The sequence below is a fragment of the Danio rerio genome, chromosome 3 (assembly GCF_052040795.2).
Source record: "Danio rerio strain M-AB ecotype USA chromosome 3, GRCz13ab, whole genome shotgun sequence".
NCBI classification, from domain to species: domain Eukaryota; kingdom Metazoa; phylum Chordata; class Actinopteri; order Cypriniformes; family Danionidae; genus Danio; species Danio rerio.
In genome coordinates this window covers 54,053,724-54,125,812 of record NC_141023.1, presented here as the reverse complement: position 1 = coordinate 54,125,812, position 72,089 = coordinate 54,053,724, and the positions used below count along the sequence as shown (strand labels likewise).

The 72,089-nt window shown below is 40.5% G+C and overlaps 1 protein-coding gene across 1 annotated transcript; it reads left to right on the top strand.

The window, feature by feature from the left end:
• Nucleotides 1-23,921: 23,921 nt before the first annotated feature.
• On the top strand, nt 23,922-55,781 carry LOC147846057 (uncharacterized). The gene is made up of 2 exons (XM_087245171.1): nt 23,922-27,524; nt 55,277-55,781. The coding sequence occupies exon 1, from the start codon at nt 24,060-24,062 to the stop codon at nt 26,538-26,540; it is 2,481 nt and encodes an 826-aa protein (XP_087101297.1). The 5' UTR covers nt 23,922-24,059; the 3' UTR covers nt 26,541-27,524; nt 55,277-55,781.
• Nucleotides 55,782-72,089: the final 16,308 nt, after the last annotated feature.

Below are 72,089 nucleotides of genomic sequence, written 5' to 3'. Positions count from 1 at the left end.
CCTGCGGTGTGTTTCATGTGAATGAGGCGGTGAGAATGAAGCGGCGCGAGTTGAGCATTTTGCGCATTTAAATCGCTCGAGTTGGAAAATTTGAACTTTAGTGGACATTCAGGCCATGTTAACCAATCGGGAGCTTGCTCTTGTAGGGTAGTGATTATGACATAGTGCCTCCACATTAGTATGATCAAAACAACATTTTAGATGTTTTACAATGTAGCGGGTCAGCTGGTTTGTCTATTAATGCTGTCCAATCACATCCATTTTTGTTATTGCATGATCTGTTAAAACAAAATCACATGACTTCTGATGCACATGCTGGAATTTATTTTGTAAATGTGCTTCCATTCTAGTTTAGCCATTTATATATATATATATATATATATATATATATATATATATATATATATATATATATATATATATATATATATATATATATATATATAAACAGTGTATCCTACTCAGTTGTCAGCATGTTTGTTTATTAGCATTTTTATATTGTGTGTGCAATCTGTATGTTTCTAATGAGCTTTTTTTTTTTTTTTTTTTTTTTAATAGGTGGATGAAAACATAGGTATTGTAAAAAATGTCGACATCCAAACAGTAGATCACCGTTCACTTCTATAATAGTGCAAAGAATGTTATAGGAGTCAGAGGTGACCAATAAATCTGCAAGTGTTCTGGGATTTACATCATACATCATTCATGCAATAAAATAGAAATTATATTAATGCAGGGCTGTCAAAATAAACACACACACACACACACACACACACACACACACACACACACACACACACACACACACACACACACACACACAAACGCACACGATAATAACTTTTTGATTTAGTGGCTAATTTGTATGAATTACAATTTGCTTATTCCCAATGACGATTGGGTTTAGGTGTGGGGTTGGGTGCCACACCTTCTCTTTAAAATCATGCATTTATATGACTGAACTCGCACAAATTTGTATGAATTAGCTACACTGACAAAATGTAAAATACTTACTTTCCTGGTGAGATCAGGCTGCATAAATGTCTTCACAATCAATGCATCCTCCTTGCTATATTTTTTTTAGGGGGACTGCCTGGGCATAAAAAGTTGGAAGGTTAGGACAAATTGGGTTCAGTCCAGCTTCAATATGTTATAGCATAAATCAAGAAAATAAAACACAAGTCTGAACCTTCGAGTTTGATTCTCTGTTCCACTCCTTAGCCAAAGTATAGTTCACTGCTGATTATCTGCAGATGGGTCATAAAGTGGAGATCAGTTGAACCTTCTGGACTTCTCATATGCTTATACATGTTCATGGTTAAAAATACCGAGCTAAATATGCAAATTTTTATCCAGTTTCTGAACAGGGAATCCAGTTCTTGCCCTTCATTTGTTTGCAATCTATCCAGGCTTTGAATTTTACAGCCTTTCGGAAAGTGTATTAAAAAAATTATAATAAAACCCAAATGGAAAGACTACTCGACTGCGCTAGCTGAGCTCAAAACTCATTTAACAGCAGAACTGCTTTTTCCATCAAGTATTTTCCAGAAGTTTTCGCTGAGAGCGCAGCCGCTCTTGAGTACATGGCGATGGACGGCTCCAGCTTGTGGTCTGAGAAGGATTGGAAAATGTAAACATACGGCAGTTTGGCAGTGACCTCTGACCCCGGGCCCTTGGGACCACACACACAGACGAGGAACAGTTTGCTCGGGACTAATGTTTGACGTGCCTTTTAAGGGTTTTAACATCACCATGGATCAAAGTGAAAAGGACAAGATGCACAGATCGCCCCGCTTGTAACTGTGTTTTATGTCCACAGTTTGTATGGATGATTGCGGTTGAGATTCTTTTTTATGTGCACATTGTAATTCTTTCTCTCTTTCCTCCAGAGTGTCTGTCTGTTGCAATAAGCAGTTTCCTGCATAAATCACAGCCCACTGGAGTCGCTCCTAAATCCTACTTCTGCACTCGCTCTAGGAGAATTTGCCACTTTAGTGCGACTCGAGACTTCAAATGTACAATGAAAAGATATTTAATGTACTTTAATAACAGCCTTGTGGACAAAGCATATTTTGGTGATATATACAATATTAAGTGCTATGGCTGGTCCCAGTTGGTCTAATGCACTGGTTTTGAAGAAAAACGCAATGTAGCGCAAGGTGTGACGCAATTGTTATTTGCTAGTTTCAGCTTGGCGCAAGAGTCGTTTTGACATTTTGCGCCAAGCTGTTTAAATAGCAAATGCATTTGCGCTCATATGTGCTCATATATGCTCACATACGCTCTGGTCTAAAACAGCAGGCGTGTTTTGGCGCGTTGCTGGTGTGTTGCTATTTTGAGAAATTGTAATAGTCTTTTCTTTAGACCAGAACAAACCCGGTCTAAAGTCTGGCTCAGAGTGTGCCTCACTTACACACTGTTTAATACACACAAGATGTAGAGCAATACGCAAATATCTTTACATATGAAAAATAATAAATAATTAAATATTAGGTATATATATATATATATATATATATATATATATATATATATATATATATATATATATATATATATATAGGATATAATAATGAAATATATATAGAATATAAATATAAAGAATTAAAACATTACAAAACTTATTATTTTCTAGCCTACATAAATGTAAATACCCCTGCCTTAAATCCTTCTGTATCTCCGGAGGCTTTTTCAGTTTATTCAATTTGCTTTTGTATAATGTTATTATTATTAGCAGTATTATTTATTATATCTATGTTTATATTTGTTTTATTAAAACAAGATTAGATTTGTCCACCTGTCAGGTTTTAGACCATATGGGGCATAGCAGTTGTATTTGGAAATAACTCAGTATTTTGACCACACTTCATTATTATTGTTCATTTATTTATTTGCTGGAAATTAGAACTGAATTTAGAAATAGTTTGAAACAAATCTTTGCGCTTACCAAACAAAATTAATTATTTATAGGCTAATTGATGTCTGTACGTAAAGGTTTCCCTATCCACGAGAGCAAAAGCGATAGTTAACTTACTTTACGTCCTGTAAATAGCGAATACGCTTATAGCGCAACGCAGCTGGCTCTTAAAGGGAATAGGAGATAAGACTCTAATTGGTTTATTCTCAAAACACACCTATAACTCATTAAGAAAATAAACTCAACCCTTTTAGACCATGCGCCATGGCGCAAAGCAGATTTTCCCATCCTTATATTAGAAAATATGGATTATGACATTCCTTTAATGCATTTGCGCCCTGCGCTTTTCGTTTTGTGCATGGACCGTCAAAAAAGAGCCCATCATCTGTTTGGAACTACGTCAGCTGTGCATTTTTTACACTTGTACACATACGAGATCTTCTAGTAAGTACTAGTTTAATTGGCTGTTATCCAATTGGTGTGTCCATGTTGATATATTAGATATAGATTCGGCATGATGCAGATGTTGTGAGGTGACAAAAGAGTAATTTTTTATTGCCACTAGTTATTGTATGTCTGATTGGTGTGTCCAAAACTTAAATGGACATAAAGGGCTCTATTTTGACGGTCCATGCGCAAAGCGCAAAATGCAGGGCGCAAACGCATTCAGGGTGTGTCAGAATCCACTTTTGCTAATTTAAGGACGGAAAAATCTGCTTTGCGCCATGGCGCAAAAAGGGTTGAATTTATTTTCTTAATGAGTTGTAGGTGTGTTTTGAGAATAAACCAATCAGTCTCATCTCCCATTCGCTTTAAGAACCAGTTGCGTCATGCCATGGCACATTTGCTATTTACATGACGTAAAGTAAGTGGAAGTGGAAAAACTGAGCATTTCACTAGCAAGAAAACAGTTAAACAGAGCGTCTACAGCGCGAGAATAAGAGATAAGTCATCTCATAATTTAGTTTCACTTTAGCTCTCGTGGATAGGGAAACCTTGTAGGCACAGACATAGATTAGCCTATAAATAATTAATTTAGTTTTTTAAGCGCAAAGATTTGTTTCAAAACTATTTCTAAATTCAGTTCTAATCTCCAGCAAACAAATAAATTAACAATAATAACAAAGTGTGGTCAAAAAACTGAGTTATATGCTAATACACAAGCTGTACCCCATATGGTCTAAAACCTGACAGGTTAGCAAATCTAAGCTTGTTTTTAATAAAACATATATAAATATGGATATAATAAATAATACTGCTAATAATGATAACATTATACGAAAGCAAATATAATGAACTGAAAAAGTCTCCCGAGATGAAGAAGGCATGAAAGCAGTGGTTTTTCATATTTATGTAGGCTAGAAAATAATTTGTTTTGTAATGTTTCAATTCTTTATATTTATATCCTATATATATATATATATATATATATATATATATATATATATATATATATATATATATATATATATATATATCCTTATTATATCCTATATATATCCTTAATATTTTAATTAACAATAGACTGTCTTAGTTCTGGTCTAAAGAACAGACTATTATAGTTTCTTAAAATAGCAACGAGGCAAAACATGCCTGCTTTTTTTTTAAACCAGAACGCCTATGGGCGTATATATGAGCACAATGCATTTGCTATTTAAACAGCGTGGCGCTAAATTGCGTGGAGCTGAAACTAGTAAATAACAATTGTGTCACGCCTTGCGCCACATTGCGCCGGATGTATGATAGGGCCCAAAGTGTGTTAGATAAACATCTAACAATGACAAGAAAGTTCCTAGTTAAGGTGAGTGTTCTTGACTTTACCATAAGAAAGGGACTGGGCAAAAAGGTTTGCATGCCCAAGTTCATTGACAAAAACCAGCAAAAAGAATATAAAGGCTCATATGGTCCAGACCCTTATTAAGTATTCAGACCCTTTATTCAGACCATTAATTTATTTAACTCTGGTGCTGCCCATTTTTCTGATCATACTTGAGATGGTTCTACACCTTCATTTGAGTCCAGCTGTGTTTGATCGTACTGATTGGACTTGAATATTAAAACCACACAACTGTCAGACCTTACAGCTCACAATGAAAGAGTAAATGAGAACAATGAGGTCAAAGGAACTGCCTAAAGAGCTCAGAGACAGAATTGTGGCAAGGAACAGAAATGGCCAAGGTTTAAAAAAAATATATATAATTCTAAGGTTCATAAGAACCCAGTGGCCTCTATAATTCTAAATGGAAGATGTTTTGGATGACCAGAACCCTATAGGGGTGACTGTCAAACTAAGCTATTGAGGGAGAAGACCCTTGGTAAGAGAGGTAAAGAAGAATCCAACGATCACTGTGGCTGGGCTCCAGAGATGCAGTCAGGGGATGGGGAAAGTTGTAGAAAGTCAACCATCACTGCAGCCCTCCACCAGTCTGGGCTGTATGGCAGAGTGGCTGACACATGAAAGCCTACATGAAGTTTGCAAAAAAAAAAAAAAAAACTTACATATGGTGAGAAATAAGATTAGAGCTTTTTGGTCTAATTGATTAATTCTAAGCGGTTTGCCTTGAGAAAACCAGGTACTGGTACTGTTCATCACCTGTCTAATACAGTCCCCATAGTGAAGCATGGATGCTGCAGGGACCGGACGACTGGTTGCAGTTGAGGGAAAGATGAATACAACAAAGTACATGGATATCCTGGACCTCAGAATGGGCCAAATGTTTACCTTTCAACAAGACAATGATCCTAAGCATAAATGACCAAGCCAGAACCCTGACTTAAACCCAATTGAGCATCTCTGGAGAGACAAATAAAAGTGGTTGTCCATTAATGTTTGCCATCCAACCTGACAGAACGGAAAAGGATCCCCAAATCCAGGTGTAAAAAATGTGTTGCATCATTCCCCAAAGGACTCATGCCTGTATTAGATCAAAAAGGTGTTTTTTCTATACTGATCAAAGGGTCTGAATGCTTAGGATCATCTGATATTTCATTTTAAATTTTTTATAAATATGCAGAAATGTCAACGATTCTGTGCTTTTTTTCTGTCAATATGGGATGTTGTTAGTACATTGACGAAAAAAGAACTTAAAAGATTTTAGCAAATTGCTGCAATATAACAAAGAGTAAAAAAAAAAAAGAAAAAGGAATTTGCATTCTTTCCATATCCCTTGTATATAACATTTTGTAAAGAGTCATGTGCAGATCGGCAAAACACAACAAACACAGCCATATAGGTTTACATATAAAAAAATCACAGAGGAATGGATAAGTCTGAGGTACAAAAAAAAATAATTAAGAAATCTTTAAGAAATGGAGTAAAGGTCATGTAAAATAAAAACATATTATATATATATATATATATATATATATATATATATATATATATATATATATATATATATAAGCATATAAAGACATTCTTATTAGTATTGTGCATTGCTAACTTTAATTGAACCATTTTAAATGCAATTTTCTTCTTCTTATTATTTTTTTAAACATTAACAAATGTATAATCAATGCTAATTTTATTTAATCAACTTTCACGTAATATTTAAGTTTCAGTTTCCAAAAAATGGACATTTATAATTGATTTTGTGGTCAATGGTTACATTCACATGTCAATCTAAAGACATAACCGCAGCAATAAAATATGCCTGTCTATATAGTTATTTAATTAAAAAGCAGAACAACATTGTACTCTATGAACAACCCCAACTTTATTTGTGTTGCTTGTTCGTGTTTAAATGCCTCATTCAGCCAAACTGCGTTTAAAACAAATGAAAACAAGAATCCAAACTCTTACTTAAGCATGTATAGAGCTTTCTTATTCCAGTCTTTCACAATCACCAAGCTAAACTTAAAATATGTCTTCAGTTGGACTCAAAGGCACCCTAACATCTCTAAAGACTCCTCAATCAAATGTTTTCCAGGGTTTCCACATGTGTTTGACGTTCTGGATGCTGCTATTCGTCCCCTCCCACAGAAATTGCAGATAGGGCCCATTAAAAGCTTCCCCTTTGCTTTCATACCTCTCTCCTTACAGAGGAACCGTCACCGAGTGCTTAATGCGTTTAGCATTGCATTGAGCTATGTGTAAATACACACACCAGTGCTCTATGTATGCGCATGGGTGGCTTCTCAATCTTACTCCATCACCCTTTTCCCCCTTTCAATAATATATTATTTTCTGTGGCATAGTTTATGATTTATAGAATCCCCTTCTGAATTAGAACAAGTTTCCACCAATAAAAAGACTACACCCGATACATGCATGCCTTCCTGTTTACAAAAGCCACATAATGCTGGCTTTGTTCAGTCCTAGAGTTGTGGTATGTGCTCTAATATAGAGAAAGCATGCAAGGTGATGATGGGGTCAGATCTGGCCAGGAAGTGGGAGATCACAGGGGGTCACTTGCTTTTGGCATATATTAAACTCTAACCCCTGCAGACTTCCACCTCCTTTTTTAGTCCCAGTTCAGCACCATCTGTTTTATTTCCCATAGGGTGTGAATGCCGTTTTTTTTTTTTTTTTTTCATAAAAGCATGCATAAAATGCATCCAATATGGTTGCATAAAAAAATTATGTGCAACAGCTCTGGGACTTTTCGCTGTTTCAAACACTCCGTTGGTCTATGTTTGCACAGTCCAGAAACTGTTTATAAATGATGAGAAATGGTACTTTTTCCATAGCTTAAATAAGCACACATGTATATTTATTGTTCTTTGTTTTGGGATAAAAACAACATAACAGCAAGATTTTCTCCTATCAAATGTTATTAAAGTTGTTATTAAATCAAAATTCACAGTTGTTTTTTTTATGAAAAAAATGGTTGCGTTAATAATAATTCTTTATATGTGCATTTGTTACACTGTTTAATGCAATATGCACTAATAATCTTCCTCCAAAATGAGTTCTTGCTGTCCCCCCATCTTTTGGTTTGTGGGAGGCAGTGGATAGAATAAATATAGAGTAACTCCTTGTTCGTGTCATTGTTGTGTTCTTCATTAAAAAGACTATATATGTGAGCATAATGGTGGAGAATGATCATCATACCTGTTACGTGGGGATATAAAAATAAGCGATACCAACCCCACCACCCAAAATTACCCATACCTCCTTAAGCCTGGTTTATACTCGACACATTTATACCTGGTTTATATGTTTTATGCAGTGGATGCTCTTCCAGCTACAACTATATATTGGGAAACATCCATACACACTAATTCACACACACACACACACACACACACACACACACACACACACACACACACACACACACACACACACACACACACACACACACACACACACACACAACAGCCAATTTATTTAGTTAAATTCACTTATATCACATCTTTTTCCACATGGGGGAAAATAGAGCACCCAGAGGAAATCCGCCAACACGGAAAGAACATGCAAACCCCAGAAAGAAATGCTATCTGGCCCAGCCAGGACTCAAACCAGCAACCTGCTTGCTGTAAGAAGACAGCACTAACCACAGAGCCACTGTGCTCCCTTTAACTAAAAAAAAATAAAATAAATACTTTTAATAATCATTTCAAACGTGATCCTTATTCAGAAACTAACACCATGGCAAAAGTCTAAGGATGCATCTAATAGACATTTTCCTTTTATTCCATGAGGCCACAAAATAGGACTTGTCAATGGAAATGATGCTAATGAAACTTTATGTCCATGTCAGCATGATGGATGTAGTAATCCATCACCGTCCCACCTGCTCGAAAATAATATTTGGAATGCCACTGCAAGTTGGGTGTCCAACTTTACAAAGGGAAGATTGAGAAGCCTTGTCTTCAGCAGGATGTGTCTTTTCTAACTTGACAGCAACCAATGCACTTTGCATATAGCCAAGCTAAATTATTGAGAATTCAATTAATCTTTATTTATATAGCGCTTTTACAATGTAGATTGTCAAAGCAGCTCACCATATAAGTTCTAGTAAACTAAAACAGTTTCAGTCCAGTTTTCAGAGTTGAAGTTCAGTTGTTTATTTCAGGGTGGTTTAATTTTTACTGTAGAAAATCCAAACACTAAAGAGCAAATCCATCAATGCACAGCTCCACAAGTCCCAAACCAAACAAGCCAGTGACGAGAAACAAAACTTCACCAATTGATGAAAGTGAAGAAAAAAAAAAACCTAAATAGAACCCAGGCTCAGTTGCGCATGACCATTTCTCCTCACCCCCAACCACAGTGTTTTAAAAAGCAATCCAGAAAAACTTCCTGATTTTAATCGTTTTCAGATTTTACGACATTCTCACCCTGTTATTTTTTTGTTTATTTATTTTTTTGGCTTCTGTGGAAAAGCTGTCCACATGCAGATTGGCAGTTTTAAAGCAAAATGCTCTGGCTACGTTTTTAGAATGAGTCTATGTTGCAACAATTAGCATCACACAAGGGATGTGTTTTAGAACAAATAAATTGCTAAACAAGTCATATGGGAGTTGGCATAATTAGGTAAAAAAAAAAAAAAAGAAGCATATTATAAGACTATAAAAGTGTTTTTTGACCTTCATATCAGCATACCAGCCTGTGGTTGGCGATCCCCAAAACCAAAATATGACCTTTTATAAAGCATAATAGGGGAACTTTAACACAAATACTGCTGCTACTTCCTGACTCTCTAGCGGGTGGCCCGCTTATATTTGCACTTTCTCTAACTCTCCTCCCAAAGTTTAAAATCAAAGGATGTTGTTTTTATATCTCAGACTATGTGCAAGGGGCCCTAAAGTAGGCAGGACTGGGCTCTGAACCCGCTCGGCATTCCTTCGATGCTTTTAAAAGCACACACTGTCCACTCTGCGCATAAGCATGCAGATCTTACAGTGGCTTATTAACATCAGCGTTGGCTCAAAGTACAGCAAAAACACAGACTTTTCCATTACTGCAGTCACTGCTTCCTGTTTTTACTTGCTCCTCTCACATCCCCCTCCAAGATTGCGCACACAACCAGATGGATTGTCTTTTAGATTGCTTTTCTCTCCGTCCAAGTCCTTGCTGCAAAATAATTGTCCTTTTCCATAGGCTGACGTATTCTCATTGCTGAGGGAGGAGGAAGATTCCTGGAGCGCTTGACATTTCCCTGAAAACTCCATACCAGCTCATTGAAGCACTGCACCATGGCATTTGTAAAGAGTCAGGAGTAAATCGCAGCTGGATAGAAAGGCTAAGTATTGCCAAATGGGCGTGCAGGTTTGGGAGTGCACTTGTGGAAGGAGAACATGAAAAAAAAAAATGTGCTAGCAGTTTCACTCATTCTTAAAAATAAAGGTGTACTTTTAGGAGTGTGTGATATTCCTCATCTATGATATTTTAATGATTGGTATTTTAATGATGTGTGAACTGACATTCTAAAATATATCACTTACTCAGCAAATACACAAACCAAGTATGTCTTAAGAGATCCAAATACACAAATACAGTTAGAATGACGATTATACTGGTTATAATGACCCTATAAATGAAGCTATTTATTTATAAGATATAACAAAGTTAGGCTAAGTAATAACATACAAAAAAGAGTGTTGTTTTCTGGAATACCAACACAATTGTGATGTTAATTTGAAACAATTTGTGTTCTAAAAATTTTATATTTATGCCTAACCATGTTATCAGTGTCTAAACAAGCCTAAAACATGAAAGCAAAGTGCTAAAATATTTTGAGCATGCTAATAATAAGCCAAGCCAATAGTGTGGTTTCCCTTCGGTTGGGGAACTTCAGTGCCATAGAGTGGATTAATTGAATCCACGAAATGGGAGGATTCGGATCAGAAGCCGCTTGTCTGGAGAGTATTGAACGGGCCAATGAATGAAAATTAATTGGCAGCGTAAGCTTGCGCAGGTGTGCTGCATCTGCAATTATCCCAGCATATAAGCACACCTGAAGCCAGCAAACGCTATCCTTTTCGCTTCAGATCCTTTCTGAGTGAGTCGCTGAGGGTTCCTCTTGCTGTTCAGCACTTCAGAGCGAACGAGTATGTCTCCCGGTCCAGAGTGGGTCTTCGCGGTGGCAGACGGTCGAGCTGGGTTTCTCCCTTGCCTGCGGTTTATTGGGTCCGGTCCTCCAGAGCGGTGCGTATTGTTGCAAACTTTCCTAAAAGAGCAACACAGTCGTGCAGCACGTCCTTTTCAGGATGGCGCTCCGACTGTGCGTTTCTGGATGCGGGGGTTTCCTTGCTCCGGATGATGGACACGATCACTGCATTGCATGTTTGGGGGTCCAGCATGTTAATGCGGTGCTCGCGGGCGGTTCATGTCGTCATTGCGATGCCATGACCGTTGCACAGCTAAGATCGCGGCTAACTTTCGCAAGAGAGCGAGCCACCCCAGTTGCCTCCTGTGCTAAAAAAGCAGCGGGCGCTCGGGCAAATCTGAGGGTTCCAGCGGGAGATAATCAGCTGCCCACGGGCTCGCGGACCTCTCGCTCCTCACGGCGCTCCATCCAAGCTTCGGGTAGTGGGAGTGATCCGTCTAACCAGATGGTAGCTCTCACACTCGCTGACACCGGAGATCAGATGTCCTCCGCGGCATCGGAGGGTGGGCTTTCACTGTCCGACGAAGATCCGGACCCGCTCGCCCCCTCCGGGCAGGTGAGCGCCGTCAAATCGGATCCTGAAGCGGACATGTTAGCCGTGCTTTCCCGGGCTGCTTCGGCCGTGGAGTTGGAGATAGTTCATCCCCCAGCTCCGCGGCCGGACCGACTAGATGGGTGCTACGTAGAGGACCAGAAGGCGAAGCCTTCGAAGCCTCTCGTCCCCTTCTTCCCGGAAGTGCACAGTAGGCTCACGCAGTCTTGGAGGGCATCTTTCTCTGCCCGTGCTGCGTGTACCTCCGCCCTCACCGCCCTTGACGGCGGAGCTGCCAGGGGGTATGAGGCGATCCCGTCAGTGGAGCGCGCTATCGCGGTCAATCTTTGTAAGCGCGGCGCCTCTACGTGGCGGGGTTTGCCCCGCCTCCCGTCCAAAGCCTGTAGGTTGTCTGCCTCCCTCGGAGCCAGAGCTTATAAGGCTGCGGGCCAGGCTGCTTCCGCTTTGCACGCGATGGCCACCTACCAGCGCTACCAAGCGCTGGCGCTGGCCGAGCTGCACGAGGGCGGGTCCAACCCAAGCTTATTACATGAGCTGCGCACTGCGACCGACTATGCTCTTCGGACTACTAAGTCCGCCGCGTGTGCGCTGGGGAGAACGATGTCCACACTTGTGGTTCAGGAATGCCACCTTTGGCTAAACCTGGCCAATATGCGCGATGTTGACAAAGTTCGCTTTCTTGACTCGCCCATATCCCAGGCTGGCCTGTTCGGCGACACCGTCAGTGAATTCACCCATTTATTCAAGGCGGTGAAAGAGCAGTCGGATGCGATGGGCAATGTCATCTATCGGCGTGGCCGTAAGCCCGCTCCGCCCGCCGAGCCATCCACCTCCGCTGCTCCTCGCCGAGGGCGCCCGCCAACGAGTGCTGCCCCGCCCCCCGCCTGCGCCTCCGGCCAAGCCCAGGGCGCCGTTAAGTCCGGTAAACGGACCGCGAAGCGTCCCTGAGACAGGCCATCCGGAGAAGAGGAAACTTGCTCTTTCCCCGCTGGAGGGCGGGGCCCCGATAACAACGGTACTTTTCAGTGCCACCAAAACATCAATAAAAGAGCACTTTTCCCCTTCCCCGGATGTGACTGCACGAGTTCTGCCAGTCCGGGACGCGCTGCCTTCCGGCTCGCAGATTCTACGTGCTTCGCCAGTGGCTCACGAGCGCTGGGGGGACGGTCTCCCTTCTCTCAGCCCTCCAGCCCCCTCTCCGCAGTCAGGGTGCGGAGCCAGAGCGAATCGCTCTCCTCCAGCTCTTCCGCGGGACCCTCGTGCTTCCTGGATCAGCACACCCACTCCGCGCTGCCCCACCGCTGGTACATCAGCGATTGTAGCGATGACTCCATTAGCGAGGGCTCTGCCTGCCTGGTTAGCGCGGGCCAGCCTCTCGCGGTGGCTCATACGCACAATCAGACTCGGTTACGCGATTCAGTTCGCGAAACGGCCCCCCAAGTTCACGGGCGTGTATTTCTCCAGGGTCAACCCCCTGTCCGCCCCTGTCTTCGAGAGGAGATTGCTGCCCTCCTGGCGAAGGGTGCAATCGAGCCGGTTCCTCCAGCCGAGATGGAGAGTGGGTTTTACAGCCCATACTTCATCCTACCCAAAAAGAGCGGTGGGTCACGGCCAATCCTAGATCTGCGCATTTTGAACCGCTGTCTGCACAGGCTGCCGTTCAGAATGCTCACGCAGAGGCGCATTCTCCAATGCGTTCGTCCTCGGGATTGGTTTGCAGCCATAGACCTGAAGGACGCGTATTTCCATGTCTCCATTCTTCCACGCCACCGCCAATTTCTGCAGTTTGCGTTCGAGGGTCGAGCGTGGCAGTACAAGGTCCTCCTCTTCGGGCTCTCTCTGTCTCCGCGGGTCTTCACCAAACTCGCGGAGGGTGCCCTAGCACCCCTTCGGCTCGCGGGCATCCGCATACTCAATTATCTCGACGACTGGCTGATTTTAGCCCACTCGCGGAAGCAATTGATTGTGCACAGGGACAAGGTGCTTCGGCATCTCCGCCTACTGTGGCTTCAGGTCAACCGAGAAAAGAGCAAACTCGCCCCCATGCAGAGGATCTCTTTTCTCGGGATGGAGCTGGACTCGATCACCATGGTAGCGCACCTCTCCGAGGAACGCACTCGCCTGTTGCTGAACTGTCTGAGGGAGCTCGACAGCAAACTAGTGGTCCCACTGATGTTCTTTCAGAGGCTCCTGGGGCATATGGCATCCGCAGCCGCCGTCACGCCGCTCGGATTGCTCCATATGAGACCACTTCAGCACTGGCTTCACGATCGGGTCCCAAGATGCGCATGGCACGCGGGCACACACCGGGTCTCTGTTACTGCGCTGTGTCGCCGCGCCCTCAGCCCTTGGAACGACCCCTCGTTCCTACAGGCCGGTGTGCCTCTAGGACAGGCGTCCAGCCATGTTGTTGCTTCAACAGATGCTTCCAACACGGGTTGGGGGGCCGTGTGTCGCGGGCATGCGGCTGCGGGCCTGTGGAAGGGTGCCCAGTTGCATTGGCATATTAATCGCCTAGAGCTGTTGGCAGTGTTCCTTGCTCTCCACCGCTTTTTACCGGTGCTAGAGCGGCAACACGTACTGGTCAGGACGGACAGTATTGCGCCGGCGGTGTATATCAACCACATGGGGGTTATGCGCTCTCGTCGCATGTCTCAGCTCGCCCGCCGTCTGCTCCTCTGGAGTCACCCGCGGCTGAAATCGCTGCGCACCATTCATGTTCCAGGCACGCTCAATCGTGCAGCCGATGCGCTCTCATGACTGCTGTTATGCTCTGGAGAATGGAGACTCCACCCCGAGTCTGTTCAGCTGATATGGGCGCGATTCGGGGAGGCCCAGATCGATCTGTTTGCTTCCTCCGAGAACGCTCATTGCCAGTTGTTTTTTTCCTCCCCTGGCGGATGCCTTTGAGAGAGGACCTACTCTCTCAGGGACAGGGCACCATCTGGCACCCTCGCCCCGATCTTTGGAACCTCCACGTGTGGTCCTTAGACGCGAGGAAGACTTAGGTAACCTACCGACTGCGGTGGTTAATACCATCACTCAGGCTAGAGCCCCCTCCACGAGGTGCGCCTACGCCCTGAAGTGGAGTCTATTCACTGAATGGAGCGTCTCTCGCAGAGAAGACCCCCGAAACTGCCAGATTAGTGTTGTGCTCTCTTTCCTTCAAGAGAAGTTGGACAGCAGGCTGTCGCCCTCCACTCTCAAGGTTTACGTGGCCGCTGGCGGCACCGTGGGAAAGCATAACCTCATCATCCGGTTCCTTAGGGGTGCTAGGCGAATGAATTCATCTCACCCCCCTCTCATGCCCTCTTGGGATCTTGCCCTCGTTCTCACGAGTTTGCGATCCGATCCCTTTGAGCCACTTGAATCAGTATCTCTAAGATTTCTGTCCCTGAAGACAGCTCTGCTGGTTGCGTTGGCCTCCATCAAGAGGGTCGGGGACCTGGAGGCATTTTCGGTCAGTGACTCGTGCCTGGAATTCGGGCCGGATTACTCTCACGTCATCCTGAGACCCCGCCCTGATTATGTGCCCAAGGTTCCTACCACCCCCTTTAGAGATCAGGTAGTGAACCTGCAAGCGCTGCCCCCGGAGGAGGCAGACCCAGCCCTTTCTTTTCTTTGTCCAGTTCGCGCTCTGCGTATTTATGTAGACCGTACTCAGTACTTTAGATCCACTGAGCAGCTCTTTGTCTGTTATGGCGGTCGGCAGCAGGGAAGTGCCGTATCGAAACAAAGATTATCCCACTGGATTGTGGATGCCATTTCACTCGCTTATTCGAGTCGAGGTCAGCCATGTCCCCCGGGAGTGCGTGCACACTCCATTCAGAGCGTTGCATCCTCTTGGGCGCGTGCACGCGGCGCCTCTCTAACAGACATCTGTAGAGCTGCGGGCTGGGCGACACCCAACACATTTGCAAGGTTTTACAATCTGCGAGTGGAGCTGGTTTCCTCAAGGGTATTAGGTAACCCTTTGGTGATTGAGGAGACAACTCAGTAGGGTGTTGAGACACGCTTGCTGCGCCATTTTCCCTAACACGGAGATACGTGCGCTCTTTTATCTGTCAGTAAAGTTCCCCGTCAGGTGAGCCCTGCAGATTCCTCCGTGGCCCCCGGCACTGACTCAGTGGAAGAGTCACTTGCTGGCCCACTACGTTGTAGGTCTGCCCGCTGGTCAGCCCGCGTTTTGGGCATAGGTGCCTGCTATGCGTGATCCCCACTAGGCAATCCCATATGCTTATTCCACCACGGTTAAGCCCCCCCCCCCATGGGCGGACCCGTGTCTTCCCTCTCCGCTAACCACTCTTTTGCTATGCGTACTCCCCCTTTTTAGGGCTAGTCCATATGTTAATTCTGCCATCTATCCCCCCCTTGGGTAACGGATGGCCTCCGCAGCGTCCTCCCTATCGGGATTGCACGCTTCCCAACGTACTGTCGTATTTTCCTAGAATTATCTAGATGCTCACGACTTCCCAAAAAAATATATCTAAATCCGTAAAACTTCTGTTGTAGTAGGATAAATTAGGGCCAGGGACACGTTGGAGGACCGCGCCTCCCATGATGTGGGTGCGTCACGCTTGCTTGACAATCCCCTCATCGGGGGCGTTGGTAAGGTGCAGTCATTATGGCGCTTTCCATACTTCTCCCATTTCGTGGATTCAATTAATCCACTCTATGGCACTGAAGTTCCCCAACCGAAGGGGAACGTTCGAGGTTACAGAAGTAACCCTTCGTTCCCCGAGGAGGGGAACGGAAGTGCCATACTCCGTCGCCATAATGACTGTCCCTTAGCTGTTTGAAAGTCTCTTCAGCTTAAAAGGATAGCGTTTGCTGGCTTCAGGTGTGCTTATATGCTGGGATAATTGCCGATGCAGCACACCTGCGCAAGCTTACGCTGCCAATTAATTTTCATTCATTGGCCTGTTCAATACTCTCCAGACAAGCGGCTTCTGATCCGAATCCTCCCATTTCATGGATTCAATTAATCCACTCTATGGCACTTCCGTTCCCCTCCTCGGGGAACGAAGGGTTACTTCTGTCACCTCGAACGTGTCCCTGAATATTTACTCAAATGTGGTATTGATTTTATACAGTTCGTATGCTAAAATTTGTTATTATCAGTGTCTAAACATGCTAAAATATGACAGCAAAGTGCTAAAATATTGTCACCATGCTAATAACAAGTTAAGAGTGTTGTTTTCCCCGAATATCTATGAAAATGTGGTATTGATTTTATACAGTTTATATGCTAAAATGTGTTATTATCAGTGTCTAAAACAGGCTAAAACATGACAGCAAATATAAATATGAATATCAAAACAAATGTGATATTAATCGTATACAATTTGTATGCTAAACATTTATACCTGAAATATGCTTAACCATGTTATCAGTGTCTAAACATGCTAAAAACATGACAGCAATGTGCTAAAATATTGTCAGCGTGCTAATAACAAGCTAACCAGTTGTTTTTCCTGAATATTAACACAAATGTGAAATTAATTGTATACAATTTGTATGCTAAACATGTAATACTTGAAATGTGCAAAACCAAGTTATCAGTGTGTCAAACATGCTACAAACATGATAGCAAAAGTGTTAAAATACTGTGAGCATGTTAATAACAAGCTAAGAGTGTTTAGTATTTAGTATTAAGTATTATTTTAGTATTTAGTATTAAGTAAGAGTGTTTAGTAAATTTAGTATTAATTTCATACATTGTGTATGCTAAACATTTCATCATTTAAATATGCTACATTTGTTTCTCAGAGATGGGTTGCAGCTGGAAGGGCATCCGCGCTGCGTAAAACATATGCTGGATAAGTTGGCGGTTCATTCCGCTGTGGCAACCCCAGATTATGGAAGGGACTAAGCTGAAGAGAAAATTATTGAATGAATTAATATGCTACATTTTGTTATTATCGGTGTGTTTAAACATGCTAAAACATGTCAGCAAATTGCTAAAACATTGGCAGAGTTTTGTTTTCCTGAATATAAAAACAAATGTGATATTAATTGTATACAATTAAACGCTAAACATTTATACTTGAAATATGCTAAACCATGTTTTCAGTGTGTCTAAACATGCTAAAAAACTGATAGCAAAGTGCTTAAATATTGTCAGAATGTTAATACCAAGCTAAGGGTGTTGTTCTCCAAAAATATCAATGCAAATGTGGTATTGATTTTTATACAGTGTCTATGCTGAAACTTGTTATAATCAGTGTGTCTAAACATTCTAGAAAAGTGCTAAAATACTGTAAGCATGCTAATAAGAATCTACACTGTAAAAAAAAAAATAATCCTGAGGCTTGTAATTTTCATTAAAAAAGTTTATGTGGTAATTAAAAATAATGGTCATATTTTCTTTTTAAAATTGATATTCTGGATTTATCATAAAATTTTGAGAATATTTTTCTAATAAAATTAATTCATTCATTTTCTTGACTGCTTAGTCCCTTTATTAATGCAGGGTTGCCACTGCGAAATAAACCGCCAACTTATCCAGCACATTTTTACGCAGCGGATGCCCTTCCAGTCGCAATCCATCACTGGGAAACATCCACACACATTCATTCACACACACACTCATATATCACGGACAATTTAGCCTACTCAATTCACCTGTCCTGCATGTCTAGGACTGTGGGGGAAACCGAAGCACCCGGAGGAAACCCATGCAAACGCAGGGAGAACATGCAAACTCCACACAGAAATGCCAACTAAGCCGAGGCTTGAACCAGCAACCCAGCAACCTTCTTGCTGTGAGGCGACCACTACCTACTGTGCGTCGGCCGCCAAAAAAATCAAGAGATAGATTTAACTTATTTTATTTAAGGAAACCAGTGCAATTATTATGCTTAATTTGAGAAACCAATTAAGCTAATAAAATTGAGGAAAGATGGCTTTACGTTTATTTTTGGAAAATTGACTCAATTATATGGATTTGATTGAGATGTTTGCAATTGAATCTCAACAACGGCAGTGACCAGATGACATTTTTAAGGAGCAGATCAACAGAGAGCATGCTAAGAGGTAAGCCGTAACAGTTTATCATTTTTATTGACTTAAATAAGCTCTTTTAGCAAAGACACATGATGTTCAAGCTTGTTCAGGAGCCTAGTTTGATCAGGCAACATTTAAGTGGGGTGGACAAACAACAGTGAACTTGTTGGTTAGCCTAAGTTAGTATGTTAGCTTTATAGCTATTAAATGGGGTTTTTGCACAGCTAGTGTTTTTCCATTTCATAAGGTTCCTTTTTGAGCATTGATGATTAATTAACTGTGTTTTTATATAATACTGTATATAAATAATACTTACATTTGTTTGCTTCTTTTTTCAGATTAATGAAGAAACTTTTTACAGTATTTTTCCACAAAAGAGGAGCAGTTTATGGGTGCCATGCAGCAGGTTTTATTTTTTTATCATGTTATTTGTGTATTATTATTATTATTATTTTTATTATTATGATTATTAGGCAATATTACTAATTTCTACACTTTTGTTGCATCAGACCTCACAATAAATCAGGGACGAGATGAGAGATGTCATCCTCTGTTGCTGGTGTATTTGTATGAAAAAGAGGAAGAGCTCATCCAGGAGTGCAATGGAAGTGTCGCAAACTGTTTCAGATACTTATAGTTTTTAGAAAACTGAAAAAAAAAAAAATATATATATAAAATATATATTTATATATATATATATATATATATATATATATATATATATATATATATATATATATATATATATATATATATATATATATATATAACACAAACTACATTGTTTAATGCACTATACCTTGTATAAATATGGTTTGTTTTTATAAACTTATTTCTTTGTACATACATTTTGAAAACTTAGTATACATTTTGAAAACACACTGTCCATTATTAGTCAAAATACTTGTTTACTTGTGTTATAGTGTAAGTCAACAATGTCTACTCAAACATTATGGAGAATTCTGCATTGTCTTGGAGAATGAGTAAGTCATGGCTGGCTTGGAAATTTTTCACTGCATTGACTATTATTGTGTTGCTATTATTTTGAAAAACAGCTTTTATACTGGTTTTATATGTTGTGCAATTTTGTCAGATTTTGTCTAAAATGTGACTATTCAAAGAAAAGTTGACAGAACATTTTTTTTTCCATGACATGGATAAAGGACTTTTTTTCAGAGCTTAACATTGCTGTAGTTTTTCGAAAGATTTGTTTAACAAATTTTATGTCGCAATTTGTTATCAGTGGAACATTTAATAAAATGATATTTGGCAAAAATGCATTGTGTAATAATTACATTATAAATTATATATATTATGAATGAGTTTTTTTTATTAATAAATATGAGCGAAAGGTGGTTAATTTAATAATAATTATAAAATCATTATTAAAATCATCATCTATCACTCAACAGTAATAAAAAACAGTAATTTTCACATGATTCTTTCAAGTGGTTTTTGCTAAAAAAAAAGAAATATGAGTAAATGGTGGTGGATTTGCTTAAATTGTAAAAGCGCATTACATTAATAAAATTCAAATCTTCATCTAATACTCAAAAATTTTTGTAATTTTCACATCACTCATTGAAGTGTTTTTTGCAAAAAAAAAATCGAATTTTCAAACTACTTAAAAATAATACGTGCAATAGTGTTACCTCTATTTTTTAAGTAAATAGCACATAAGATTTTTTTACAGTGTAAGTGTTGTTTTTTCTGAATATTAACACAAGTGAGAAATTATTTGTTTAAAAATTGTATGCTAAACATTTTATAAATATATTCATTTATCGTAAATCTTTTATCATGGCTAATACAACCTGTATATATTGTTTATAGTACATCCATCTGTAAATATCACCATAGTTTTTCAACAACTGCACTTTATAACTTTTATCTGTATCCTGCACTTGCTGCTATTGCACTGCTGGTTAGACCTAATGTACATTTTGTTGCCTTGTACTTGTACATGTGTAATAACAATAAAGCTGAATCTAATCTTTATACTTGAAATATGCTTAACCATGTTGTCGGTGTGTTTAAACATGCTACAAACATGATAGCAACGTGCTAAAATTTTGTGAACATGCAAATAATAAGCTAAGAGTGTTGTTTTCCCTGAATATCAATACATTACAAATGTGGTATTGATTTTAAACAATTCGCATGCTAAACATTTAACAGTTGAAAGTGTGGAAAGGATTGTGGGTGATTAAAGAGCATGAAGGAAACACCTGTTACACACCTCAAAACATGCCAGGTGAAGAAAGTAAAAAAAAATTTTGGCCACTAAGAATCCTCAAAATTGATAAGTCCTTTGACTGAATTTGACAACATAGGAGCCAAGAAATGCAGCCTTCTGACTCATTGTTACATTAAAAAAAAAAACACTCAGATAAACTGTTTCTGTGTTAATTGGCATTTTGAACAAGTCCTTTGATTTAATGTAAGTGTTGCATTCCCCTAGGTACTTTGAATAGATGTATCAATTTCTAAAGAACCTATAACATTTATATTATTTTTAATTAAACTAAAGTATCTTTATAGTAAAATAAATTTATATTTAGATTTTTTAAATGTCCTTCACACTTAACCACTAAAACTGTACTTACTTAAAGGAACAGTTCAGCCAAAAATAAATACATAAATAAATAAATAAATAAATAAATAAATAAATAAATAAATAAATAAATAAATAAATAAATACAATGTCCTCATTTATTCTCCATCATGTGCTTTTAAACCTATATGAGTGTACTTCTTAGTATCTTATGAGTGCAAAATAAGATACTAAGATACTGGTTACTTACACCCAAAGCATAACGGGGGAAAAATACTATCAACACTGTATACACAACACCATACTTTGCCCAAACCCAGATTTCACTCTGCAACAATTATCTGTTGATGCTCATTTCCCCAAATGGCTAAATTATTATAGAGAAGATGAAAGTCAACAGTTGTATTGGCTTTGCTCCATTTGATGATCACATCCTGAGCAAATGCTAATCATGTGTAACATGGGAATGGGTGTGGGGAACCATCTCAGACAATGGGGAGCTGAAACTTCATTAACATATATAGAGTGGTGACATCAGGAGCAACTCTAGTTGATCATTTAAAAAAAAAAGTGTCAGAAGGTAGATTTTTCTGATGAATCATCTGTTGAACTGCATCCCAATTATTACAATTAATGCAGAAGACCTATTGGAACCCACATGGACCCAAGATTCTGACAGAAATAGTCATGTTTAGTAAACGAAAAATCATGGTTTCGGTTACATTCAGTATGGGGGTGCGAGACATCTGCAGAGTGGATGGCAACATCCAAGCCTAAGGTACCAAGACATTGTGCTGCCCGTTACATTACAAACAACAGGAGACGGCAATTTTTTTCAGCAGGACAGCACTAATCACACTCAGCCTCCACATCAAAGTTTTTGAATGCAAACAAGGTCAAGGATTAGCCAGCCCAGTCATCAGACATGAACATTGTTGAACATGTCTGGGGTAGGATGAAGGATGAGGCATTGAAGATGAATCCAAAGAATCTTGATGAACTCTGGGAGTCCTGCAAAAACTTTTTTGTCATTCCGGTTGACTTTATCAATAAGTAAAATCATTTCAGAGATCTATGAATGCAGTCTTCCAAGCTTATTGGAGTCACACAAAATTAATTACAGAGAAACATTTGTAGAAACTGAAACAGAACTTATAAAACTGTATTTGCTAGAATCTGTATATACATGCATGCTTTGATGATGAAGATTTTTCTCTGCCTGTCTGAAATACAGACATTTTGTAAAATTTTGACTCCAGACTAGCTCTCATGTGATTTAATTCATCATGTTGCTCATCTGTGCACAGCTTCATTTGGTCAAACTTCAACGATGGAATGCTAGTTCCCCTTCGGTTGGGGAACTTCAGTGCCATGAATGGGAGGATTCGGATCAGAAGCCGCTTATCTGGAGAGTATTGAACGGGCCAATGAATGAAATTAATTGGCAGCGTAAGCTTGCGCAGGTGTGCGACATCTGCAATCATCTCAGCATATAAGCACACCTGAAGCCAGCAGACGCCATCCTTTTCGCTTCAGATCCTTTCTGAGTGAGTCGATGAGGGTTCCTCTTGCTGATCAGCACTTCAGAGCGAACGAGTGTGTCTCCCGGTCCAGAGTGGGTCTTCGCGGTGGCAGACGGTCGAGCTGGGTTACTCCCTTGCCTGCGGTTCTTTGGGTCCGGTCCTCCAGAGCGGTGCGTATAGTTGCAACTTTCCTAAAAGAGCAACACAGTCGTGCAGCACGTCCTTTTCAGGATGGCGCTCCGACTGTGCGTTTCTGGATGCGGGGGTTTCCTGTCTCCGGATGATGGACACGATCACTGCATTGCATGTTTGGGGGTCCAGCATGTTAATGCGGTGCTCGCGGGCGGTTCATGTCGTCATTGCGATGCCATGACCGTTGCACAGCTAAGATCGCGGCTAACTTTCGCAAGAGAGCGAGCCACCCCAGTTGCCTCCTGTTCTAAAAAAGCAGCGGGCGCTCGGGCAGATCTGAGGGTTTCAGCGGGAGCTAATCCGCCGCCCACGGGCTCGCGGACCTCTCGCTCCTCACGGCGCTCCATCCAAGCTTCGGGTGGTGAGAGTGATCCGTCTAACCAGATGGTAGCTCTCACACTCGCTGACACCGGAGATCAGATGTCCTCCGCGGCATCGGAGGGTGGGCTTTCACTGTCCGACGAAGATCCGGACCCGCTCGCCCCCTCCGGGCAGGTGAGCGCTGTCAAATCGGATCCTGAAGCGGACATGTTAGCCGTGCTTTCCCGGGCTGCTTCGGCCGTGGGGTTGGAGATGGTTTATCCCCCAGCTCCGCGGCCGGACCGACTAGATGGGTGCTACGTAGAGGACCAGAAGGCGAAGCCTTCGAAGCCTCTCGTCCCCTTCTTCCCGGAAGTGCACAGTAGGCTCACGCAGTCCTGGAGGGCACCTTTCTCTGCCCGTGCTGCGAGTGCCTCCGCCCTCACCGCCCTTGACGGCGGAGCTGCCAGGGGGTATGAGGCGATCCCGTCAGTGGAGCGCGCTATCGCGGTCAATCTTTGTCCGCACGGCGCCTCTACGTGGCGGGGTTTGCCCCGCCTCCCGTCCAAAGCCTGTAGGTTGTCTGCCTCCCTCGGAGCCAGAGCTTATAAGGCTGCGGGCCAGGCTGCTTCTGCTTTGCACGCGATGGCCACCTACCAGCGCTACCAAGCGCAGGCGCTGGCCGAGCTGCACGAGGGCGGGTCCAACCCAAGCTTATTACATGAGCTGCGCACCGCGACCGACTATGCTCTTCGGACTACTAAGTCCGCCGCGTGTGCGCTGGGGAGGACGATGTCCACACTTGTGGTTCAGGAACGCCACCTCTGGCTAAACCTGGCCGATATGCGCGACGTTGACAAAGTTCGCTTTCTTGACTCGCCCATATCCCAGGCTGGCCTGTTCGGCGACACCGTCGGTGAATTCACCCAGGAATTCAAGGCGGTGAAAGAGCAGTCGGATGCGATGGGCAATGTCATCTATCGGCGTGGCCGTAAGCCCGCTCCGCCCGCCGAGCCATCCACCTCCGCTGTTCCTCGCCGAGGGCGCCCGCCAACGAGTGCTGCCCCGCCCCCGCCTGCGCCTCCGGCCAAGCGGGCGCGGCGTTCACCTCGAAAGCAGGCAGCCCCTCCTGCCCAGGGCGCCGTTAAATCCGGTAAACGGACCGCGAAGCGTCCCTGAGACAGGCCATCCGGAGAAGAGGAAACTTGCTCTTTCCCCGCTGGAGGGCGGGGCCCCGATAACAACGGTACTTTTCAGTGCCACCAAAACATCAGTAAAAGAGCACTTTTTCCCTTCCCCGGATGTGACTGCACGAGTTCTGCCAGTCCGGGACGCGCTGCCTTCCGGCTCGCAGACTCTACGTGCTTCGCCAGTGGCTCACGAGCGCTGGGGGGACGGTCTCCCTTCCCTCAGCCCTCCAGCCCCCTCTCCGGAGTCAGGGTGCGGAGCCAGAGCGAATCGCTCTCCTCCAGCTTTTCCGCGGGACCCTCGTGCTTCCCGGATCAGCACACCCACTCCGCGCTGCCCCACCGCTGGTACGTCAGCGATTGTAGCGATGACTCCATTAGCGAGGGCTCTGCCTGCCTGGTTAGTGCGGGCCAGCCCCTCGCGGTGGCTCATACGCACAATCAGACTCGGTTACGCGATTCAGTTCGCGAAACGGCCCCCCAAGTTTACGGGCGTGTATTTCTCCAGGGTCAACCCCCTGTCCGCCCCTGTCTTGCGAGAGGAGATTGCTGCCCTCCTGGCGAAGGGTGCAATAGAGCCGGTTCCTCCAGCCGAGATGGAGAGTGGGTTTTACAGCCCATACTTCATCGTACCCAAAAAGAGCGGTGGGTCACGGCCAATCCTAGATCTGCGCGTTTTGAACCGCTGTCTGCACAAGCTGCCATTCAGAATGCTCACGCAGAGGCGCATTCTCCAATGCGTTCGTCCTCGGGATTGGTTTGCAGCCATAGACCTGAAGGACGCGTATTTCCATGTCTCCATTCTTCCACGCCACCGCCAATTTCTGCGGTTTGCGTTCGAGGGTCGAGCGTGGCAGTACAAGGTCCTCCCCTTCGGGCTCTCTCTGTCTCCGCGGGTCTTCACCAAACTCGCGGAGGGTGCCCTAGCGCCCCTTCGGCTCGCGGGCATTCGCATACTCGGTTATCTCGACGACTGGCTGATTTTAGCCCACTCGCGGGAGCAATTGATTATGCACAGGGACGAGGTGCTTCGGCATCTCCGCCTACTGGGGCTTCAGGTCAACCGAGAAAAGAGCAAACTCGCCCCCGTGCAGAGGATTTCTTTTCTCGGGATGGAGCTGGACTCGATCACCATGGTAGCGCACCTCTCCGAGGAACGCGCTCGCCTGTTGCTGAACTGTCTGAGGGAGCTCGACAGCAAACTAGTGGTCCCACTGAAGTTCTTTCAGAGGCTCCTGGGGCATATGGCATCCGCAGCCGCCGTCACGCCGCTCGGGTTGCTCCATATGAGACCACTTCAGCACTGGCTTCACGATCGGGTCCCCAGACGCGCATGGCACGCGGGCACACACCGGGTCTCGGTTACTGCGCTGTGTCGCCGCGCCCTCAGCCCTTGGAACGACCCCTCGTTCCTACAGGCCGGTGTGCCTCTAGGACAGGCGTCCAGCCATGTTGTTGTTTCAACAGACGCTTCCAACACGGGTTGGGGGGCCGTGTGTCGCGGGCATGCGGCTGCGGGCCTCTGGAAGGGTGCCCAGCTGCATTGGCATATCAATCGCCTAGAGCTGTTGGCAGTGTTCCTCGCTCTCCACCGCTTTTTACCGGTGCTGGAGCGGCAACACGTGCTGGTCAGGACGGACAGTACGGCGGCGGCGGCGTATATCAACCGCATGGGGGGTATGCGCTCTCGCCGCATGTCTCAGCTCGCCCGCCGTCTGCTCCTCTGGAGTCACCCGCGGCTGAAATCGCTGCGCGCCATTCACGTCCCAGGCACGCTCAATCGTGCAGCCGATGCGCTCTCACGACAGCTGTTACGCCCTGGAGAATGGAGACTCCACCCCGAGTCTGTTCAGCTGATATGGGCGCGATTCGGGGAGGCCCAGATCGATCTGTTTGCTTCCCCCGAGAACGCTCACTGCCAGTTGTTTTTTTCCCTGACCGAGGGCTCTCTCGGCACGGATGCACTGGCCCACAGCTGGCCTCGGGGCATGCGCAAGTATGCGTTTCCCCCAGTGAGCCTGCTCGCGCAGTTTCTGTGCAAGGTCAGGGAGGACGAGGAACAGGTTCTGCTAGTTGCGCCCCTTTGGCCCAACCGGACCTGGATATCAGAGCTCTCACTCCTCGCGACGGCCCTCCCCTGGCGGATCCCTTTGAGAGAGGACCTACTCTCTCAGGGACAGGGCACCATCTGGCACCCTCGCCCCGATCTTTGGAACCTCCACGTGTGGTCCCTAGACGCGAGGAAGACTTAGGTAACCTACCGACTGCGGTGGTTAATACCATCACTCAGGCTAGAGCCCCCTCCACGAGGCGCGCCTACGCCCTGAAGTGGAGTCTATTCACTGAATGGTGCGTCTCTCGCAGAGAAGACCCCCGAAATTGCCAGATTAGTGTTGTGCTCTCTTTCCTTCAAGAGAAGTTGGACAGCAGGCTGTCGCCCTCCACTCTCAAGGTTTACGTGGCCGCCATCTCCGCTTATCATAGCGCGGTAGCTGGCGGCACCGTGGGAAAGCATAACCTGGTCATCCAGTTCCTTAGGGGTGCTAGGCGAATTAATCCATCTCGCCCCCCTCTCATGCCCTCTTGGGATCTCGCCCTCGTTCTCACGAGTCTGCGATCCGATCCCTTTGAGCCACTCGAATCAGTATCTCTAAGATTTCTGTCCCTGAAGACAGCTCTGCTGGTTGCGTTGGCCTCCATCAAGAGGGTCGGGGACCTGGAGGCATTTTCGGTCAGTGACTCGTGCCTGGAATTCGGGCCGGATTACTCTCACGTTATCCTGAGACCCCGCCCCGGTTATGTGCCCAAGGTTCCTACCACCCCCTTTAGAGATCAGGTAGTGAACCTGCAAGCGCTGCCCCCGGAGGAGGCAGACCCAGCCCTTTCTTTACTTTGTCCAGTTCGCGCTCTGCGCATTTATGTGGACCGTACTCAGAATTTTAGATCATCTGAGCAGCTCTTTGTCTGTTATGGCGGTCGGCAGCAGGGAAGTGCCGTATCGAAACAAAGATTATCCCACTGGATTGTGGATGCCATTTCACTCGCTTATTCGAGTCGAGGTCAGCCGTGTCCCCCGGGAGTACGTGCACACTCCACTCGGAGCGTTGCATCCTCTTGGGCGCGTGCACGCGGCGCCTCTCTAACAGACATCTGTAGAGCTGCGGGCTGGGCGACACCCAACACATTTGCAAGGTTTTACAATCTGCGAGTGGAGCCGGTTTTCTCAAGGGTATTAGGTAACCCTTTGGTGATTGAGGAGACAACTCGGTAGGGTGTTGAAACACGCTTGCTGCGCCATTCTCCCTAACACGGAGGTACGTGCGCCTTTTTTATCTGTCAGTAAAGTTCCCCGTCAGGTGAGCCCTGCAGATTCCTCCGTGGCCCCCAGCACTGACTCAGCGGAGGAGTCACTTGCTGGCCCACTACGTTGTAGGTCTGCCCGCTGGTCAGCCCGCGTTTTGGGTATAGGTGCCTGCTATGCGTGATCCCCACTAGGCGATCCCATATGCTTATTCCGCCACGGTTAAGTCCCCCCCCTGGGCGGACCCGTGTCTTCCCTCTCCGCTAACCACTCTTTGCTATGCGTACTCCCCCTTTTTAGGGCTAGTCCATAGGTAAATTCTGCCATCTATCCCCCCCTTGGGTAACGGATGGCCTCCGCAGCGTCCTCCCTATCGGGATTGCACGCTTCCCAACGTACTGTCGTATTTCCTAGAATTATCTAGATGCTCACGACTTCCCAAAAAATATATCTAAATCCGTAAAACTTCTGTTGAAGTAGGATAAATTAGGGCCAGGGACACGTTGGAGGACCGCGCCCCCCATGATGTGGGTGCGTCACGCTTGCTTGACTATCTCCTCATCGGGGGTGTTGGTAAGGTGCAGTCATTATGGCGCTTTCCATATTCTCCCATTCATGGCACTGAAGTTCCCCAACCGAAGGGGAACGTTCGAGGTTACAGAAGTAACCCTTCGTTCCCCGAGGAGGGGAACGGAAGTGCCATATTCCGTCGCCATAATGACTGTCCCTTAGCTGTTTGAAAGTCTCTTCAGCTTAAAAGGATGGCGTCTGCTGGCTTCAGGTGTGCTTATATGCTGAGATGATTGCAGATGTCGCACACCTGCGCAAGCTTACGCTGCCAATTAATTTCATTCATTGGCCCGTTCAATACTCTCCAGATAAGCGGCTTCTGATCCGAATCCTCCCATTCATGGCACTTCCGTTCCCCTCCTCGGGGAACGAAGGGTTACTTCTGTAACCTCGAACGTTCACTCATTAAGCATTCCTCTCTTTTAGGATAAGTATAATAGTTAAACAGGCATATTTATTTTCACTTGGGAAGGCTGTTCAAGGGGAACTGACATCCAGAAATCCTCCCAAAACAGTTCACCTTCTTCTGACCTTGAATGAAATGTGGTGATGTAAAAACACCTTGGTTTCATTCATCATCCTTCATAAAGAAACACAACAGAGTAAAGATAAATTAGATCAGCATGTGGGTGTGAAACCCCAAACTTGAGCAATGTAGCTTGAGGAAAATGTAACAGCAGAGATGAAAGGATGAAAATACTGTCTGGTGTGTGGAGTGTGTCTCTTAATCCTTTGTCGCATGGATTTGCAGACACACCCTTAATACCCTTTGTCTAATAAAACAAAAGATTGCATTCTTTACCTGTGGGAATGTTTTTGAGGTGCAGCAACTGGGAGAATATTAGGATTGAGGAAAAGATGACTGCAGCAATGTACAGGACATTATTGACGAAAACTTGCTGTAGAGCACTCTAGACCTGGGGCAAGGGTTCATCTTTCAACAAGAGAAATACCTTAAGCACACAGTCAAGATAACAAAGGAGTAGTTACAGGAGAACTGTGAATGAGTGGCCCAGACAGAGCCCAGACCTGAACCCCACTGAACATCTCTAGAGAGATCAAAAAATGACTGTGCACTAATCTTTTTCTTCCAACCTGATTTAGAATTTGGAGAAAAATAATGAATTTAATCAATTTTATAATAAAGGGGGTTGTACACTGCACCACACCACAGCTTTTAGAATTGTAAAGATTGTTTTCTATGATGGAATGGGAATGAACACCAGGGGTCCGTTCTTCTTATGTGGATTACTCAGTTAGCTGGATTTGGCTATTGATGATTTGACATGATTCAGGATCGTTTCGTGCTTTAAAACTGGATTAGATCGGGTCAGTTCAAGCAAACATAATACTAAAAGCATGTTCCGAATTCTGATATTTTCTTACAGTAGTAGTTATATACACTTGGGAAAATAGTAAACATATTTTTAAACTCTCTCTCTCTCTCTCTCTCTCTCTCTCTCTCTCTATATATATATATATATATTTATATATACAATTTGTGTGTAATAGACATGCACAATATGCGTCTTTAAAAACAAAAAAGCAATAGTACATAAGCAGTCATGAACATGTTTTGACAGCTAATATGACGATGATTTGATGCTTCAAAAAAAGTTGTAGACATCCCTTACCAATATCAAAATGCTTTTGCAAACATCCAGTTATTCTTTACACCGATTAAGAAACTGGTTACTATAACGCTACTATAGCTAATATAGTAAAAAAAAAAAAAAAAAAAAATCCACTCTAACTGTAAAACTAAATAAATTGCTAAATACTCTTGACACGAAAGTGTGAAGCCTGCAGCCCACAACAAAGGTGAAAAGTTATTGCGGATCATATTTAACAAATCATTTCCTATAAATTTAATGTAATTTTGCTTAAATGGATAATTGAATATTAATCAGATGATGTCATTATACTGCTGTGCCGTCAGCTAGTTGCTGATTTCGAGGATCGATAGATCAGTCCTTCACAACACGTGCAGGGATCTCAGATCAGTTCATTCAAACATTTTTATCTGGTTCACAAACTTGTTTGAAGAACCAAATTAGCCAGAGATCAGTTATCAAGATTAAAAGATCCAGGATCAGCTAAATTATGTTAGATCATTTAAGCGAGGTACGAAGAACAGGCCCTAATTTTGTAATTAGGTATCTGTTTACATTGCTTTGCAATGCATAAAAAATAAATGGGGCACAGTATGTCTAGTGTGTGACCCACTTAACATAACAAAACTTGAAAAAAGTGAAGTAGTTTACTTTGAATACTTTCCATACTGTATACTAAACATTTGGTCACTTTGATAATTTGGTCAAAATACCAGATTTCAAACATGACATGAATTTTGTTAATATTTAGTTGTCAATCAGTGGTAATTTTTGTACTTGTGTTCTGTATACACACATAATTAAAATATAGGATATGCACACCCATATTTTAATGTGGTTTCACTCCTCAAACAATAGAAAGTTCCTCAGATGTTAGAGGTTTTTGCAAGTGATGCTAATAAAGTATTTGCGGCTGTACACAAGTGTGTATATGTATTTAACTATTCTTCAACCGCAGAGTGTGTTCGGGGTGTAGCAGGTCTTGGAAAGTGGGACGGGTGGAGGCAGACTGATGTCATAGTTCTTTCAGCTGATGGGTCAAAGGGGAAGAATTACACACATCCTGATTTTGCTAAGTTGGACATGTTTTTGGGTCAACATTTTATGTTGATCATTTCTTTCAGATAATTTAATCTAAACCACACCCCTGTCCCTAAACCTAATTTACCAGCAGGTCTGCCTAAATTATTCGTAAAATTATGGGAAATAATAGGTGAGGCAACACGGTGGCGCACTGTCGCCTCACAGCAAGAAGGTCGCTGGTTTAAGCTCCAGCTGAGTCAGTTGGCATTTCTATGTGGAGTTTAAATGTTCTCCCTTGTTGGCATGCATTTCCTTCAGGTGCTCCAGTTTCCTTCAAAGTCCAAACATTTAAGCTATAGGTGAATTAAATAAACTAAGATGGCCATAGTGTATGTGAGTAAATAGGTATGCATGGTTGTGTCCCAGTACTGGGATGCAACTGAAAGGGTATCAGCTGTGTAAAACATATGCTGGATAAGTTGGCAGGTAATTTCGATGTGACAACCCTTGATAAATAAAGGAACTAAGCCAAAGGAAAATAAATGAATGGATAATAGGTGAATAACATAGATGTATAAAAGCATCCAATTCTGATTGTAAATCTAAACTTGACATAAACACTAAGGTTGTCCCTCAAATCTGTTTAAATGATTAATATGTTGTTGATGTATAGCACTTGGTAAAATCTGGTTGTCTAAAGGAGCACCGGGGGAGAGAGGTGTTTGATATTACATCATCATACCTGTTAAGCATTTGCTTAGCCTTAATGAGATAATATTAAATTTAAATAATTAAATTTTCTCCTGTGAGCTCCGGTGTTAGTGTTTTCATTGAACACACAGAAATGTTCATAGCTGAGGGCTTGTTTGATTTTATCAGTGATTGGAATCTCATAATTAAATCATTGCACTGTGATTGACCTGCTGGAACTTTGGTAAACTCAAATGCTTCCCAATACACTTAATTAGCTCATTTAAGTCTGATCTGTTATGATACAGTAGGACGACATAGTGGCTAGATTAACACAGTTGTCTCACAGCAAGAAGGTTTCTGGTTCCAGTCCCGGCTAGACTATGGGGCCTTTCTGTATGGAGATAAAAAATAACAACGGTTATTTTCAAAAAATAAGAAAGATAATATTATTATTTGAAAATTGTAATGAACATTTTGAATACGAAGTAACAAAACAACATGTTTTTTAATTATGAAAATATTTTCTGATATACATACAAATACATGTATATTATAATCAGGAATTTTACTTTACTACAACAGCTAATTAATTCTATAGTTTGCAACAAAAATGGTTTAATATAATATTTGTGAGTGTCAGTTACCATCTGAGGGAAGCTCATCTGCATTCTCATCATCCTCATCAGCAACTCGACCTGACTGCAGTTTGTCATCGTTACCGACTTAAATGGTAAAATGGTCACATTCGATGGTGTCCAGCACAGAAGAGGTTTTCCTTTCATGTATGAATCCAACTCAGACTCATTCTAAAAACATACCGCTATATACATTTCTGAAGAGTGTCAAATACTTTCCAGGAGGTACGTTTTTTGCCGTTTTTGTTTTCGCAAATTCACCAGAGGCCGCTGTGTATGCTTTTCAGATTTCAAATTTCTCTTGTGAGTGCCATATTTGCCTGCTCTTCTCATGTAAATCCACCAGACGCCGCTGTCAACTAAATGACTGCCCGATTGTGCTTTCAAAAGCAACGATTGACACGCGACCACCCACTTACTTAAACCGTACCGACAGTTTTAAAAAAAAATCCAGAAAAAGAAAAGCCCTCATCTGACTTTTACCACATTTTCAGATTTTACCACATTCACATCCTGTTGAATACTTGAATACTGTTTTTGTCTTACCCTCTTTCTGGAACCATTCTTTGCCGATTTATACTTGAACCGTGGTCAATTTCTCTCTGCGTCTCAAGTCCATCAATGTACATGGCAAGCTAACTAGACAAACCGGTAACAGCAGTAAAGCCAGCCATGGAGGTAAATGACCAGCTAGTAAGCGCAAAAAGGAATGGCGTCACACTGCCCCATAGCATTTGTTTTAAAGGTAAAATGCAGACATACATACTTCTGGCTACATATTTGGGATCTACAAAAATATATATAGGGCTACATTTTTAAAATGAGCCTATGTTTGATGAATCCTGGTTTTCACTGTACAGGACAGATGACAGACAGCTTGTTTTGTGTCATTTGGGTGAGTGGTTTGCTGATGTCAACAATATGATTTGAGTTTGCCATGGTGGCAGTGGGGTAATGGTAGGGATGGGCAAACTCGGTCCTGGATGGCCAGTGTCCTGGAGAGTTTAATTTATAATAATAATAATCAAACACAGCTGTTTGTAGCTTTCTAGTGATCTTGACAACACTGATTAGCTTGTTCAGGTGTGTTTGATTAGTGTTGGAGCAAAACTATGCAGAAATCGGCCTTCCAGGACCATGCCATCCCTGGGGTATGGTATAGACAACAAACACATCTGCATGTTATTGACTGCATTTTGAATTCACCGAGGTACCACAATAAGATACTAAGGCAAATTTTTGTGCCATTCACCTATGAACATCACTTCATTTTGCAGTAGGATGATCAACAGCCACATGTTGCAATGATCTATACAATTACTGGAAGCTGAAAACTTCCTAGTTCTTACATGGTCAGCATACTCAACCAGACATTCTGTGTTTGGGATATTCTGGGTTGGCGTATATGTCAGCATGTTCCAGTTTCTGCCAATATCCAGCAACTTTGCACAGCCATTGAAGAGTAGTGGACGAATATTACACAGTCCACAATCAACAACCTGATCTTGTGAAGGATATAGATCTTTTTTTTTTTTTAGTTCACTTCATTCGGTGCAATGACTACTGCTGGAAAGAGAGTGAAATAAGCTAGACCGCGTGACACAGCATAACCTATTTTCAGCTGTTCTTTTTGTACATTTTTTCTCTTTTGGCCAAAAAAACAAAACTACCAATGCGAAAAATTTGGTGCATCCCTAATATAAAAAAATTAGGGGTGTAACCGCATTTGTTTTTGTCCCAAACCGTCACAACATAGGGCTCATGGTTTATGCACTCCCTTGATGAATACAGTTAGTCCACGTGTGCAGTCACTGGAGTTAGAAAAAAACAAAAAAAAACAGCAGTGCCACAAATTAGCAGCCATTTTGCATCTTTGCATCTGAAACCATGAGATGCAGCAATCAGAAATGATTCCACCATGTTGTTTTGTCATGTCAACTTGCTACCGTAAACAAAACACCTACTTTGAATGTTATCACTTGATTGAATGAGCATTATCAATGGTTATCAGCTGATAGATATGAACCAGTAGGGGCCTTCATCTATCCAAATGGTTAATCAGCTATACTAAAAGAGAAGACTCCAGATCCAGATCTGTTTTTACTTTAAGGTTTAGGGTTGGGGTAGCGGTAGACATTAATAAAAACAATTATTGGAATATGTAATAAATAACTATAATTAACTTCTGGCCGCAGCCGTATGTGGTCTATAGCTAATTAATTTATCATGACATTTCCCTCTTTATTCATTTACAGAAAATTCTTCACACATTTTATCAGCACATCCAGTCACTGATGACGGCAGCAGCAGCTGTGTTCATCTGTCTTCACATGTGTGTACAGACACAGAGCCCTGTTTACATATCAGCTCATACATTTATGTGTTCACGTGATGGGCTTATCAGTTCATTCATTTTAGCTAAATATTTAGGGAACGGCGCTGAGGAACTGGCCTACCCCTCACCTTCATCGTTTATTTTTGTTCTTGATATGCTTATGTTCTTTTTTGTGTGTGTATGTGTTTTTGTTCAGTGAGTGCTGTTTGGCAGGGCTACAGATGAGATTATGAATCTGCTTGTTGTTATTAAGCTTGCTAGACTCGCATAAAGACTCGTAGGAGCCCAGCTCAAAATGACCTTGTAATAATGCTAACGTTTCAGCCAGACACGCTCTAATGAGAGCTCAGGTAATTTTGAAAGGTTACGTTTATAATGGAAAAATTCAAACAAACACAGGCTCTGGTTTCAATTACACTGCTGCTTTTCAACCCCCAACCAACAAAAGAGGAAGAAAAGAGCACACTTTTGATTCTGCTTTAGCAGTGCGCAGACCCTAATAAGACATGAACAGGCATACTCTATTGGTGTCATTCAGTCGGAAAAGGGAAATTGGGATTCTTTTTAGTATAAAATATGAAAAAAAAAGGCCATATAAACTTTGCATGTAAGAGTGCATGTTTGCAAGTGAAATTCTCAACATGACTTGTATCCACTGGTGTAAATCCAGCCAATACTACTCAACATTTGTGGGTGTGCCTGTAAAATGTTCAACTGTGTGGTCGTTTACAGTATAGTCAAAGACAGACGTCCCATTTGGATTTTTGCAAGTGAAAAGGTGTGATTTTTTACTTTTAATGTTTCAAAAAATGTTTGTGGCATACTATAAACATTTAAATAGACAGTAAATACAGTGCTCAGAATAGCTGAGTACATCTATTTTGAAAATTGATATTTTTATCTATTTCTCAGTAAATATAGGCAATGTTCATTCATTCATTTTCTTTTCGGCTTAGTCCCTTTATTTATCTGGGCTCGCCACAGCATAATGAACTGCCCACTTATCCAGCATATGTTTTACACAGCGGATGCCCTTCTAGCTGCAACCCAACACTTGGAAACATCCATACACTCTTGCCTTCACACATAAACTACAGCCAATTTAGCTTATTCAATTAACCTGTACCGCATGTCTTTGGACTGTGGGGGAAACTGGAGCACCCAAAAGAAACCCACGCAAACATAGGGAGAACATGCAAACTCCACACAGAAATGCCAACTGACCCAGCCAGAGCTGGAACAAGTGACATTCTTGCTGTGAGGCGATCATGCTATCCACTGCACCACAGTGACGCTCTATAGGGAACGTGTTTTGGTGCATTTAAACAAAAAAGATTAGTCACCAAACATATTTAAAAATTGAAAGATTACACAATTAAATTCAAGCAAAAAAAAAAAAAAAAAAAAAAAAAAATATATATATATATATATATATATATATATATATATATATATATATATATATATATATATATATATATAAAGAAATAAAACTAACAAAATTGTTGCAACAAAATTTTTATTTATTTTTTTGCTTCTCTTGATTTTTCCTCTTTTTAACATTTGCATTTAATATTTTTCTATAACATATAAATATGGGGTGAACTAGTTTTTGGACTATTATCGTAGGTTATTTTGTTATATAATTTCCAGATTTGACTTCAGTAATGACTAATCTAATATATAGGCACAAATATTATATTGTATAGAGGGCGATGTTCACCTCATGAATGTCACTGGTTAGATCCTTGGCTGGGTCAGATGGCATTTCTGTGTGGAGCTTGATGTTCTCCCTGTGTTCGCATGGGTTTTCTCCGAGTGCTCTGGTTTCCCCCACTGTCCAAAGACATGTGGTACGGGTGAATTGGGTATGCTAAAATTGACCATAATGTATGAGTGTGTGTGAATATGTGTATGGATGTCTCCCAGTGATGGGTTGCGGCTGGAAGGGCTTCAGCTGCATAAAAAAAAAATATGCTGGACAAGTTACTGGTGTATTTTGCTGTGGCTGTTTTGTTGGGGCTAAATTGAAAAAGAAAATGAATGAATGAATATTATATAGCTTATTAAAAATTTATTAGACAGATTTGTGAAGGGTGTACTAATACTGAGCACTGTATGTATTGTGGAGTAGCACTGTGGCCCTTAGTATATTTTAATTACTTATCAAATGTTTATTGGTCTAAATTTGCAACGTGTGCATGTGAGTACATAGCTTGTTTGCATTATGTTTTGGGAACTCAATGTTCACACATGGATAGCAATACCAGTACAGTTTGACCTTGTGGGGATATTCTTTTGGTCACTTTCTCTGTAAGGAAAATGTTTAACAATTCACACATGAACACAAAGAAAAAGGCACAGACCGTAACACACAAAATTAAGTAATTTGAAAATGTAATAACGCAGATTTTTTTTCTGTAAAGTTGGGGTATAGAATATAAAGTCTGTACAGTACAAAAAGCATTACGTCTAAGGTAATTCCACATAAAGGTAGCTGTAAAGGTGTGTGTAACAAGAATAATATGCAATCTTAAACATAATTCAAGCAAGTATTGTCTGCTTATTACTAAATAACTAAATAGGGGCAGCATGGTAGTGCAGTGGGTAGCACAATAGCCTCACAGCAAGAAGGTAAATGGTTTAAGCCCAGGCTGGGTCAGTTGGCATTTTTGTGTGGAGTTTCCATGTTCTCCTTGTGTTTCTGTGGGATGCTTCCAGGTGCTGCAGCTTTCCCCACAGTCCAAACAAATGCGCTATATGTGAATTGAATAATCTATATTGGCTGTAGTGTGTGTACAAATGTAGAAGTATATGGGTATTTCTCAGTATTGGGTTGCAGCTGGAAAGGCATTCTTTGCGTAAAACATATGCTGGATAAGTTGACGGTTGGCGGAAAATGTTACATTAATGTTATTAAATGTTATTATTAATATTACTAAATCTATGCTATTTTTTAGAGTTATAATAACAATATGATAACAGTAGGCCTAAGTGGCATTTTCAGGGAAAGATAAACCCTTTCTGGGTCAAATTGACCAGAACATAGCGTAAGTGCTAATCCAGTTAGTCTTGGCACAGTGAAAGTTCTCTTTTGAAACTAGAATCAAATTACTTGCTCTGCTTCACTGTCAGTCCCACAGTATTTCACAAGTTGAGGAGAATGTCTTATGACGGCTTTGTGAAAGCTGGTTGTAGAAGAGCACATAAAATGCAGATCACCTCATTTATAGATGTTTGATTCTAGAGGGAATATGTTGATAGTCAGTCATTAGTTCAGTCATACTCGAATGATAATGTTAAAATTATCTTTATCCTTAATGTCTGAATTGTGTGCTGTGCTCTGATAAGTTTTTTGTTGAAATATAATAAGTTTCAAGAATGTTTTTGGATGAACTGTCCTTCATGCAGGAGTGCAGATAAACAGATGGATTAAAAGCATAAGGGGAATTTTACACACTTTTTTAGGGTCTGATTTAACCTGTTTTTCACAAACACTGACTCACAAATTCCATATCAGAAGATGCAAAGGAAGATAAAAATAGGAGGAATCCACTTGCACTATAACAAAACAAGTTAATCTTCTAAACATTTTTTATTTTTATTTGTTTTCAGGCAAGACGTAAAATTTGGTCTATTGTATTGCTGTTATGTGTTTTTATTTCTTTTTGCACTTTTCAGTATTTCCAGTTAGTTCGCTATGTATGTCGGTGGACTTCAGACGGATGGAGGGGATAACCACGACAATGGGGTTCAAGTCCAAACAACAAAATAAACAAGTAAATAATGTCGAGTAAAACTATAATGTTGAGTAATATTGTGGTAAAACATGCTAATAATAGATGAGGGCTTTTCTTTTTTATGAATTGCTTTTAAAATATGTCGGTTAGATTTAGGGAAGTGGGTGGGTGGGTCAATCTATCCTTTTTAAAATACTATTGGTCAGTCAATCGGTCTGACAATCAGTCATCAGTCAGTCGACAGTGGCCTTTTTTGGATTTATGAGAGAACAGCAGGCACGAATGATACTCACGAGAGAAATTGGAGATCTCAAAAAGCGTACACTCAAAAAAAAAAAAAAAAACATACCTTCTGAAAAGCATTTGACGGTCTCCAGAAATTTAAGTAAAGATACGTTTTCTGAATTAGCCTGGGTTGAAAAAAGACATGCTCTGGTGCAAGTTAGTCATGTGGCATAAATTAGCATGGTGACAAACCAGATTAAAACCAGCCCACAAGATCCAAAACTCAAGAGTTTGCTCAAAACTGAACACAAACTTACTTTAGTGAAAACCCAAACTGGCTTTGTTCAACAGCCAGCCCAGTAGACACACAGCGTCATAAGACATTAATATTAGGTTAGATTCAAGTCAGCAGTGACTAAAGACAATGTTATTTTGATGTCAGATAATGATGTGAAATGACGTTGATATTTTGTTGATTTTATGTTGTGTTTGAAAGTGACCAAAATCCAACATCGAGCCAACATCTTAAACCAAAATCATATTGACGTCAAGTATGGTAACCGAAATTCAGCATCTGATAGATGTCATAGTGACTACGTTTACATGAACATCAGTAATCAAATTATTTGCCTTAATCTAAATAAGACAATAACATGATTAAGGTGTTTACATGAGTTGCTTTTTGATTGTTCATTTCATGATCCCGTTTTACATGTTATAGCACATAATTCAATTAATGTCTTTGCCTCACCACGCTATTCGCATTACCTCTGAAGTTTCATGTAATTTCAGGTGTTTATTTTAATTTGTCGACTTTAACACATTGGATTAACTATAGCAGCTACCTGTTGACATATTGCGTCTATTATGCATGCAAATACATTATTTCCAATGTATATGCTGTTGTGTTATTACCAACCCAAGCTCATTCTGAAAACGTAGTCCCACGGATGTTTTTGGAGACAGCGGAATACGTCCCGGGGGGTACGTACGGCTGCATTTATTTTTTTCAAGTGAACGATGCGGGGCAGTATAACGCTGTTCCATTTCGCGCTTGCCTTACCTCCTTGTGGAGGGCAACCCGTTTGTCCACTCAGCTCACCGTGTACGTCGGCAGGCTCGAGATGCAGAGAGGAGTTGACCCCGGTGATCGGTTTTGAGTCCGGGGAAGAGCGGTTCTAGCAATCAGGTAAGACAAAAACAGAATCCCAAAAATTAAGTGAACGAGTTTTGTGACAGGGTGACAACGCGGTGAAATCCGAAAACGCGGTAGAAAAAAAAAATCAGGGCTTTTATTTTTTTAGACGGCTTTTTGTAAACAGTTGCTCGGGTTTAGGGAAGAGAGCGGGCGGGCGGGTCGATCGGTAAAATTGGTTGGGTTCAGGGAAGGAGGAGGGCGGGTCGGCCGATTGGCCGGTAGTGCAGTCAATTATCCAGTCAGTCAGACAGCGGCCTCTGGTGGGTTCACGCGAGAACAGCGCAGGCGTGAACCGCACTCGCGAGAGGCGTCTGAGGTGCGAAAAAGTTCACAACAGCAGCCTCTCGTGGATTCGCAAAAACAAAAACTGCAGCCGTACGTACCTGCCGGGACGTATTCCGCGGTCTCCAGAAACGTCCGTGGGACTACGTTTCCACAATGAGCGTGGGTTGGTTATTACTTATATTGCAAGTCATATTTCTATGGCCCCCTGTTTGAAATGATTTTCATGAACCCCCATGACAAACTAATTAAATAGCCCTGGTCTACACCATAACCCTTAACCTCACCATTATTGATGTTTACACCTACCCCAATCTTAAACCCAGTAGCATTGGTGTTACCATAGTGGGAATTACAGTGTCTGCTACATAATGGACCTAATCCATTACATCATCCTGCTATAGACTGCAGCGAGGACATGTTGGAATCTCTCCAACCACACCACTTCATTTCTAAAGGACCACTGACCTGCAGAGTTTTGCTTCAAACATAATTAGAAGCCAATCAGTGTCTTTAAGGTCACTACAACATTACAGACAGGTGTATTTAACTAGGTAATTTTTACTAGGCATTCTAGAAACATCTGTGCAGGTGTGTTGAGGCAAGCTGGAGCTAAAATCTGTAGAACAATGAGCTTGGGCACACCTGAATTAGGAGGTTGATAACACAAGATAGTTTTCAGGAAGCTTTTAAGGGATTTTTGACTGTGTGGTTTTGAAAACAAATGTTTTCAAATGCTGCTGTTATCATTTCCATGTAAACACCCAATATGAAGATGGTAATGCCATGAATGTACTTAATATGTGCTAGACAAGTAGTCATGTAAAAAGACCAGAGGTGGAACGAGTAATAAAATCTTCTACTCAAGTAAAAGTACTGTTACTTACAAATTTTTTTACGCAAGTAAAAGTAAAGTTACATGTCTAAAAATCTACTCAAGTAAAAGTAAAAAATAACTCATTAAAAATGTACTCATGAGTAAAAATTAACTAAAAAAAATAATTTCTCAAAAGGGAAAAGACGATATATATCTCCAATTAGTTGTTTTTATTTGTTTAAGTAACTTTAAAAATTAAAGACCAATAACAAAAATATATATTTTTTAAAAATGTTTTACAGATTATCCTATTTAACAATTCATTCAAATTCACAAATTCTAATGCAACATCTAAGTGTTATCTAAATGGGCTATATGCACACAGACTTTTAATTTTCAGCCAGGCATTCCAAGGGCTTCCGATGACATCTTTCCATTTCAAAATTGTCATGTTTAAGGTCTGATTTCTTTAAAAATCAGTGATCCTCACTGCTTGCACTTCATATCATATGACATGAAGTGGGTTTCAGATCAGACAAGAAACATTGCATTAGAGTCCATTTCTCCTCGCCATGTCTTTAAAATATGACAGTATTACCCCAGTATTTTGGTTGTTGCTAGATACAGTTGCTGCCGAAAGTTTATGATAATTATTTATATTATTTATTAAATTTCACATTTGTTGTATTTTATTAATGTCTACCCCCACCCCAACCCTAAACCCAACTGTCACAGTACTTTAAAAATTTTAATTATTGTTATACATTCATTCATTCATTTTCTTTTTGGCTTAGTCCCTTTATTAATCTCGGGTCGCCACAACGGAATGAACCACCAACTTATCCAGCATATGTTTTAGCAGTGGATGACCTTCCAGCTGCAGCCCATACACACTTAATCACACACTACAGACAATTTTTAGCATAACCAATTCACCTGTACCGCATGTGTTTGGACTGTGGGAGAAACCAGAGCACCCGGAGGAAACCTACAGAAACATACAGAATAGCCAACTGACCCTGCTGAGGCTCGAATAAGTGACCTTCTTTCTGTGAGGAGACAGCACTACCTTCTGCGCCACAGAATCACCTATTGTTATAAAGTGTCATAAAAATGCTGCTATATTGATGTGCATAGCACACATCCGGACGGCCGCGTATCCTATCTAGACTTTACCCAGTATTTTTAACGGAATTTCTGCGCTAGCCTGTTGCTACTGATGCTGGTGATTACACCATAGTTCATCTAATTTTACATTTGAACAACTAAATGAATGCTTAAGTCTATTTAACTGAATGTATTGTAATTATTACAACATCGATACTGTTAAAACAACCTACCCTATTTTGCTAAATAACTAGTAAAAATGTGTTATTTAAAAAACGTAAACAGCACGTACATACATTTTTGCAGAGACTCAATGAATTTGTCTGGAAAACTTCAAATGAAGTAAGTAAAAGTGGCATTAACAGTATAGTATAAAGGCTTTCCTAAATAAATGTATTAATCAGGTTATTTTATTTATTTATTTATTTATTTCTATTACTACAGGTTTGGAACAACATGAGGATCAGATTATTTATTATTATTATTATCTATTTATTTTTTGCTTTGGATGAAGTTTTTATATTTTTATTGTTTTTATTCAATGATATGTGCATGCTTGTGATAAATGTAGGCAGTTCCTTTGAAAATATGCTATGTACCAGGGATGTCAAACTCCTGGAGGGCCACAGCCGAGCAGAATTTAGTTCCAGCCCTGCTTCAACACACTACCTTTAGATTTAGTTTGATCATATGTGTTTAATTAGTATAACTGCACTGTTACTCTGTAGATTGTGCAGTAAATAACTGCAGAAAACTGCCATTTTAGAAAAAGTGTTCAGAAAATGCTGGCCCTTTAAGGGAGCCAGGTGTTTCATTTGTTTACTGCTGAGTGTGCTCTATTCTCTGTCTATCAATTCAGATATAGAGTCTGATATGTTTTAGGCTTTAAATAAGAATCTACAATGAGTAAGTAAAATGTGTTCAAATGTTTTTGAGGGTTTCTAAAATAAGGTTGTGTTTTAAGTTATATTGTTGTTATCTTGAACTGTGTACTTGAAAGCTACATTGTTAGCTAGTTAGCCTCTCCACATATAACTTCTTACATTACTTTTGTTCAGGTATATGTATTTATTGGATATTGCATACTGCCATAATGTACAGATACTAACAGTTGTATGTATCTTTCTGGCAACTAAGCCAAAATAAATTCCATCACCTCAGTAAGGTAACATGTGCACATCATCACATGGAATCACAAAAACATGATACACATAGCCATCAACACAAAAGCTCCACTGTCAGGTCCCAGGTTGTGAGTTTGTTGCTAAATATTTTTCAGAGCAGTGTTTCCACCTATGAATTTATATTAGAAACAATAAAAAAGTTTAAATAATATTAATAACAATAAAAGATTGGATCCTTTGGTATTTCGGTTTCACCAACTTTACTTTTGTTTTTTATAATTATTGTAAACTTTTTATTGAGAGTTGACACAGTTTTTAATTATTTAAAACTTTAAAATTTAAAATAATTATTTTGTGTTTTTGCTGTTGAGTTTTTTTTTTTTTTTTTGCATGGTCAGTATTGAGGAGAGAGTAACACATTTCACTGCAGCACTTTGTGTGTGTGTGTGTGTGTGTGTGTGTGTGTGTGTGTGTGTTTATTGGATATGTGATTGTGATAGTGATAAATGTTGTCAGTTGCTTTAAAAGTATGCTATATACCAGGGGTGCTCAATCCTGTTCCTGGAGATCTACCTACCTGCAGATTTCAGTTGCTATCCATATCAAACACACCTAAATCAATTAATTAGGATCTGAACAACACTTGATAATTACAGGCAGGTGTGTTTAATATGGGTAGCAACTGAAATCTGCAGGAAGGTAGATCTCCAGGAACAGGATTGAGCACCCCTGCTATATACCATGGGGTTCAAACTCCAAGTTCCTGGAGAACTGCAGCACAGCAGAGCTTAGTACCCACCCTGCTTCAACATTACCTGTAGATTTCTAACAAGCCTTAATTAGTTTGATCAGGTGTGTTTAATTAGAGTTACAGCTTAAATTCCCGGTCATACTGCACTTTTCTCCCTATAGACTTCCATTCATACGCATGTGAATACTGCAGACCTGGAATGATAGCTTATGTGACAAATTTCATAATTCGCAGCATTGGAAAGTTCAAGCTTGGAGAACGCTGACATGCGAAATCACACATTGCTTGAGACCAATCAAAGATCAAAACATGACCTCTCTGGCTTGCTTTTTCAATCTCTAATTATTTTGTTTAATTCCACTCCTCGCTTTGTTTAATTCCACTTCACAGTGCCGTATGACAGCATTTTGCATGCTTAAACCTTAGTGTGACTTACCTTACTGTGCAGACCTGTAATATGTAAGACAAGATTTATATCTGCTGATTTCTTAATTTTGTTATACATTTTCTGTTATTTATTTGTTTGGTGCCAAAACAATAAAATAAATTTGTCTGAAAAATGTTTTATGCCTTCTATTTTTAAATAACAGCTAAGAATACTGATTAATTTTAGTAACACTACAATAACTATAAATGACATACTATTAATGTGTACGCAGTATAATGCTGTGATTTGTAATACTACAATACAGTAATTAACTGTACACAGATTCCAGTTAGTTACCACTACTGCTCTATTACAGTAATTTACTGTAATACAACACTGACTTGCTTCTGCGATATGCACGCGCTGCTTCAGCTCTCTTTGCGCGTGCGATGGGAACAAAGTCTTTATCATTTTATATGCCCGGCACTGCGCGCTGCTTTATTTAGCAAAGGTGATGATCTATATCGCGGATCAAGTGCAGTGAAGTATCAGACATCACGCACAAGCCGCGCTTGCGTCAATCAAAACAACTTGGTGTAAATACTTTTATAGCAGGAAAAACAAATACTATGGAAGTCAACGGATACAGCTTTCCAGCATTCTTATAAATATCCTCTTTTGTGTTCAACATAAGGAAGAGAATCAAACATGTTTAGGCCTATTACAAAGGGCAAGTAAGTGACAGAAATGTCAGGTTAGGGCTTTAAGCTGTCAAGGCAACTATATACAATCCACACTATGTGGGATATGGCAGCGTAAGATAATTTCTACAAAAGATTATCAGACTTTACCGTTAGTAACGACATTCATAGTGTAACTAGTGCAAACATTACATTAAACAACGGACTGGAGATGTTTTTATACTAAGCATTCTAAACCTTCCCCGAGATATTTATTTATTTTATGCGTCATTAAGTCATAAAGTTCCATATCACGCCTTTAAGGGCACAGGCATGGCTAAAATTATTAATGAGGCATATACAGTAGCTTACCTTGTCATTTCTGGGGTTGACAGGTATTTTGCTGATAAACTTTCTAAACTCCAGCGACAAATCCAGCTCCAGCAACAGTAAATAGACAAGTTTACTGCAGATTTTTCTCACGGGCGATTTCCTTTTTCCGTTGCATTTCTTCAATACTTTAGGCAAATCATACTTAAGTAAAAGTAAAATTACAGATTTTAAAAACTGCTCTAAAAAGTACAAATTCTCAAAAAAACTACTTAAGTACAGTAACGTGAGTAAATGTAATTCGTTACTTTTCACCTCTGAAAAAGACAAGCATAAACAAATATGCACAACAATTTCAGGCACATGTTAGTGTTGTTACTGCTCAAGAGTTTGTGAAAAGTCCTTAAGAAAAGTGTGGATTTACTTCAGGAATATTTTAAGCAAACACTGGAGATGCATTAAATAAACACAGCAAATTATAAATACACATCAGTTTTTGAATTAGATCTGGAAGTACAAGCGCAGAAATAGCTAACCGTCACTTCCCTACAATGGTAACTAACAAGGTGACAGTGCTAACCACTGGCCTGGTCTAAACAATGCATATCTTTTGACAGTTTTTGCTGATATTTTTAGAGGCAAATTATTTTGCGTGTTTATTTTGTGTGTTCATGTGCATAATATTGGTCCATAAAATACTCAATGGCAGCCGATGCAAGCCAACAACACAGTTAGTTATTGTAAGCGCTAGATGTTTGGCATCTTCCAGGCATTTATCAGCCCTCATAGGCAGGCCCGGCCCTAACCAATTTGGCGCCCTAGGCAAGATTTCATGTGCTGCCCCGTTGCATCGCAGTAAATTCCACTGCTAGTATACATATAGTCATAAGAAACTAAATAGCTTTTTCCACATGGAAAAAGGAACTAAATAGCTTTTTCCACATTTTCCACAAGTCCACATGGTGAGCACCTTCTGTTGGCCTCACTTACACCTCATCCAGCCTAATTGTCCTAGGACGTTCCCCATCTAGATACCAACCTGTCCCAATCCTTCATAGCTTTAGTGATCAACTGAGTGAGAGCTGCTGACATGTACTTATCGCTGATTTCTATTTAGTCGTAACTTGCTGTCTTTAATGACATACATGCCATCAAGAAGATGAGACATTGTTGCTAAAGCTCCACAAACCTGTCCTCATTGACATAACCCCTGTTTTAAATCTTTCTATAAAAAAGCTTCACAGATGAGCATCACATTAGACAGAACTTCTTGCGGAGGACTAAAAGTAAAAGTGGTATTATTCTATTGTGATTTTGTCACCATCCATGAATGATACAGAGACAGTTGTCATATTTTATGTTCACTACGTACTACGTACAGCTTTGTTTTAGTGAATTAACATTTTGTTTCTTGTTTACATAGCTCTAAATGGCTTGTCCTCAACTTATGTTTTGTTTTTAAGCTATTGAGTTGAGCACCAGCTCTTTAGGTCCCTTACAAACAAGGATCTATACATTACTCTTAAGTTAGGCCTTAAAAACCTGTGTAATTTCCAGTTGTTATCCTTCTGTACCGAGATGGCATTTTAGGCAAATGCATCTTTTTGAAAACACTACCCAAAATGGATAGATACATTTGGAAATATTGCTTTTGCACAGTGTGGACTATGAATATGAAGCCTTTTGAAAACGATGATGCAAATTTTTTCATGTGACTTTGACAAATGACTACAACATTTTACAGCAGCTGTTTTGGATGCTCTCTATTTGGACAGCATTGTTTCTATCTGCTCCAGATTGCTTTTCTTTAATTGACACTATGTTTACTCAGAGCTGTTGTTTTACACGAAAACTCCTCCTGTCTGTCCATTTTAAAGTCAGAATGAAATTAAAATGTCCTCTTCTTATTGTTATATGTATATAGTAGTGCTTGTTATAAATGATGCATCTGTGCACTTCATTATTTTATAAAAACTAATTTGCCCTCAGAATCTTTAATCAAATATCATTACCTTCCTCATCACCTCGAAACAACATTTTTTTATACCTGGTCACATGGAATGGCTTTCAAGTGAGAGCTACCAGTGGTTGTCTCGTTTCTGCTCTACCTTTGTCTGTTCGTTAATATTTCTCCATTTTGTTACCAACAATAATCTTTCAACAGTCCAATCGGTTCCCAAAGGTCAAAATCATGCACCACCTCATTCATTTCTGGACCATATCAGGTGGATGTACGTCATGATAGATGATCTTAAATTTAGTTTCATACCAACTTTAAATAATAGGTGATTTTCCTTGACATTTTTTAATTTTCCTTCAGATTTTTAAGGGGTCGCCACAGCAAAACAAACTGCCAACAGCTCTGGCATATGTTTTAAGCAGTGGATGCCCTTCCAGTTGCAACCCAGCACTGTGCTGGGAAACCTTTTTCCTCAACATATTGGCAACATTAAAAAAAAAAAAAATGAATAGTAAATAAATGACAGTAAGTAGTGACACAACTCAAGGCATCATACGTCATAACCAGTGTTGTGCTTATTACTGAAAATATAATTAGTTACAGTTACAAATTACTTCAAAGTTACTACAAGTTACCTCAAAAGTAACTCAATTACTTTGTGAATTTCTTAAACCAAAAAGTTATGCATTACTGTTATATGTAATTTTTGAGTTACTTTTCCAAAGGACATTTTTAATGCTCCCATTGATGCTCTTATAACGTCACTTCAGTGCAGCATGAAAAATACACTGTTGATTAGCTTCACAGTTTTAATTCATTTGCATTCTCACAAAAACACAAAACAGTCCTTAACAAAAAGTATTTTTTTAACACAAAAAAGTATAGCAAAAAAAAAAAAAGAAAGTATCACAAGGATTTTATGTTTTTTTTTGTGTGTGTGGACAGACCCAAGTGTCTGCAGTCATCGTAATCTAGTAGCCTCTCAAATGTTGTCTTTAGCTCACTTTCCATATTTTAATATCCTTATCCAAGTAGTTAATTCATTCATTTTCTTGTCGGCTTAGTCCCTTTACCAATCTAGGTTCGCCACAGCGGAATGAACCGCCAACTTATCCAGCAAGGTTTTACACAGCGCAACCCTTTCAGCCGCAACTCATGTCTGGGAAACATCCACACACACATTCACACACACACTCATACACTACAGACAATGTAGCCTACACTGCAAAAAAAAATCCCCGTAAAAAAAACGGTTATTTTCTGGCAGCAGGGGCGCCAGAAAAAAAAAACGTAAAAATACAGAAAAAAACTGTTAGAATAAAAGATGTAGATAAACTGTTAAAAAACAGTAGTTTTCTGTTTTACAGTTACAGGTTATTACTGTAATTATACATGTTATAACTGTAATAATACGAGTTATTTATGTAATTATACACATTATTATGGTAGTTCTACAGGTTATTACTGTAAGTATACATGTTATAACTGTAATTACACGAGTTATTTATGTAATTATACAAGTTATTATGGTAGTTATACAGGTTATTACTGTAATTATACATGTTATTACTTTGATTATACAAGTTATTTATGTAATTATACACATTATTATGGTAGTTCTACAGGTTATTACTGTAATTATACATGGTATAACTGTAATTATACTAGTTGTTTATGTAATTATACAAGTTATTATGGTAGTTATACAGGTTATTACTGTAATTATACATGTTATTACTTTAATTATACAAGTTATTTACGTAATTACACAAGTTTCTATGGTAGTTATACAGATTATTACCATACTTATACATGTTATCACTTTCCACATAGCAAAATACACTCGGGCCACTCAGTATTTATATACCTTATAAAACCTTTTGGTATTACATTGATACTTACAACCATTTGAATTTATATAACAGCAAACGCAGGCTATAATGTAAACAGAAAGTATAGGCACTGTGTTAAACCTTTGAATAAAATGCAAACTGCATACATATCCTATAATGAAAAGAATCAGACAAAGGACAAAATAAATATATGATAAACGTTTATTGATTGCAAGGAAAAAAATTGTACTAAAATTGAAAAATTATTTTGTAGTGCACAAGAATATCAATATAAAACAATAAAAACACAAAGACACACAGGAAAACATAAAGAAAAAAATCTAAAATTGCACACATACACAGAAGTTTTTAAAACAACCCTGTTTTCCCAATAGACATGAATTTAAAAAATTGTTCAAGACACATCTTGAAACAGCAACATTTTATATAAACCTAAATATAGAAATCAATTTAAGATATAACAAGAAACATCATACAAATACCTATGACAATCCGTAAAATATACAAGTCAAAATTGTAAAAAGAACTGGCAAATTCTAAAGAAACATCTTGAAACATTTTTCAATAAAATATTAAAATAAAAAAAATTATAAAAAAATTAAATATATATATAATTGCAGAAGTATAAAGACAAACTTATTTTTAAATAAACTAGAACAGAATAAATTGCACAAACAGCAAGACATGAGTGAGATGATTATATATTTCATACACACACACACACACACACACACACACACACACACACACACACACATTTCATATATATATATATATATATATATATATATATATATATATATATATATATATATATATATATATGCAAATGAAAAGAATCAAATTGCTCAAGTATCAGGGGACATCTTAATACACATAAAATGTTGTTTAAAAAATAGAATGGAATAGAATAGTGATGTAAACAGACATTTTTCAATGTCTTTATCAGTGGTGTGGTATGGACATTTGTCCTCACTGCATCTGTGATTAAAAGATAAACAGATAATTAGTAGTGAACAAGTACTAATGTTAAAAAATATAAAAGAAAGATGCTTGCTCTCATATAAGTAAAACCTAAATGGGACTATATTTAGATTTTTTTGTTCCTCTGGTTAATAATTCAAAGAAATGCACAGATGAAATTATATATTCAAAACCAACTTACTGACTATGACAGTCCTAAGGGGGAGTGCATGAAAGGCCACTTTTTAATGTGCCCCGCACCAGTTAATTTGTTTAGCCAAGGAGTTAGCCAAAAGCTTTTCCAGGATACGGCCAACTGCTTAGTGGAAAACACCAATGATTCCAAAGTAGGCTACCTACGAAGCAAAAAAACAAACAAACAAATAAATAAATAAAACAGATAAACTTAAAACATTTTGAAATTAGCAAGAGCTTGAACTTCAAGTTCCCCTTCGGTTGGGGAACTTCAGTGCCATAGAGTGGATTGATTGAAATCCACGAAATGGGAGGATTCGGTTCAGAAGCCGCTTGTCTGAAAGAGTATTGAACGGGCCAATGAATGCAATGAATTGGCAGCGTAAGCTTGCACAGGTGTACTTCATTGCCAATTATCCCAGCATATAAGCACACCTGGAGCGAGCAGACGCCATCCTTTTCGCTTCAGAGACTTTCTGATCGAGTTGATGAGGGTTCCTCCTGCTGTGACCAGCGATTCTGAGCGAACGAGAACATTCTCCCGGTCCAGAGTGTGTACACGCAGCGGCAGACGGTCGAGCTGGGTTTCTCCCTTGCCTGGCGTTCTTTGGGTCCGGTCCTCCAGAGCGGTGCGTATAAAGTTGCAAACTTCACAGAAAGAGCAACACAGTCGTGCAGCACGTCCTTTTCAGGACGGCGCTCCGACTGTGCGTTTCTGGATGCGGTGGTTTCCTGTCCTCGGATGATGGGCACGGGCACTGCGTTACATGTCTGGGGGTCCAGCATGTTAATGCGCTGCTCGCGGGCAGTTCATGTCGTCATTGCGATGCCATGACTGTTGCGCAGTAAAGATCGCGGCTAGCCTTTGCAAAAGGGCGAACCACCCCAGTTGTCCCCTGCTCTGCAGCGGGCACTCGGGCAGATCTGAGGGTTTCAGCGAGAGATAATCCGTCGCCCACGGGCCCGCGGACCTCCCGCTCCTCTAAGCGCTCCATCCAAGCTTCGGGCAGGGGAAGCGATCCGTCTAACAGATGGTAGCCCTTACGCCCAATGACACCGGAGACCAGACGTCCACCGCGGCATCGGAGGGTGGGCTTTCATTGTCCGATGATGATCCAGACCCGCTCGCCCCCTTCGGGCTGGTGAGCGCTGTCACTACGGATCCTGAAACGGACATGTTAGCCGTGCTTTCCCGGGCTGCTTCGGCCGTGGGTTGGAGATGGTTTATCCCCCAGCTCCGCGGCCGGACCGACTAGAGGGGCGTTCCCTTCTTCCCGGAGGTGCACAGTAGGCTCACGCGGTCTTGTAAAGCACTTTTTTCTGCTCGTGCTGCGTGTCCCTCCACCCTAACCACTCTTGATGGTGGAACAGCCAGGGGGTATGTGGCGATTCCTCAGGTTGAGTGCGCGATGGCGGTAAATCCGCGCGGCGCCTCTTCTTGGCGGGGTCCGCCTCGTCTCCCATCCAAAGCCTGTAAGTTATCTACCTCCCTCGGAGCTAGAGCTTACATAGCTGTGGGCCAGGCTGCTTCCGCCTTGCATGCGATAGCCACCTACCAGCGCTACCTAGCGCAGGCGCTGGCCGAGCTGCACGAGGGTGGGTCTAACCCAGGCTTACAAGCTTCGCACCGCCGCCGACTTAGCTCTTCGGATTACTGAGTCCGCTGCGTGTGCGTTGGGGAGGACGATGTCCACATTAGTGATCCAGGAGCGCCACCCCTGGCTGATATGCGCGAAGTCGACAAAGTCCGCTTTCTTGACTTTCCCCATATCCCAAGCCATGTTCGGCGACACCGTCTGTGAATTCACCCAGGAATTCAAGGCGGTGAGAGAGCAGTTGATGGGTGATGTCTTATCGGCGGTCCGTAGCCCGCTCCGCCCGCCGTGCCATTTCATACCTGCTCCTCGCCGAAGGCGCCCGCCTACGAGAGCTGCTCTGCCCCCGCACACGCCTCTGGTGAAGCGAGCGCGTCGGGCACCTCGGAAGCAGGCAGCCCCCCTGCCCAGAACGCCGCTAAGTCTGGCAACGGACTGCGAAGCAACCCTGGGACAGGCCATCTGGAGAAGAAGGAACTTGCTCTTTCCCCGCTGGAGGGCGGGGCCCCATTTCACAACGGCACTTTTTACTGCCATGAAAACATTATGAAAGGGCACTTTCCACTTCCCCGGATGTGACAGCCTGAAATCTGCCAGTCTGGGACGCTATGCTTTCTAGCTTGCAGATTCGGTGCGTTTCGCCAGTGGCTCACGAGCGCTGGGAGGACGGTCTCCTTTCTCCCACCCCTCGAGCCTCCCCTCCGGAACTCGGGTTCGGAGTGAGAGCAAATATCTCACCTCCAGCTTTTCCGTGGGACCCGCGAGCTTCCCGGATCAGCACACCCACTCCGCGCTGCCCCACTGCTGGTACGTCAGCGACTGTAGCGATGAGTCCATTAGCGGGAGCTCTGCCTGCCTGGTTAGCGCGGGCCAGCTCTTCGCGGTGGCTCATACGCACAATCAGACTCGGCTATGCGATTCAGTTCGCGAAACGGCTCCCCAAGTCGTGGGTGTGTATTCACAAGGGTCAACCCCCTAGTCCGCCCTTGTCTTGCGAGAGGAGATTGCTGTCCTCCTGGCGAAGGATGCAATCGAGCCCCTCCCTCCAGCCGAGATGGAGAGCGGGTTTTACAGCCCACACTTCATCGTGCCCAAAAAGAGTGGTGGGTCACGGCCAATCCTAGATCTGCGCATTTTGAACCTCTGCCTGCACAAGCTGCCGTTCAGAATGCTCACGCAGAAGCGCATCCTCCGGTGCGTTCGTCCTCTGGGTTGGTCTGCAGCATTAGACCTGATGGACGCGTATTTCCATGTCTCCACTCTTCCTCGCCACCGTCAGTTTCTGCGGTTTGCGTTTGAAGGTCGAGCTTGGCAATACAAAGCCCTCCCCTTTGGGCTCTCTCTGTCTCCGCGGGTCCTCACCAAGCCCGCGGAGGGTGCCTCAGCGCCCCTTCGGCTCGCGGGCATCTGCATACTCGATTTCTTTACGACTGGCTGATTTTTGCCCTCTCTCGCAGCAATTGATTATGCACAGAGACAAAGTGCTCTGGCACTTCCACCTGTGGGGGTTTCAGGTCAACCGAGAAAAGAGCAAACTCGCCCCCGTGCAGAGGATCTCTTCTCTCGGGCTGGAGCTGGACTCGGTCACCATGGCAGCGCGCCTCTCCGGAGAGCGCGCTCAGCTGATGCTGTACTGTCTGAGAGAGCTCGACAGTAAAATAGTGGTCCCACTGAAACTTTTTCAGAGGCTCCTGGGGCATATGGCATCCGCAGCCGCTTCATGCCGCTCGGATTATTCTATATGAGACCACTTCAGCACTGGCTTCATGATCGAGTCCCCAGACGCGCATGGCACGCGCGCGCACACCGAGTCTCTGTTACTGCGCTGTGTCGCCGCGCCCTCAGCCCTTGGAGCGACCCCTCGTTCCTACAGGCCTGCGTGTCTCTAGAACAGGCGTCCAGTCTTGTTGTTGTTTCAGCAGACGCTTCCAACACGGGCTGGGGGGCTGTGCGTTGCGGGCATGCGGCTGCGGACCTGTGGAAAGGTACCCAGTTGCATTGGCATATCGCCTGGAGCTGTTGGCAGTGTTCCTCGCTCTCCACCGTTTTTTTCCGGTGCTGGAGCGGCAACACGTGCTGGTCAGGACGGACAGTACGGCGGCGGTGGCGTATATCAGCCGTATGGGGGGTATGCGCTCTCGCCGCATGTCTCAGCTCGCCCGCCGTCTGCTCCTCTGGAGTCATCCGTGGCTGAAATCGCTGCACGCCATTCATATTCAGGCAAGCTCAACCGTGCAGCCGATGCGCTCTCACGGCAGCCTTACGTCCTGGAGAATGGAGACTCCACCCCGAGTCTGTTCAGCTGATATGGGCGCGATTCGGGGAAGCCCAGATCGATCTGTTGCTTCCCTCGTGATCGCTCATTGCCAGTTGTTCTTTCCCTGACCGAGTGCTCTCGGCACGGATGCACTGGCTTACAGCTGGCCTCGGGGCATGCGCAAATACGCGTTTCCCCCAGTGAGCCTGCTCGCGCAGTTACTGTGCAAGGTCAGGGAGGACGAGGAACAGGTTGCTGGTTGCGCCCCTCTGGCTCAACCGGACCTGGATGTCAGAGCTCTCCCTCGCGATAGCCCTCCCCTGGCAGTCCCTTCGAGAAAGCACCTACTCTCTCAGGGACAGGGCACCACCTGGCACCCTCGCGGTTCTTTGGAGGTCATTAGACGCGAGGAAGACTTAGGTAACCTCCGATTGCGGTGGCTAATACCGTCACTCGGGCTAGAGCCCCCTCCCCGAGCGCGCCTATACCCTGAAGTGGAGTCTATTCACTGAATGGTGTGTCTCTCGCTGAGAAGACCCCCGTAATTTGCCAGATCAGCGTTGTGCTTTCTTTACGCCGAGAGAAGCTGGAGAGCAGGCTGTCGCCCTCCACACTCAAGGTTACGTGGCTGCCATCTCCGCTCTCATAACGCGGTGGCTGGCAGCACCGTGGGAACGCATAACCTCATCATCCGGTTCCTCAGGGGCACTAAGCGAATTAATCCAACTCGCCCCCCTTTCATGCCCTCTTAGGATCTCGCCCTCGCTACACAAGCCGCGTCAGATCCCTTCGATCCTCGACTCAGTATCTTTCTGTCCCTGAAGACAGCTCTGCTGGTCGCGTTGATATCGATTAGAGGGTCGGGGACCCGGAGGCATTTTTCGGTCAGTGACTCGTGCCTGTAATTGGGCTGGCTTTCTCTCACGTCCTGAGACCCCGCCCGCGATATGTGCCCAAGGTTCCTACCACTCCGTTTTAATACGAGGTAGTGAGCCTGCAAGCGCTGTCCTCGGAGGAGGCAGACCCAGCCCTTCTTTATTGTCCAGTTCGCGTTTTGCGTATTATCCGGACCGCACTCAGAGTTTAGATCATCTGAGCAGCTCTTCGTCTGTTATAGCGGTCGGCAGCAGGGAAGTGCCGTACCGAAATAAGTTCCCACTAGATTGTGGATGCCTTTCTTTCACTATCAGAGCCGAGATGAGCCGCGTCCCCCGAGAGCGCGTGCGCACTCCACTCGGAGCTTCGCATCCTCTCGAGCGCGCGCACGCGGCGCCCCTCTAACAGACATCTGTAGAGCTGCGGGCTGGGTGACACCCAACACATTTGCAAGGTTTTACAATCTGCGAGTGGAGCCGGTTTCCTCAAGGGTATTAGGTAACCCTTGGTGATTGAGGAAACAATTCGGTAGGGTGTTGAAACACGCTTGCTGCGCCATTCTCCCTAACACGGAGGTACGTGCGCCTTTTTATCTGTCAGTAAAGTTCCCCGTCAGGTGAGCCCTGCAGATTCCTCCGTGGCCCCCAGCACTGACTCAGCGGAGGAGTCACTTGCTGGCCCACTACGTTGTAGGTCTGCCCGCTGGTCAGCCCGCGTTTTGGGTAAAGGTGCCTGCTATGCGTGATCCCCACTAGGCGATCCCATATGCTTATTCCACCACGGTTAAGTCCCCCCCCCTGGGCGGACCCGTGTCTTCCCTCCCCGCTAACCACTCTTTTGCTATGCGTACTCCCCCTTTTTAGGGCTAGTCCATATGTAAATTCTGCCATCTATCCCCCCTTGGGTAACGGATGGCCTCCGCAGCGTCCTCCCTATCGGGATTGCACGCTTCCCAACGTACTGTCGTATTTTCCTAGAATTATCTAGATGCTCACGACTTCCCAAAAATATATCTAAATCCGTAAAACTTCTGTTGAAGTAGGAAAAATTAGGGCCAGGGACACGTTGGAGGACCGAGCCTCCCATGATGTGGGTGAGTCACGCTTGCTTGACAATCCCCTCATCGGGGGCGTTGGTAAGGTGCAGTCATTATGGCACTTTCCATACTTCTCCCATTTCGTGGATTTCAATCAATCCACTCTATGGCACTGAAGTTCCCCAACCGAAGGGGAACGTTCGAGGTTACAGAAGTAACCCTTCGTTCCCCGAGCTTCCTCTTCAGCTTAAAAGGATGGCGTCTGCTCGCTCCAGGTGTGCTTATATGCTGGGATAATTGGCAATGAAGTACACCTGTGCAAGCTTACGCTACCAATTCATTGCATTCATTGGCCCGTTCAATACTCTTTCAGACAAGCGGCTTCTGAACCGAATCCTCCCATTTCGTGGATTTCAATCAATCCACTCTATGGCACTTCCGTTCCCCTCCTCGGGGAACAAAGGGTTACTTCTGTAACCTCGAACGTTTCTTCATTTGTTCGGGCTGCTCCTTTAGTTGATTTAAGCTTTTCCAAGTAAAATTGGACAAAGGAAGGTCAAATGTGTTTACATCTGGAATTTCATCACTTCTGTTTTGGTTTTGCTGGTTTGTGAGAATCAGGCCCAGCTGCTGCTTTATGACGTTGTGTGATTTTAAATTTTCATTCAGTCATGCTAAAAAAGAAAAATAACAAATTAGTATAAATCAACCTGTAGCTTATTCTCATACAACTTGTGTAAATACAACAGTGGGTTAGACACTGCTGATATTCTCAAGTTGATCTTTACTTTCTAGCTGCATAAAGCCTTTACAAGTTTAGTGATGTCTTGATTTCTTACAAAGACATGACGAGTTGCAATAAGTTCTGTCTTGATCTCCAACTGCACTAGAACAAGGACTGTAAGTGTTCATAGGTGTACTGGAATGTACAGTATCTGTGCATCTTGATGGTGGTCTTAAGATTTCTGCCATAGTCATTGATGGTGATGGTACTTGTGGTGCTGCATTGATTTCTGAAATCTTCATACCTGCCTTTTATCCAGCCTCTTTGTTCCAAGTAATTATTCTTCATCATGGTATAGTTGTCTTTAATGTCCCTTGATCAGATACATTTACAAAACAAAACATCACTTTAGTATAGTGCCAGTGCAAAACGCGCTGGTTGTAATAGATCAATGACATTATGTTGACAGTATGTGTTTAAAATAATTGCAAACAAACCTGTTCTTTCTTTAGGTGTATGACGGGTCGAGCTTCCTCATATGCGTCTATAATGAAACATCACATTGTTGTTAACCTCCCCTAAAGAAAAGTTCAAATCCTGAAATACTATCAAAGTTAATTAATGGCTATAATACCTATAGTGTAAATAATCAGTACACTGAAGGTTGCACAAGATTTATTCGTAGATTCATGCAGTGACAGCCTTATGAATCTGAGACATAGATTTGTAAGATGGCCAAGCACATGCATTATTCTGTACCCATGAAGATTAACATACCATTGTGAAAAATGTTTGATGATGATGATGATAGCCAATAACAATAAACCATTTTAGCTGTTTGTGAAGCAATTAGTAATGTAAAGTCTGAAAAGCTCAATCTATGTTGAAAATGTATCAGCAGTTTACAGCTTATAATGGACTTTAAGCACCTAACAATAATATGTCTATTCACATGTTCATAAGAGTGTGCCATTGACATCTTTGGCTGTGATGTGCTGCAAAATGATCTCACTAACCTTTGCTAAACAAGAACAATAAGACTTAACCAACAAATATTGTTACCCATTCATTTAAATCAGAATTTATCAGAATCAGAATTTTTGTCAATAACAAAAAAAAAAAAAAAAAAATCCATCAAAATCTGCTTTAAGACGTTCAGTTTTACATTAACTGAACATTACAGCTTAAACAAAAGATATAATTGATTCACATAGGCTAACACATATGAATTAAAAGCACATGTTTTGCCATGTTAGTGTTAATGGATTCGTCAACAGAAACTTTCTTTAACGTAAAGTTAGCTTACACACCAATTTATTTAATGTTTCTTTAAAACAATTAAAATAGTTGTCAGTTACTAAACACGTTACAGTCTAACATTGTGTTAAAAGAACAGGAACTTTCAGACGTGTTTGTAACGTTAGCACTAGCATAACTTACATTAGCTCCAGTCATGTTTCTTAAAGCAAGTTACATTTCGTATCAAATTGTTTTAAATTACAAAACACTGTTACAACCAAACACTGTGAAAAAATGTTTTAAGCTCTAAATTTGCAAAGTATACAGTACAAAAGCAGTAAAAACCTTACCTTTCTGACCGGAATCCACGTGAAAGTTTTGAAAAACCAAACAAACTTCTTTTTCTTCCTGTGATCTTCATGGCGGGCGGCAACCAGCTTTCTGGCGCATTACCACCACCGCCTGGATTGGAGTTTGGATCAGGAGTGTACTCCAATGTTCTGCAGCTGGATATATCTCGTCTACTCACGCATGTGTTTCTTATGAAACCAACTTCTGCTTTAAAAATAACAGTCGGCACAGGAGCGTGCCGTCTCGAAAATAAGCGCATTTTACACAGTTTTTCTCTAGATGATATATATAATCCATTTATAAATAGCATTGTTTTGTTTGCGTCTAAACATTGCGACCATCCACACTAAATATTCTTATTATTTTGTTGCTGTCCTACCATGAATATTTTCTCAAATTATCATTAAACGTGGAGCAAACAGATTACTAGATAAAATAACAATTTAATCGGTTGCCATCAGCCGAGTCCTTGCCAGAAGCACCCCGGACTCTACAGACAGACTCGGGCCGGATATGGTTGACTGGAATAGGGCCAGTGCTTTACAGCTGCATCACAACTGCATGTGCGCGAGCGAGCTGCGGGCCGTACTCGGCCTGGATAACACTCGTCGATACCGAGTTGGAGCCAAAGGGCAGCCGAGCTCGGGCCGATTACTACCTGCTATCTGGGATGTTTAGTTAACTTTTTGTTGACTTCACACTGCAACTGTAAAGATTGATTAAAAAAAATGTTTACAGGTCATAACATGCATACACAAGTAATATGTGTGATTAGTCACTAGCAGAAAAATAATATAATAGCACACATTATAAATATTATAGAAAATAAATATAATAATTAAAATGAGCATTTTTTTGTATTTTACAGTGCATGTACTGTACAGTATGTGAAATAAAATACTAGGCTATTATTTGACATTTATAACTTCAATTTTATCTTCTCTTTAACAGGCTACAGAAAAGTCACGTTTATCCACATAATCATCACAAGTGACCACGCATGAAGTTCATGTGACCACATGTGGAGACTTGTTCAAGATGACATGTTATCCTGTGAACAGCTTGCAGTTAAAGTTGGACAAATAGTCTAACCCATGTTATAACATGTGGAGCACATGAAACATGCTCACCATATTGCAATTTTAGCAGCTTTGCAATAATTTATTCAGCAACTAATGTCAACCTTGTTTACAAATATTTATTTGAATGAGCTATTGTATAAAAATTGCATGTTCACATTTTGCAAGATTCAACATTCACATTAAAAAAGACAATTTCAGCCCACTATGCAACACATTTTTTACTCATTTATTTATTGTAAACCTCAACATCTTAGTGCTATTGGTGTTACTTTTACATTTCATACTTTACAAACCAATATAACAAACCCTTACAAAAAATAACAGCATACTGAAGTAAAACTGCAGTACAACTGAACAATAGCAGTAGGCTATAAAGAATAACTGCAGTAAAAATATTTGCTACTGCAAAATTGCAATATAATGAAGTATAAACACAGTTCAACATTACTACATATTGAATTGAAAGTTCAAAGCCAGCTTAATTTTCAGTACATTAAAGTACAACTATAGTAAAAGGTAAACTGCAACTTTACTCCATTTGTGCATTGTAATGCTTTACAGTCTAATTTGCCAATGGTGTGATAATTGGACTACTATAGGCTACTGTACTTGTTTTTGTACTTATTTTTAGGTATTTTCTTATTGTAAACTAGTCATCTTCTAAATAGAATTTGAAAAGTTTATTTGCAAAAACAGATATGTGCAAGGCACAGTGGGTAGCACTGTCGCCTCACAACAAGAAGGTCACTGGTTTGAGCCTCGGCTGGGTCAGTGGTCAATTCTGTGTGGAGTTTGCATGTTCTCCCCGTGTTGGCGTGGGTTTCCTCCGGGAGCTGTGTTCACACACAGTCCAAAGACATGTGCTATAGGTGAATTGGGTAGGCTAAATTGTCTATTGTGAATGAGTGTGTATGGGTGTTCCCAGTGATGGGAACACCCATACCAAATATAACCAAATATCAATAAACCAAATATCAATGCTGTTTCATGTCCTTACTGGACATCAAGATAATGTTGTCCTTAGACATTGGCAACCTAAATATAATCTAATAATAACTTTTTATGATGTTGTGTGTATGCTGGGCATGCACGTTATTGTAATGACAACAGATTTAATATATTTAAAAAGTAATGCTCTACATTTTTTGTTAGTGTCAATGTGTTATTGCTCAACACTGGTCTGAACACATGCGCAGTACAAAGACAACGCATTTTCTGTAATTTCCATGCAGATGACGAATTTTAGCAAAATGATTAAAAATCATAGTGTGAATGTGAAGCATTTTTAGAAACAAAATAAATTTTTAAATTTACAGTTGTAGTGCTGTCTCCAGGCTCTGGAAAGCCTTGCCGTTATTTACAAGACAAGTTTTTACTCTTAGGGCTCTATTTTGATGGTCCATGTGCAAAACGCAGGGCGCAAACGCTTTCAGGGCGTGTCAGGATGCGTTTTTGCTAATTTAAGGACGGGAAATCTGCCTTGCGCCAAGGCGCATGGTCTAAAAGGGTTGAGTTTATTTTCTTAATGAGTTATAGGTGTGTTTTCAGAATAAACCAATTAGAGTCTCATCTCCCATTACCTTTAAGACCCAACTGCGTCAGTTAACAGTTGACAGTTTTTTAACAGAAAACTGTTAAACAGAGCATCTACTGCGTGAGAATGAGAGATAATGGAACTATTTTCACTTTCGCTCTTGGACAGGGAAACCATTATGCACAGACATCAATTAGTCTATAAATAGTTAATTTCGTTTGTTAAGCGCAAAGATTTGTTTCAAAACTATTTCTAAATTCAGTTCTAATTTCTAGCAAACGAATAAATGAACACTATTAACTAAGTGTGGTCAAAATACTGAGTTATTTCCAAATACACCTGCCATGCCCCATATGGTCTAAAACCTGACAGGGGAGCAAATCTAAGCTTGTTTTTTAATAAAACAAATATTAATATGGATATATTAAATAATACTTCTAATAATAATAACATTATTCAAAAGTAAATTGTTATGAATGAACTGAAAAAGCCTCCCGAGATGAAGAAGACATAAAAGCAGTGAATTTTCATATTTATGTAGGCTAGAAAATAATATTTTTGTAATATTTTAATCCTTTATATTTATATCATATATCTATTCCTATTTTATCCTATATATATCCTTAATATTAATTTTTTTCATATGTAAAGATATTGCTCTCTTGTCCGTAATAAGTAGTGCGTAAGCCAGGCGCAACTCTGCGCCGGAGTTTAGACCGGGTTAGTTTTGGTCTAATGAAAAATCTATAATAGTTACATATAGCAACGCGCCAGCGGTCCGCCTCAGAATACCTTTTTAGACCAGAACGCCTATGGGCGCACAAATGAGCGCTAATGCATTTGCTATTTAAACAGCGTAGCGCAACGCCTTAAAACGACTCTTGCGCCAAGCTGAAACTACCAAAAGACTATTGCGCCGCATCTTGCGCCACACTGCGCCGAGTGTATGATAGGGCCCTTAGAGTCTTTAATGACTAAAGACCTTTATTATTTTAAGCCATTTTTGGCTAAGGGGGATAAAATATTATTGTATAACTTTTCTGTTAATTAGTGTATTTTTTATTTTTATGTCTTGCACAGTGGTCAACGGGCGGTGTAATCGTTATTCGCAATATTAATAAATCATCGTAGTCATTTTCATGATACACTATACAAATAAAATGATCAATTATTTTCCACTGAGATTTCTGAATCACCATGACATGGCATCAACTGGTATTGATATGTAGTCTGAACCCTACATGAATGCGCCATTTTTTCATGTCAGTGTGTGTCAGTGTTTAACCTTGTGGCTGAAAAATAATCCACAAAATTAGACCTGTCTAATGTCAGTGAAAATATAAGACTGGTGTAGACAGATTCAGACAAAGAGAATGATCTTTCATGCATCATACTTAAAGAATGAAGAAAGATTTTTTTTCACTAATTGGGATGGAAATGATACTCTTAATTCATTCTGCTCATTTTGTTTAAAGAGCAAGAAGGGATTAGCATCAGTTGTTTTAGTATATGAAGCCAACACCCTGGGATGAGATAAGGACAGACTCAATATTTAGAGACATTTCAGCTAAAGGTATGCAGGAAATACTTCCCACAGGGGTCTCCCATTATGACCTCTGTTGGCCCACCCCATCCCTCCTGATGCCTCCTGAAGTTAGTGCTAACAGCTGCTGCTTGAGCTCCATTAATGCTTTTTTTGCGGGGCCCTAAAAACATTTCAGCTCAAATCCAAAAATTAAATGGTACGTTGTAATTTTTGACAAAATCTGTACAACGTGGCGTTCCCTTCCTGACATGCCAGACAAATCTTCAGTGCATTTGTTTCTCTGTTGATTGTAAGTTTTTATATTCATCTCATGACTTTGACTTTATGTTTGCAGTTAAAATTGTCACACATATTACACTCTTTCTCAGAATTGTAATCTTTATCTCTCTTTCACCAAAATTCTTATATATGTTTTTGGTCAGTACTGTTGCCTCACAGCCAAGAAGGTTTCTGGTTCAAGTACAGGCTGGGCCAGTTGGTATTTCTGTGTGGAGTTTGCCTGTTCTTCCTGTGTTTGCGTGGTACTCAGGTTTCCCCCACAGTCCTAAGACATGTGGTATAGGTGAACTGAATAAACTAAATTGACAGTAGTGTATCTGTGTGAATGCGAAACAGTAAGATCACTGGTAAGATCACTGGTTTGAGCCTCGGCTGGGTCAGTTGGCATTTCTGTATGGAGTTTGCATGTTCTCCCTGTGTTCGCATGGGTTTCCATCAGGTGTTCTGTTTTCCCCACAGTCCAAAGACATGCTATATAGGTAAATTTAATAAACTAAATTGACCATAGTGTATGTGTGTGTTTGTAAATGCAAGAATGTATGGGTGTTACCCAGTACTTAGTTGCAACTAGAAGGGGATCTGCTGCGTAAAACATAAGCCGGAATAGTTGGTAGTTCATTCCCCTGTGGTGACCCCTGATAAATATGAAAATATGCCAAATTAAAATGAATGATTAGGTGAATGGAATAAACAAAATTTTCCGTAGTGTATCTGTGTGAATGCAAGAGTTTGTGGGTGTTTCCAAGAACTGGTTGCAGGTAGAAGGACCTCCGCTTTGTAAAACATATGCTGGATAAGTTGGCGGTTCATTCCACTGTGGCAACCCCTGATTAATGAAGAGACTAAGTAAAAAAGAAAACAAATGAATGAACTAATCTACTTTATAAGTTGACTTTTACCTTCTACATGTTGGCTTTATTGTAACACAATATGATGAGAAAAAAAAATGGACATAAAATTGCAAAACTTTTAATTAGTTTTCTAAGTCTGCTGAACCACCGCCCTAAAATTAATCAAAACAAGATCCAGCAGATGTCCAGTAGAAGATGCAATGTTTATAATAGTGTCAGAGCAGCAGGAATGTGTTATTGGGGTTTGGGAGGGAGCAATTGCTGTAATTCGAGTAGACTTCGGCTCAGAGTTGGTCTCAGTGGACACTGTTCAGCCAGCATTTCATGGGCCCAGATGCATTTGGGTGAATTTGATCCCTTTCAAACTTTTCGTTGGTAATTCATATACTCTGTAAGAAGGTTAATGTGATTATTTAACAAAATGTTGAATTAAAACTATTCTTAATTCAATAAATGCAACATACTTGAATTGTACACTCACCAAAGAATCGTAAAAAATATTAAGCTTGATATTCGATAATAATAAACATATCTTAATAATTAAATTAGCATTATTAGCATTCAAAGTTATTTCTAAAGAATCACGTGGCGGCGGTTCATTTTGCTGTGGCGAACCCAGATTGAAGAGGACTAGGCAGAAAAGAAAATGAATGAATGAATGAATGAATGAATGAATGAATGAATGAATGAATGAATGAATGAATCATGTGGCACTTAAGACTAAAATTCAGCTTTGAATAACAGAAACAGTTGTTGCTAGCATGCTATATTTAACATGTTTTATCATGTTGTTAACCTAAATAAGCTTTTTCATACCATGTTTAACACAATGCTAGCAGGGTTAGCATTGTGAGTATGGATTAGTATGCTGCTAGCATGTTTAGTACATGACTAACATGTTTGTTTACATGAAAATTATGTTGCTAGCATGTTTAACACAATGTTAATATGCTTTAGCATACTGGTAGCATTTTTAAATACTTTGTATGTTTCAATACTTACTATGAAAATATAGTCAATTAGAAATAAATATAGTCAAATATCCTGAAAGTCATGGCATGAAAACAATTGAAGGAGAATACAATCCTTTTCAAACCATTATTTGGTGTTTCATGTACAGTGTTTTAGGAAATTGGATATGACATAACAAAATATTGTTTGCGGGACGGACTTTCTAATTTAAATCAATTCACTAAGCCTAAAGAAAATCTGTACAGTTTCCACAAAAACAGCTAAATAGCTGCAAAAACAAAAGCTATTTGATAACCAATGCTAGTAAGTTGTTTTAACATGTTTTATGGCATGTTTTTAACATAAATTAGCCTGTTGCAACAATTATTAACAATAGGCATTCTAAATATGCATTAGCATCTTTTGGCAACATTTCTGTACATTTCTGGCATGAATTCCTATGTTCAACATAATATTAGCACGAATTAGTATGCAGCCTCAGTCCATAATTAGAGTGATTACTGCAGCTTATGGGAATTCATATTAAACTGAATCAAATTTGAACTAACTAAAACTAATATCCTCTTTTTGTACCTGCCTAATATGCTGACTATGTTTAAATCTGACTTTTATTATGAGAATGTCATTCCTTGTATATGTGCTTTAACAAAATCCACATTGTATACAGTCTTATAGAAATAAAGGTAAGATGACTGACACAGTGATAGGGATGTGTGCGCTGAAGACATAGTCTCAAACAGGAAGCCACGGTTAATGATTTGCAGATGCTTGGGATGGCTGCAGCACCGAGGCCTGGGTTTCGTCATGGTGCATGTCTGTGATTTATTCCAGCCTGAGCTTCGGGCTGGATGGGGGTGGGCAGTTAAGTAAAGCCATCTCCCCTTTGCTCATGGTGTGATTCGGGAGATCTCATGTTTACCCTACAATGTAAAGCTAAGGACCCTCAAATATGACTATTCCCTTGCAAGGGGCCTCCTTCTGAAAATATCAAAGCAGCTGTGGGATTGCATGTTAGTAACACGTGTTATGTAAGTGCATGTAAGTGCACGTTCTTTGTTTTTCATCATCAATGGCCATTTTTTTTTTTTTAACATCAACGTCCATCTCTAAAGATATCATCAATGGGGCTTTAGCAGATTGTACAAATGTGTACAACATACAAGAGATATGTAGCTCAATCCATCCATGTTCTGTTGGGATCTATAAATAAGGCAATATTTGGCCAGGATACTTGAAAACCAACTACTTGGATGTCTGAAATCTGATGTTACAAAAAAATAAATAAATAAAAAATCTAAAAACCAAGAAAATCGTCTTTAAAGTACCTTTAGAGTTGATTAAATCTTAGCAATTATAGCAATGCATAAATAACAAATTTACTAAATGTCTTCATGGAACATACCCATTACTTATTACTCTAATGACATAAAAAAGAAAGTTTGGACTATTTCAAAATTTGACTTATTTTACAAGGTGTGTTGTTAGCAGATGCCCAACTTCCAACCTGGAACTGGAGGATCAGGACATACACACATACACTACAGACAATTTAGCTTACCCAGTTCATCTATAGCAGATGTCTTTGGGCAGTGGTGGAAAACACTGGAGAAGAACATGGGCGGAACATGCAAACTCCACACAAAAATGCCAACTGACTCAGCTGGGGCTTGAACCAGCGACAGCAATACCCGCTGCACCACCCTGCTGCACCTTTTCAAAAATGTATCTGTGCAAATTAAGACTGATTTTGTGAACCAGGGATACTGCCAAAGCACACCATAGTTAGCAATGTGTAAATATCACATGGACCTTTTATCGCCTCCTTTCGAACCCCAATTTGAAAGCCTTTTTCCTAGAAACCTGTAAGAAGCTCTCTTCAAATGGAGATCAGGCCTACAGTGATTGGATGAGTTACTTTGATGACTACACACTATTAACCATTTATTAAGCATTCGCAAATTGTGAAATAATCATCTGTTAAGCATTAACTCTACATTAATAAACGTTTGTAGCAATTTATAACTACAGCTACAAATGCTGTATTCTTGACATTATTCTTAACTGTATGTGCTTAATAATTGTATTTTCATACTTTGTTAATGATTTATGTTTCATTCCTAAATTCAGTTTTGCAATATTAACAAACCAGTTAGTTGTTTTTTAGGATCATTCAGAATGAGTTAGTAAATGATTAATAAACTTTTCAAATTAACATGTATAATTCTTATTATTCAGGCATATATTAATTGTGAATTTGTTTGTTAATAAGTGCCTCAAATTCATCCAGTTTTGTGACCTAATCTAAAGTGAAGACTATTTATGCTTTATAAATCCTTATAAATGACAATTAAAGGCTCAGCTATATTCAGGAAACAGGAAAAAAAAAGAACATAAACAACTATTCATTTCTATTTGTTTGAAGATGAAACAAAACTGAAAACACATGAAACTGTATCAAATAAAAAATAAATCTGTGCAACCTTATCTAAAATAAAATTACTGTACACTTTAGAAATTGCATCATATTACAATGTTAAATTATTATATTGTTGTTCCAACATATTTTGTTCCATCTAATTTGATGTTATATTTCGACACTCCTGTTATTCAGCAATGTTTGAACGTCACAGTAATTTTACTTTTTAGATAAGATTGCAAAGATTATTGTTCATTTGATACTAAACATTTAATTGTCATTTATAAGGGATTTATAAAGCATAGTTCTCACTTTTGATAAGGTCACAAAACTGCATGAAGTTGAGTTAATAAAGCATTTATTAACATACATAGTAACCATTAATATATGGCTGAATAATAAGATTTATAAATGTTAATTTCAATAGTTTATCAATCATTTACTAACTCATTCTGAACGATCTTAAAAACCTCCAACCACTCTTAAACACAAATGGTTTGAATAATGCAATACTGCAGTTAGTAATGAAAAATTAACCAATCACAAAGTATGAAGGTACAATTATTAAGCACATTATAAATGTGGTAATAAGTCAAGAATACAGCATTTGTAGCTGTAGTTATAAACTGCTTACTAACGTTTATTAATGTAGAGTTAATGCTTAACAAATACTAAATTTACTAGATGCTAATGCATAAGAAATGATTCATACTGAGTAGTTATTATAAAGTGTTACTGTTACTTCTTCACACGTGGCTTAGAGATCCTATCAATCCCTTCAACTTCTGGGCTCAAAAAAACGCCAGGGCATTTTAGACTTGAATGGAAAGGGTGCCATTGTTTTCTGGCAAGCTGATTCATGGCCCTCCTGGCCTGATATCAGATCACAGCTGAGCAAAGCACAAACAATCAACAGATCTCAGAGCAGTTCATGCAAGAATCGCGAAAGTCTCCAGACTGGGAGAATGAGTAAAGTAAAAACAGTAACCATAATTACTGCTGTTCCGCAACAGACAAAGCTTTATCTTTTATTATGCCACAATACAGCTGTGAACTTTTGCTCAAGACACAAGTAGCCTTAAGGGATGTGTAATGCAAAATCTGCTGGTAGACCCAATTAAAAACTTACTCATATTTATGTCTTGATGTATGTGAAAAAATTAAAGGAAAAAGGGAATGTCACTGATGGCAGCCAAAATTCTCAACAAATGCGAGTCATTTCCATATGTTCAGGACGTCCTCTGGTGACATAATACTCACTCATTTCAGCCCACACCCATCAAGTTTTCTCTTTTTTAATATGAATCAATGACTTCCATTTGCCTGATTTTTATTTTTTTTATTTGCTAGTTTCACTCATCCCTCACCCCGGATAAATGCAAAATTCCCAGTAAGGTTTTGCATCCAAAACTAATATCGAAGAGGTAAGCACTTCCATTAAAAATCAGACTGTGGAAAGTGGCAATCATACAAATACCTTTGCACAATTATTGACTCTAAACTGGACACTTGAAGTGATTATTTATTTATTCTTTATAAGTGTTTTTATGTTTACGTTTTATGTCTTAATGTTCATTTGTTGTTTTTACTATGTGAGATATGAGATGAGGACTCTTGACTGCAAACCAAATCTACCTTTGGGTATAAATAAAGTAACCTAACCTAAAAAGTGTACCTTCTGAAATGTATTCGGCACTCTCCAGAAATGTATATAGGGCTATGTTTTCAGGATGAGGCTGGGCTGAGTAGATCAGTTTGTCACGTGATCAGCTGTTGCACTGAGCCCGAGAAGTAATGTTTATTTGAGGTTTCTGACATTTCCATGCACATAATTACTAACAATACACATTAGTTAGTTAGTATATTTGTAAAGCACAATTTTTTACAACAAAAAGTTGCCCAACATGCTGAACACGTAGCCCTAGTTACATTTCTGGAGAATGTGAATTAAATAGCCAGAAGTACGAAGTAGCTCTAAAGTAGCCAGAAGTAGCTCTAATCTCTCCACTGCAGCACAAAAAACATGATACCCATTACTCATCATAGGTAAAAAATAATAATCACTAATATGCTGTTTAAACAAACACATGCATATTTTTAAAGCAATTGTGTTTAAGAGTGGATTTTGTGTGTATGTGTATACATTTTATTCCTAATGTTTTGAGGAAAATGGCTCATAAATCACAAGATTAAGTATTTTGAAAATGTAAAAAAGCAGACTATTTCCTATGAGAGTTGGGTTTTTGGGTGGAGTAGGGGGATTGAATGTACATTTCATAAAGTATAGACCATAGCGACATATTGATAAATAATGTTATGATAGCTGTTTTAACATTAAGTTATTATTGGATTGCCTCGTTAAAATTATGAAATTGTTTGATACACAAGTGAGTGTGTGTGAGTGTGTGTGTGTGTTCATGTGCATGTGTGTGCGTGTGTTTGTGTGTGTGGGTGCATACATGCGTGTTACTACATTTGAATATACTGATTCAACAAACACATCCAACAATTTAAAATTAATGGTTTTATATTTTATATTTTTTTATGTTTTTTTTGTGTGTGATTTTGTGGTTTTGTCATTTGCACACTACAAGAACATATTCAGTAGACTGTTTTGTAATAGTTTTTACAAAGTATGATAAACTGGGGCTTTTGGTGTGGATCTGTTTGATGTCAGTTTGGCATGAAATACATTTTCCAAACTCTCTTTCAGTTTGCAATGAATATGATCCATATATTGCAGGAGCCCTAAAAGACAGTGTGAAAGACAGATTTGGGCAGGATTAATATATAATTTGTTAAAAGACCACCTCATTGTGCAATAATTATTTGCATGTGGAAGATGAACTGAAGATAAACACGTTTAGCCTTCAAATTCAGGTCATGACACTGGGACGAGCCTTTCTGCTGCTTTAGTGGTCAATAAAGTAAATGAAGCCAGACCAAGAGTTTTCTGTCTCAAAGAGCGTGTTGATTTAAACCATACACACTCATCTTAGTTTCAATCATGACTCACTCTGGCATTGCCGACTGCCTCACCACAAGGAAATGTTTAAGTCTCAATATTCAATTTTCTTATAGTAAATAGATGTTGTTTTAATAAGATGGAGTCATATGGCCTGCAGCTTTTCCTGTCAAGTTTGATTATAAACAGCTGTTTTTACGTTTCTGTCATCTTTCATTGTACACATGTGCACCATAATTAATCCTTATAAGCATTTTTCTTACACAAGAGATCAAAAAGTCTGAAATATGGGATGCAAAGTCTAATTAAACCTGAAAAACTGGTAGTATTGTTACATTAACAACACAGCTTTTATTTAAATGCATGACAGCATTTAGTCAGGTGTTTTCTGTGTTTTCCCAATATCTAATCAAATTTACATTGCCTACATCACATCATAGATAACAAATGTATGTAAATATGATGAATCATTGCTCCCTGCTCATACAGGCAAAGTCAATGAAAAAAATATTTTCAATTATTTTATAAAAGCCTCATGAAATGCAGAAAAAACAAAAGCAACAACAACAAAAAATGTGACAAAAACTACATTTTTGAATTGCAAAAAAAGGCCCAATTGTGAGATAATAATAAAGAATTACAGTAACACTTGACAATAACAGTACATGCATAATGATGAATTTATATGTAAACAAAACATTACTTCATTATGAGTTAATAATAAGTTAAGGCGAACACTAATCATGAGCTAATTTTAGTTACAACATGAGTCACTTGAGTTCATGTTTGAATAATGGCTACCTTAATTTCTTGTTTATTAATAAACGTTTAAGTTTTGGCTAAATGTAACCAACATGAACTCATGAGCTGTTAATGTATAATTATGTCATGACTTTACTTAGAGGGGCACATCACCATTAACGCACTAGACGGATGTGCATAAGGTGTTCATGAGTAGTTAAGAATGGGTAAATGATGATGTGCCCCTCAAATTAAAGTCATGATCCATTTATACATTAACATATCATGAGTTCATGATACTTAAATTAAGCATAAACTTAATGTAGTGATTAACATATTAGTTAACAAATAATCATGTACTTACAAGTAATTAATGTATCCGTTATTCACACATGAACTCATGATTCATGATTAGCACATGCCTTAACTGATCATCAGTTCATAATAAAGTAATATTTAATTTACATATTAACACATCATTATTCATGCAATGCTTTTGTAAAGTATTACCAGAATTACAATAAAGCCTGAATTAAAATTTATAAACTAATGTCTTCATTATCATTTTTTTTCTTTCACAAACTGCTGTGCAACTAACGGGAAGCATTCTCAGCACATTCCATAAACTTGTTTATAATTTATTAAAAAACGTTAAATACAATCATATGTAATATAATAATTAATATAAAATTATAATAACGTTTTTTGTAATGCTCTGATAAAATTTATTACATAAAATTAATATATATATATATATATATATATATATATATATATATATATATATATATATATATATATATATATATATATATATATATATATATATATATATGTATATAAATGCCCCCAAAAACATAAAAAAAATAAACTTTTATAACTAAATTGTGACATCAAGGGAACATTTAGAACTTAACATGTTTGGTGGTTCTGGAATTTATTTATGTATTCACTTATTTACTTATATTTCTGCACTCTACTTAATTATCCTTAAAGCATTAGCTTTACATTTAAAAAAAAAAAAAAAAAAAAAAAAAAAAAAAAACTTTACTTGGCAGCCATTGTAAAAAGCCGAGCACAAGGGGCACACTTAATGGTCCACTGGCAGCAGTTTGTCAACCATACAGTGAACAGAGTCAGTGAGTCAAGGCTGCTGATTTATGATCCTCCCTATGACCTGCATCAAACACAGAGATCAGGGTAAACGCATTGCCCTGCCGCCACAAGCCCATTACTCTGACCCGAAATCCATCCATCTTCCAGAACAGCAGATCCCCTCCTTCGCCAACCCACAGTAACTTCATCCAACACTCAATAAGTGATGCCAACTCTCACAAGATGAAAACTCAACCGAACAAGACCAATATTATTAATTATACTATGTGGCAGCTGATTGTATGATTCTGATTTGCTTGAACATTCAGAGGTGGGCAACTATTTTTAGGGATCTGTGGCTAAAGTTGTTTCATTACAGGTTCATCTCACTACGCTGAATTATTTCAGCTATTTCACAGCTTACAACTGTCAAATATCAAATAAGATTAAACTGAAGCTGTCTAAGGACAAAAACCTGAC

Coding starts and splice junctions, on each gene's coding strand:
- LOC147846057 (XM_087245171.1), top strand. CDS start 24,060: ATGCGATGGGCAATGTCATCTATCGGCGTGGCCGTAAGCCCGCTCCGC.